Consider the following 72,089-nt stretch of genomic DNA (forward strand, 5'->3'; position numbering starts at 1 on the left):
GTCTGGGTTTGTCTTCTGCCTCAACGGAGGTGCAGTAAGCTGGAAAAGTGCTAAGCAAAGCACCATTGCGGATTCTACAACTGAAGCGGAGTACATTGCTGCACATGAAGCAGCAAAGGAAGCTATATGGCTAAGGAAGTTCATAGGTGAACTTGGTGTAGTCCCCTCCATTAAAGGACCAATAGCCCTGTATTTTGATAATAACGGAGCTATTGCACAGGCAAAGGAGCCTAGACACCACCAGAGAGTCAAGCATGTACTTCATAGATTTCACCTTCTACGAGAGTTCGTTGAAAGAAAAGAAGTCGAGATAAACAAGATTGGAACTGATGACAACATATCAGATCCATTGACTAAACCTCTGCCGCAGGCGAAGCACAACTCGCACACTGCAGCTATGGGAATCAAGCATATTGGAGAATGGCTTTGATATCCCTGTTTAATGTTTTAAAGTTTTAGAGTTTAAATCTTTGTAAAACATTATTGGTTAATCATTCACAATAAATGAAAAGAATTCATTTTTCCATTTAATTTGTGGTTTATTAAATGATGAGTCCCTTCAATTTGACGATATATTCAAGATAGACTGTCAGGACCAGTCCTGTGACTAAGAAATGTCTATCAAGTGAACTTGAATGTCAAAGGTTGAAAATGGTCCCTAGTCGGAGTTTTCTATAAAATTGGACGCATAGAAAACGTTAGACGATTTGAATGCAAGATGACTAGTAGTTCTGTTTCTTGAACTATGTGGACATGGCAATGTCATAATCATTTTCATAGATACTTACTTTGGGAAGACTAGTATCGGACAAGACCTATGAAACTTTACTGTAAGAGATGAAAATCTGTCATAAGTAAATTTCATTAAAATTATTAGACACTAAATCCTCAATACCTGAGTGATTTGAGATTACTTGTTTGAGAACTGGTTACTTTGACGTTGACCAACCGTCGCACCGTAAAAGGAGGCTATAAAGGCAACGCTCAGGTAATCACCTATCAAACGAAGTCTAATCTCAAGATCGCAAGATTGGGATTGTCCTCCAATAAATCGGGATGAGATGCTTAAAAGTTGTACAAGGCCACTCGGAGAGCTAGAAACTGTGAAATGCATGGCCGTGCTCAGATGAATCATAGGCTATGATTATCTGTTTATTTGATTAGTTGAACTCTGAAACCGAGGAACACCTCTGGACATAATAAGGATGACAACTCTTACCTTATGTTCAAGAGCAAGCATCGAGCGACAAAGGAATTAGGAAATGCACACTTGTCCCTAAGGACAAGTGGGAGACTGAAGGAAATAATGCCCTTGGTCCAAGTATGCATTCTATGTTAAGTCTAATAAGTGCGGTTCAGTATTAATTAACAAGTTAATAATTCAGTGAGATCAAGTGAGCTGAATGCCTAGCTAGAGGCCGCTTCAGTTCAAGTGGAATTAATGATATTAATCCACAGCTTACTCTTGACTGAACCCGTAGGGTCACACAAATAGTACGTAAACGGATCAAGTATTTAATGGCATTAAATACTCTATCTATGGATATTCGGAATCGACGGATCTTGGTTTCAGTGGGAGCTGAGATCGTCACAAGCAAGAAATGAATACTCCGGAAACGATGGTATTGCCGGAAACGGAAATATGGATCGTATCAGAAATATAAATATTATCCAAGTCGTAGATGTTGCCGGAAACGGAAACTTGGTACGTATCGGAAAATATTATCGGAAATGGAAATATTGCCGGAATCGGAAATATTGCCGGAAACGGAAATATTGTCAAAATCGGAAATATTATCGGAATCGGAAAATAATTCCGGAAACGGAAATATTAAAAATTTGTTCGAAACGGAAATTAATTCCGGAATCGGAAATATTAAATGTTGTTCGTATCGGAAATGAATTCCGGAATCGGGAATTTAATCGGAAGCGTATCGTACGAATTAGCATCGGACGAGGCCCGCTAGACGAAGGCCCAGCACGAAGCCAGGCCATCGCCCAGCGAGCCGCACGCAGCAACGCACGCCTCGACCAGGCCCAGCGCAAGGCCAGGCCCAGCCAAGGGCGCGCGCGCGCTCAGCACCGCAAATGGGCTGTGCGCTTGTCGTGGGCCGCAAGGCCTGCGCGGGTGCACGGCTTGTACGATGCGTGTGCGGGAAATCCTAATCCTGTTAGGATTCGTGCAAAGATTAAAATCTAATCCTATTAGATTTGCTTTGTTATTTAGAGTCCTAATAAAGTTCTAATTAACAAATCCACATCCTAGTAGGATTACAATTCCTTTTCCATACCTCTATAAATAAGTGCCTAGGGTCATTATTTTAGACATACGATTCAAGTATTCAAAGTGATTTTAGAGAGCAAAAATTCAGTCATACAATTGCCTACATTAGGCGAAAATTCGAAGTACCTTAAGGGCGATTCTAGTTGGTCAATCTTGAGGCGGATCCTGACCTACTGTGGACTATCTACGGAGGGATGACACTTGGAGTCCTAAAGACTTGTTCTTGTTCGGTTCGGGCGCAGCTAGGGAAGGCACGCAACAAAGTGTATGCATCTAAACTATGCTAAATGATTATGTGTAAATAATATGCTTTCCTGGCTTTATGGTTTTTCCGCATGATTTATGAATTGTCATATGTATCATAACCTAACAACTTGTTCTTCCAATTTTCCCTCTGCAGCTAGCTTTTTCTTGTTTACATGTGGTAGATCGTAGTTGTTTGAACCTTTAGCCTTCAATATCTCATTCATCACATATTGTAGAGTAGTCCACACATGGCTTAGTGTTATAGGCTCAAGTTCATAGAATGCTTCATTCACAGCTTCCATCATCTTGTCAACATCTTTGGGCATTTTTTTGTGCATGAGTGATTGTATGCTTCTGAAAAGTCCGAGGTCTAGTATGTTCAAATCGGGACTGTTTGGTGCTTGGTTGATTAAAATGAAAGTAAAACCTTCTTGTTGATAAACTTGCTGCCATTCTGGATCCTCTTGGCTTATGTGTGCTTTTGCATTATCTTGTTGAATGAAAATCGTTTTGTGCCTTCCATCCTTTGGCAATTTTGCCTTGATTGCTGGTACGATTTCATTGATTAACATGTGCCTTGTGACCTTTTGGTTGACTTATTCAACTATTTTTGTCTCCATTGTCCCCTTTAATCTGTTTTTCGAACTTCTTTTTGCTGCTGCTTGGTAAGTGAACGGAAAGACTCCAATTTTCCCATCAAATGTGCACTCACCTTGTTCATTAAACCTTGGCCTTGCAACAACCCCCGTGACTTTTGGAATAAATTTGCTTGAACTTGCTGATCTATACTTGTCTTTTTCCCCCTTTGCTAGGTAGGATCTTTCTGATTTATTGTATAAGTAAAACCGTTTTTCATCCAAGTGCACAAAGCCGTACATTGTGAAATATTTTTATTTTGTTTCTGGTGTATTTCCCATTAGCAAGCCCAAAACCCATTGCAACCTACCCATCATGTTTTCATCATTCAAACCGGGATGTAATGAATTTGTATGAGCCTTAATGATTCCCCTTTTAACCATTCTATGGAATGTACTCTTTCTTATTCCGAGCATTTTTGCTAAATCTCTTAAACATGTTCTTCCCCCCATGTTAATACTTGTGATGCTTTCAAGAGGAACTTCAATTCTTTTCCTACCGGAATTGTGAAATTTTGTACTTACATTGTATTTCTGGTTGGCTTCTCTCTGCGTCTTTGATGTGTTCCATAAGTTGCTTAAACATCTTCTGGACAGTCCGAATTCTTGTATTGCAGCCTTTATCGAGCCTTTCTTGACTTTCCCCTCTTTTCCCAGTCCTCTGTTAAGTATCCAAACAAGGATATGCAGCCTATCAGCACTGCTGAGCCTGGCGCGCTTATGAGGACGCCTTCCTCCCTGCCTTGGTTCCGGATGAGTGGCTGCCTGAGAATGCTGTAAATGCAGCCCTGTTTCTGCATTACTGCTTGATGCCTGTGTATGTTGTTGCTCTGTTTCTGTCCCATGTTGCTCTGTCCCTTGTTGCTCTGTCCCTTATTTCTCTGTTTCTGGTGGTTCCATATTTAAATCAAACGGGTAAGTTGTATGATGTTCCGTATTCAAGTTCATGTTGGTTCCATTAAAGAGTATGTCAAACTCATCATCATCTACTTCATCACCACTTGAGAAATCGTGGTTTTGATCCTCTTCAAGTTCTTCATCCGGAAACCATGGTTGATTAAGATCCAAGTCTGAAGCCATCAAACCCAGGCGATGACTCCTAAAAAAGCTGGTTGCTTTCCCTCCCCCCTTTGTTTAGTGATTTTTTCTCTCTCTGTTATATTGAAATTTTTCTGAACAATTAACAAATGAAGTCTATATTTATATTGTGGGTGTGAGTCACAAGTTTAGAAATGTGAATTTGAGTAATATGTGTGTTTTTCTAATCTGTAATTCTATTGGAAGTTGCTGAGAAATTAAAAACATTTTATTGGTCAGTTAGTTTTTGTACGGATTAGTGACTTGGCATAATAATTACTCATTTGTTATTGGCTTACAATATCAGCACTATAAGAGCATCTCCAATAGTAAGCTAATTTGACAATTAGCTTGTTATGCCACATAAGATTTCAAGCTATTTCATTGTCTAGCTAATTTATACTCTAATGGATAGCAACTAGCTTTTTAATTAAATTAGTTTCACTTGTCTCACTTGTCAATTAATTATTTGACAACTTTGGGAGCTAGTTGTCAAGCAAATTAGCCTAAACAAGCTAATTTGCTTGGCCAAGCTAATTTAATATTTGCACTCCAATGTTCTAGCTATTAGAAACTTTTATAAATTTCAAGCTAGTCCCCAACTATAACCATTGGAGATGCTGTAATCCAAACTCATTAATTGCTGTTTTGTTTGTTTTTAATTAAAATTTAAATAAAATATGTACTTTATCTTGAAAGTACAAACAATGATTTAGGTTATCCTTTATCTTAATAACCGTGATTTTGGTCAAACACACTATATTATGGGACGGAGGGAGTAATACAACTGTATAATAACATTTGGTTTGCCAAGTAAAATCAAAACTGCCTGATGGCAATACATCCATGTATAAAGGGAAAACTCCTAATTACGTTGAAAGATTATTTATCAAGTCCATCCATGCACAAACTGTATATAGTCGAGATATGATTCCTGCAGTCATCAGTCATCACTTGACTTGAACAAAATTCAGATTATCTCACTTCTTACGAGCCACAGCTGCAGCAATTCCTCCAACAAGAAGTCCCACTGCAGTAGCTGTGATGCCTATCCCAATGACACCATCTGCATTTGGTAGCGCAAGACAGCAATAAGTAAATAGCTTCATCCTTCATGCGAGGAATGCGAAAACAACTCTCATATCAGTTGAACAGTGGAATTTCAAATTTCTTACCTCTAGCAATTCGATCTTCCACATGCTTCTTCAGGGTTAATGCTTGCCTCCAGTCAGGTGCAATCTAAGAAAGCAGAAGGTTTAAATGTCAATTTATGCCATTGGCTACAGTATGCTATAGAACAGAGCAACAAGCAAACAGTAGCATTCACGATAAGGGGGGAAAAGAAAGAAAAAAAAAAGCGATAATTTGCACAAAAAATAAATAATTGATGTGGCTAATAGTGGTTTTATTCTATGCCCTCTTCATTATAAACTGAGTAGCCGACATTTTTAAAACGGTTTTCTAATAATATACCTCATAAATTAAGCATGACTGAAATAGTTTATAAATGGCAACATTACTGGTGAATTGGTCATCATTATGCAAACACAAAAAATGTCAGCCAGTTTAGTGGAAGATGGGATGCGTTTGATACTTAAATCAAATGTGAAATGAGCTTATTTGTTGTTGAATCCTATGCTGTCATCCTAGACAACAATCAAAAGACCTCCACCCTCCCAAAAACAATAAAAAAATCAACTTCTGCAAAAACTATAGATGCTCAACATCCAGTTTGCCACACGGAAGAAGTAATAACAACTCTACTCAGGAGTCTCACAACAATGGATAGACAGCATCAGCATATTCAGCAAAAAACTATAGGTAAGCATACCATTTCTGTTCGCTGAGCAAACGTGAGAAAGATCTTGCAATTTTAATAAGCAAGATAAATCATACAATTACAGAAAAGGTAAAGAAACGGAGAATAACATGACATTTCTATCAAGCATTCAAGCCTACAATAGATAATTACAAATGTACCTCCAAGCATTGTTCCACGAGTTGCCTGCTTCTTGCAAAATCACCACTTCTGTAGTACCCCACAGCAAGCAGATACATTTTCTCTCTCCTTTCAAGTGGACCACTGCCAGTATTGTCAAGTGAAGCTGCCAAAACGCCAGGATAAGGCCTTAATTATTTTACAACCGTTCAATATTGGGTGGGAGAATTTAGGAAAGGTCCTTAACGCAAAGTTAGGCAAACTTCTTTCCAGTTTCCAGCATAACTTTAGAGCCTAATTTGTAACACTAATTACAGAATGTCAAAGAATTACTGATATGTTTTTCACACATATAAACATGAATTAGATAAAAGCTAAGGCAACAGCAACAAATATATACTATATATTAAAAAGCGTTTCTAAGGAAGTTTATGTGACACGTGGTGTTCTGCTTATTAGTCATTCACTCCATGTGATCTTCACATACATTAAAAAAATGTCAAATATGGTTTGTATAAGGTTTGAACCCCCAACCTTGTGTTTAAACAATAAAGTCTTTACCACTAAGACATGACACGTTTCATGAATGACAAAGGATCTTTACCAGGTACCACCATTAGTCCTTTCCTTTTTAGGGTGTTGGGGGCAGCTATACTTCTTCGAAGTTTAAGAATAGATGAAAATAACTTCTATTTTAACATTCAAGAAATGATTTATGGAATAGCCTACAGTTTTGAGTAGTTCCAGATGAAAGAACACATACAAAGTATTTCATAATGGTACAAAGGAATCGCCCCTGGTAATAAAGACAACCAATTATTAAAAAAAGCCTAAAAGGGGCTGCAGAGGTATCAATGAAAACATGCAGAATAACAGATTTTCATTTGGGGGGAGAGGTACTCCACATAGAAAAATTAACTAGGTAAACCTATAACATGACATCAAACATGTATACAGTATGGTGTAAGAAAAACAGTTGTTAAGGGGACTGAGTGTACCTTCAACCATAGCTATCCCTCGCTGCACATCCTCGGGACGCCTTGAATGGACAAGGGCCCATGACAGCCTCATAATACATTCACTTCTCTGTTCTTGACTAGCATTAGCAGCCTCTGATACCTCCTTCTCAAGTCCCTGAAAGTAATTGAAAAATAATTGTAAGCAATCATAACTCCTCTCTGTCTCTCTCTCCCTTTTCCCTTCTCTGGTTTATTGTGGGGAAAGAGGGAGCAATTCTAAAAATAAATGAAAATGCATTACAAACAAGAATAGAAAGCAAGATACGCAAAAAGGAAAAACGAGAGTACATGAAAGTATGAACAGACAAAAGGGACACATAAAAGAGAAGGAATAGACAAATAAGTTTCAATGGAAAAAGCCATCCATTATTTCAGTTAAATGGGTTAACAATCCTATTCAGATCAAAAAAGATTGGAACGCTCCTTCGAGATAGACATTAGCATAACTGATCAAATCAGACATCATAGGTCCTAATTTTATCATTATTTTAAATTATTTTAAACCAAACGGATGCCACTTCCCAAAGAGAAATAATACAACCCAGTTCTCTACATATCAAAGTGGAATTGGAGGAAAATCTAATAATAGCCTCATATAGAATTAAACAGCTTAACAACACTAGAAAATATCCTAAAAACACCGAAAAACAAGGCATCAACGCCCCATTTCAAAATTTTCCTCATCAAATCAAAGAAATATATCCTATTTTCTCTGTCTTCGTCATAAGATTCATAACTAAAACAAACAAACACCACTTTTCCCACTCAGAAATTACACAGCAAGAACTGTCATAGATAATGAGGATATTGAAGCTGAATTAGATAGAAATTTTAACAATAATCCATATATAATCTCTCAGATTAAAAAAAAAATTCATCCACAAATATCCTAAAAACTCCAGAGTAACTTATAGAATTTTACAGAAATACGATGAAACCAATGGCGTTTAAAACATCATTCATGGTACAAATACACTGTACCAGGTTAATTTTCTCAAAAATCAATCATCTCATATAAAAATTACAACAAATGGAGCGGAATTCAAAGATATTAACCAAAAGAGTGCTGAATCATAATTTAATAATACAGAATGGTGAGAAAATTGTAAAAAAAATACGTAAATTAAAAAGGAAAATAGAAACAAAAAATAAGCGAAAACAGAAAGAAAATAAGGCTTACAGAAATAGTTTCAGGATCGCACCAAGGAATTTGATCACCGGCGGCGAAGAAATTTCCGATGGATTCAAAGAATTTACCGATCTTCGCATCCATTATTGGTGCCCTAGAAATTTGAAAACCCTTGCGCTTGGATGAAGAGAGAGAAAGAGGTGAAAGTGAAAATCTAAATGAGTGGATTAATACGTCAAAATAACAAAATGACAATTTCTCGATTTTATGTTATTGGTGTTTATTTCTTGTTCATTTTATACTCCGCTTTGGGGTGTTTCGTGCTTGTGTGTCTTCGTCAAAAAGATAACACGGGAAAATAGAGGCGATTAAGATATTGACTTCTTTTGTTAATTTATTATCAAGCAATTGACTTTTGCTATGGAGTACTCTATTTACATATTGGCCCATTGTTTCACCAAAAAATATAATGGCCAATTGTTTAGAATTTTTAATTTATTTTTGTTGTTTGTTCACACAAAATGGGCTCGTCTCCCATTAAACCGTCTCATATTTTTTTTAAAACTAAAATTAAAAAGTCATACGACATCTACAATAGATATATGAATCTACCAAATACATAACAAATCGAATGAAATAAAACTCGTTTTCTGCAAAACTACGATCATCGCGCATTGAACCTCTTGTATACCCTCTAACACATCGTTGTTTGATACAGCCTTCAACGAGGGGGTCCTGTTGTAATTTTGATATTGAATTAAATCAGATTCAATTGATTGTAGACGTAGAACTAACATATATTGCGACACCGCACAAATCTTCATCGCTGAAACAATTTCTCCTGCGAAATTAAATAATATTTTCCCTCGTACACCAGAGATCTAGGATCCTCTAACCTAAGAAAAATTCTCCCTAAAAGGAGAAGGAAAACCCTTTCTTTCGAAGGAGAACAATTCCTCGCACAAGGAGGAAGTATTATTAAAATCCTAAAAAACAAACAAAATTAAAGAAAGAACAACAAAATAAAACAAAATCGGGGCTTTCCACCGATAAAAATCGATGGAAGCCCCTTCGAAATTCACTAATGGAGGCTAGGGTTTGAGAGAGGGAGAGGAGGGAGAGAGAACGGCCGTAAACCGTCTGATATTTAAGTAAATATCAGACTTGAAGTAACGTATTACCTGATTAAGCGGTGGGTAATATACATAATTAAGATATGTCATGTGATCTGACAGATTATGATCTTGTACAATAATTTGTAATATACGTGATTAAAAAGTATATATATTTTTGTTAATTTATTAGTAAAGGACCAACTCAACCAAAAGCTTAACCTGATTGGTTGAAGCCCCAAGATTATAGTTTTAATCTCTATCACGCCCCCTCACATGAAAGCCCTTTGGGCCTGAAGTGTGGATGCAGCATAGGCCTCCTCATACCCAGCGCGAAATATCACTTTGAAATGAGGGGTGGATGAGATTCGAACCCGTGACCTTTGCGTCATGCTGACTCTGATACCATGTCAAAGGACCAATTCAACCAAAAGCTTAAGCTGATTGGTTGAAGCCCCAAGATTAGTTTTATACTCTATCAATTAGCATATCAAGTAATTGACTTTTGTTAAGGAGTACATTATGAAGGAAATGATGCCCTTGGTCCAAGTGCATTCAATGCTAAGTCTAATAAATGCGGTTCGGTATTAATTAATTATGCAAGTTAATAATTCAGTGAGATCAAGTGAATTGTATGCCTAGCTAGAGGCCGCTTCAGTTCAAGTGGAATTAATAATATTAATCCACATCTTACTCTTTACTGAACCCGTAGGGGCACACAAATAGTACGTGAACGGATCAAGTATTTAAGTGAATTAAATACTCGATTTATGGATATTCGGAATCGACGGATCTCGGTTCCAGTGGGAGCTGAAATCGTCAAAAGGCAAATTATGAATACTCCGGAAACGATGATATTGCCGGAAACGGAAATATGCACTAGAGGAAAAATCCTTATAGGTGGCTCATCAAAGGTTGCCCTTATATTACAAGTGCAACCTGTGATGGTTAAAAAAAAAAAATTAAAACAAAAAAACTCCTCCCTTCATTTTGGAAAAGCGCATCCTAAACAAAATATTTCACCCCTCGTCCCAGCTGCTCCCTCTTGTCTCCCTCACTTCACTCGATCTTCTGCTTCTCACTGCTTCTTCCCCACCACCATCCATCCCAAAGCACCGGCATGTTGTAGATGCCATTCCAAGCACCCCGTCTCTCCTACGCGTTTCTCCCCCTGCTTCTCACTGTCAACTCGCCTACTTCCGGAAGCCACCACCCCACAACCGCCGCCTCTCCTCTCCTGGGCAAAGACTCGCGCGCACCACCACTTTCGCCGGCTCGCCTACCGCTAGACAACGCTAGGTTATTTCTGAATTTTTTTAATTATCACCAATTTTGTTAATTTTGTGATTAATTTTGATAATTTTTCTGTTATCCACGAATTTGTGTGCAAATTATTATTCGAATTGAATTATTGCTCGATTTGTTTCTACAAATTATAGAGGATTTTGCTGCGAATTACTTCCATTTATTATGCAATTTAAGACACGAATTATTGTGCGAATGTGTGCTGAATTATTCCTCGAATTTGTTGTGAATGTAATTTAAAAATTCTGCGAATTTAGTTTGCAATTTTGTTGTGAATATTGTTTTTGAATTGGAATTTCTAGGGTTTAAAGAGGGTTTAATTGGGTTTCTTTGGAATTTTGGTTGTCATGTATCCGTCATAGTTTCTACTTTGCTCTACTTGATCGTGTTGAAAATTTCTTTGGTTGATTGTAGTACTCTATTGAGCCTATGGTTTTCATATTGAAAAACATTACGTATGCACCAATGGTTTTTCCCAGAGGCATATGTGCAACAGTGCTGGAGCATTTTGGCTTGCATTCTTTTGTTGTTATGCTATTGGTTTTCCAGGATTTGTCTTGTTCATCCCCCACCCCCTGTGGTATCATTGAGATTCAAGGTTTTAGAGTGATTTCGAAAGGCTTCAATATTGAGGGAGATGACTTCGATCTGATGGATCTTAAAGAATGAGCAAGTGTTTTCTAATTGTGGGATTTGTGATGTTTATGCTCTTTCTGTCAACTAATGCTTGTAGATGAAGTTCGGGGATATTAATAGAAGTCGTGGCATAGTGTACTTGCACTCTACTTGTGTGGCATAGTGATTGACGGATTGGTAACTGATAAGTTTAAGAAAAAATATAAGTTAAAAGAGCAAGCTATATACCTAGTACAAGTGAAATCTGATTATATGAAGAAGATTATATGTAAAGTGAACGGTTGTTTTTTGCTGTGGATATCGTGATGGATGTACTAACTGCTGTAACTTTTGTAAAGAAACAAGACTTATAATAAGGCTTAGTGGTAGTCTGATAATAACTTCTTGGAAGCTGCAGTAGTGAGTCAATGAGCCAGTTATCTACAGTATATTTGTAAGATCTAACAATATCCAAATGTGATGATGTAGCTGTTTAATCTGCTGCAGGAAAGCTTTACCAGAATAAGGGAGTAACCTAGATTCTAGGATTACTTCCCTGCAATAGGCGCTTCAACATTAATCACTCATTTTTTTCCCTTCCCACGGTTTAGCGAGTTATCATACATGATTTGTAATTACATGACCATAATTGCTGAAAGAATATTACTGGTTCTGAGAATCATCATGCATGAGTACTGGTTGCATGACCATATTTTAATGGGGCATAATAGAAGCTAATAGGTGTCTGCTTGCATCACTAATTAATCTCTATTTTCTTCTTCTATTAAGGTTGTGGCTAGGTTCAACGAATTTGTGACAAGACGGCTAATGGAAGGAGCTCTTGACACTTTCAAGAAATATTCTGTCAATGAAGATATTGATGTATGTGGTAACATTGATCACCAAGGATTCCATTAGGACTGCTTTTGTTGTTGTTGTTGTTGTTGTTGTTGTTGTTGTTGTTGTTGTTGTTGTAGTTATCCATTTATTCTTTTCTTAATCTGTCAGGTTGTTTGGGTTCCTGGTGCGTATGAGCTAGGCGTCACTACATAGGCACTTGGCAAATCAGGAAAATATCATGCTATCATTTGTCTTGGAGCAGTGGTAGGTCCTTACAGTGTACTAGAATTTCAATTCATTATAATTCGTATGTCTTTTGTCAAGACCACTCAAGTCAACAGTATATTTCCTGAACTCTCCTTTTACCACATCTTACACTCTTTTTTGCTGAGATGTACTCTATTAAAATCAATTTTTGAATAATAAATCTCAGTTATTGAATACCTTGGCTGTATGTGAAGGAAATAATGCCCTTGGTCCAAGTATGCATTTAATGTTAAGTCTAATAAATGCGGTTCAGTATTAATTAACAAGTTAATAATTCAGTGAGATCAAGTGAGCTGAATGCCTAGCTAGAGGCCGCTTCAGTTCAAGTGGAATTAATGATATTAATACACAGCTTACTCTTGTCTGAACCCGTAGGGTCACACAAATAGTACGTAAATGGATCAAGCATTTAATGGCATTAAATACTCCATCTATGGATATTCGGAATCGACGGATCTTGGTTTCAGTGGGAGCTGAGATCGTCACAAAGCAAGAAATGAATACTCCAGAAACGATGATATTGCCGGAAACAGAAATATGGATCGTATCGGAAATATAAATATTATCCAAGTCGTAGATGTTGCCGGAAACGGAAACATGGTACGTATCGGAAAATATTATTGGAAATGGAAATATTGCCGGAAACGGAAATATTGTCAGAATCGGAAATATTATCGGAATCGGAAAATTATTCCGGAAACGGAAATATTAAATATTTGTTCGAAACGGAAATTAATTCCGGAATTGGAAATATTAAATATTGTTCGTATCGGAAATGAATTCCGGAACCGGGAATTTAATCGAAAGCGCATCGTACGAATTAGCATCGGAATAGGCTTGCTAGACGAAGGCCCAACACGAAGCCAGGCCCGCGCCCAGCAAGCCAAGCGCCCAACACGAAAGGCCACAGCCTCGCCAGGCCCAGCGCAAGGCCAGGCCCAGCAAGGCTGCAGGCGCGCGCGGGCTGTATTCTCGTGGGCTGCGAGGCAGCGCGGGCTGCATGCTCGTGGGCTGCGAGGCAGCGCTCACGCGTGTGGGCCGCAAGGCCTGCGCGGTGCGTGCTTCCCTCGTGGTCGTGCGACACTCGTGTTCGTAACGAATCCTAATCCTATCGGAATTCGTGCATTGATTAAATCCTAATCCTAAAAGATTAAATTTATTATTTAGAGTTTTAATAGGATTCTAATTAATAAATCCATATCCTAGTAGGATTATAATTCCTTTCCATAAACTCTATAAATATAGGCCTAGGGTCACATATTTAACAGACAATTGAATTATTCTAAAGGTAAGATTTTGAAGCAAAAATCAGCCAAACACTTGCAACCTATTAGCCGAAAATCCTAGTAACCTTAAGGGCGATTCTAGTTGGTCAAGTTTAAGGCGGATACGGACGAGCTGTGGACTATCTACGGAGGGACGACACTTGGAGTCCTAAAGACTTGTTCTTGTTCGGTTCGGGCGCAGCTAGGGAGGGCACGCGACAAAGTGTATGCATCTAAATTATGCTAAATGATTATGTGCAAATAATATGTTTCCTGGCTTTATGGTTTTTCCGCATGATTTATGTTTATTCATATGTATCATAACCTAACAGTGGTATCACGAGCCTCTTATTATTTTCATAATCTAAATTGCATAAACATGGTTAAATATTACAAATTTGCAAGGAATTAAAAGGGGTGATTAATTTTCGTAATTGTTAATTAATTGCAAATTGCGTTTATTTAATTATATGTACGCAGTTTTTCGGAAGAATGTTCGTTACTCAACCAAATCGAGTGATTTTTGTGTCAATTCCGCATGTAAAAGGCATTCTAAAATTTTGACAAATTTTTTTTTTTCGCTGAAACCCAGAATTTCCAAATTCGAAGCCTAACTATGACTTTTCGGAGGTTTTAGTTTTTCGAACGCAAAAGTTTGTAAATTTAAGATGTTAAATTGAATATTTGCGATTCTTGTTGATAAATCTTGAATCTTTGATTGACCTACTGTATATGTTTAACAAGTTTGAATGCCTAGCCTTATTAATTATACAACCTAATTTGTAATTATGATTAATTTGTTGAAATTCGAATAATTTAGAATTGATTTGATTTTCATAATTAATTAATAATTTATTTAGGTACCAATGATTAAAAACCACCATAAAAATTGTTAATTTGTGTTAAATTTTAAATTTTTATGACATAGATTTGAATCCATGTTAATCGGAAATTAATTAATTAATAAATTTTCGATTTTTCGCCCTAGAATTATGAAATTAATATGATTTATTAATTTGTCATTAATTTTGGAAATAAAAGTTTTAATTTTTATGCAATTCGCTCATAAAACTTGCACGCACAAAGCAATGGACGCTACGTGTTACCTTTAAGGGGTGTTGTATAGTGCGGTCATGCGACGACGAGCAAGGGAGCTCGTCGCCCATGCGGTACGATGCAACGAGCAAGGGCCATGGCACACGAACACAAGGCAGCACGCTGCCCTGTGTCGAGTGCTGTGCGCATGTGGGCGAGTGGGCAAGGGAGAAGGGTAAGGCGCAAGCCAGTGGCAGACGCGTGTGGGCAGCAAGCGTGCTGCGCCACAGCGCGCGCTGCCACGCCCAGCAAGCAAGCAGATGCAAGGCGACGAGCAAGCAGGCGCGTGGAGCGTGGCCTGCAGTGCTGCGTTGCGTGTGGCCTGCAGGCGCGACGAGCGAGCAAGCGCGCGCAGTGTGGCCTGCAGTGCTGCGTTGCGTGTGGTTGCTTGCGTGTTGCTGTACGAACAATCAAGGGGCGCTAAGCCTCGTGCACTCGATGGGGCTTGGGGCACAAGCCCAAGTGCCTCGTCGTGTCTCGATTGAGTCGTTTCAAATTTAATTTTGAATTTTCAGTTCGGAAATAATTTTAATTAATTTTAAAATTAATAATTTAAATTGTTTTCTCAGATTTTAATTTTGAATATTATAATTATTATAAATTTTATTTATACTAATTATTTTACTAAAATTAAACCTTGAATTAATTTAAATTCGTTTAATTCAACTGAAATAAATTAAATTAATGGATTCGATTATAAATTTTATATGAGCTTTAAATTTTAATTAAATTTGTATGTTTCCGGTTAGACTAGAAATACATTTTTATGTTTAAAAATTAGTAAAGCATATGAATTTATTGGTTTAAGTGGGAGCAATTTTAGTCATAAACTCTTGATTAGGGTCTACAAATCCTTTAAGGTTAAACAACTTGATTAGAATTAATAAGGACTGAATAATTGGTAGATTATTGGTGCCCTTGATTAATTGCTGCAAATATTTATGTGAAGCACTAACCAGCTATGTGGGCCATTCATGATAATGAATGGATGAATGGTATATATTGTATATGTACTGTTTTGCAGGTTATGGAGTGACTAGTATGGCCCAAATAGGATAGAAAATATGGTTTGCGTACCATTAATTTGAATGTAATTGGTCTAATGCACCAAATTTGTTTTTCAATTCAAATATGGTCTGCGTACCATCAAATAGTTGTAATTAGTTTAATTATAGCTTATCCTATTTGAAGAAAATGGCGCCTCCCACGGTGAAATTCAAGACGGAGTTTTCAATCCATTTTCATGACGGACTTTGAAGTTGAAGCTTCAAGATGAAGTCGGGCCATACTAGAAGTTGAACGGGAAAAACTTCCTTGACTGGCAAAGGAACTTGCAAATAGTTCTTATGCAGGAAGAAAAGGAGTATGTCCTGGAAGAGGCGATGCCCGAAGCCGCAGGCGACAGGGTCACTCAGGCAGCCCTCAATCGTTGGATTGATGCCAACAAGGATGTGAAATGTCTAATGCTTGCAACCATGAGTGCAGATCTACAGAAAACGTTCATCAACTCAGATGCTTTCACGATCATCAGTGAGTTAAAGAACATGTTCCAAGATCTGGCTCGGGTCAAAAGATTCGAGACTCATAGGCAAATTCTTGAGACCAAGCTTAAGAAAGGCGAGCCCGTAAGTCCACTTGTTCTCAAAATGATTGGACTCATTGAGAATATGAGTTGGCTAGATCAGCAATTCTCTCAGGAAATGGCTGTAGACACCATCCTCCATTCTCTTCATAGCGGGTATGATCAGTTCAAACTGAACTACAGTATGAATAGTCTGGACAAAACGCTCACTGAGCTTCACGGTATGCTGAAGACCGCTGAAAAGACGCTCAAAAGTGATAAGCAAGATGTTCTTATGGTGCGTGGGGGCAAGTTCAAGAAATCTAAAAAGAAGAGGAATGCTAAGAAAGGTGGCAACAAGGCCAACCAGACTAAGCAACCAGCTGGCGCCAAATCTGAAAAGAGGAAGGTCAGTCAACCCACTTCTGAATCCGAATGCTTCTACTGCAAGAAGAAGGGGCATTGGAAGAGAGATTGCTTGAAGCTAAAGGAAGATCAGAAGAACAGAACAGTCGTTCCTGTTAGGTTATGATTCATATGACAAAACATAAATCATGCGGAAAAACCATAAAGCCAGGAAAGCATATTATTTACACATAATCATTTAGCATAATTCAGATGCATATACTTTGTTGCGTGCCCTCCCTAGCTGCGCCCGAACCGAACAAGAACAAGTCTTTAGGACTCCAAGTGTCGTCCCTCCGTAGATAGTCCACAGCACGTCCAGATCCGCCTTAAGCTTGACCAACTAGAATCGCCCTTAAGGTTGCTTAGGAATTTCGGCTATTTAGGTGCAAGTGTATGGCTGATTTTTCTTCAAAATCTTACCTTTAGAATACTTCAATTGTCTCTATAAATTATGACCCTAGGCTCCTATTTATAGAGGTATGGAAAAGGAATTATAATCCTACTAGGATTTGGATTTATTAATTAGAATCCAACTTGAACTCTAAATAATAAATATAATCTTATTAGGATTAGGATTTAATCAATACACGAATTCCGATAGGATTAGGATTCGTTACGAACATGAGCATCGTAAGGCCACGAGCATCGCACCACCCGCGCAGGCCTTGCGGCCCACACGAGCAGCCGTTGCTCGCAGCCCAACAGCACGCCTAGCGTGCGCGCGCCAAGGCCTTGCTGGGCTTAGCCTTGCGCTGGGCCTGGCGAGGCATGGAAGCTCCATGTTGGGCGCTCGGCTTGCTGGGCGCGGGCCTGGCTTCGTGCTGGGCCTTCGTCTAGCAAGCCTCGTCCGATGCTAATTCGTACGATGCGCTTCCGATTAAATTCCCGGTTTCGGAATTCATATCCGATACGAACAATATTTAATATTTCCGATTCCGGAATTAATTTCCGTTTCGAACAAATATTTAATATTTTCGTTTCCGAAATTATTTTCCGATTCCGATAATATTTCCGATTCTGACAATATTTCCGTTTCCAGCAATATTTCCGATTCCGGCAATATTTCCATTTCCGATAATATTTTCCGATACGTACCATGTTTTTGTTTCCGGCAACATCTACGACTTGGATAATATTTATATTTCCGATACGATCCATATTTCCGTTTCCGGCAATATCATCGTTTCCGGAGTATTCATTTCTTGCTTGTGACGATCTCAGCTCCCATTGAAACCAAGATCCGTCGATTCCGAATATCCATAGATGGAGTATTTAATGCCATTAAATACTTGATCCGTTTACGTACTATTTGTGTGACCCTATGGGTTCAGTCAAGAGCAAGCTGTGGATTAATATCATTAATTCCACTTGAACTGAGGCGGCCTTTAGCTAGGCATTCAGCTCACTTGATCTCACTGAATTATTAACTTGTTAATTAATACTGAACCGCATTTATTAGACTTAATATTATATGCATACTTGGACCAAGGGCATTATTTCCTTCAGTCTCCCACTTGTCCTTAGGGATAAGTGTGCATTACCTAATTCCTTTGTCGCTCGATGCTTGCTCTTGAACATAAGGCAAGAGTTGTCATCCTTATTATGTCCAGAGGTGTTTCTCGGTTTCAGACTTCAACTGATCAAATAAACAGATAATCATAGCCTATGATTCATCCGAGCACGGCCATGCATTTTACAGTTTCTAGCTCTCCGAGTGGCCTTGTACAACTTTTAAGAATCTCATCCCGATTTATGGGAGGACAATCCCAATCTTGCGATCTTGAGATTAGACTTCGTTTGATAGGTGATTACCTGAGCGTTGCCTTTATAGCCTCCTTTTATGGTGCGACGCTTGATCAACGTCAAAGCAAGCAGTTCTAAAAAAAGTAATCTCAAATCACTCAGGTACTGAGGATTTAGTGTCTAATAATTTTAATGAAATTTACGTATGACAGATTTTCATCTCTTACAGTAAATTTTCATAGGTCTGTCCGATACTAGTCTTCCCAAAGTAAGTATCAATGCAAATGATTACGACATTGCCATGTCCACATAGTTCAAGAAACAGAACTACTAGTTATCTTGCATTCTAGTCGTCTAACGTTTTCTATGCGTCCATCTTTATAGAAAACTCCAACCAGGGACCATTTTCAACTTTTGACATTCAAGTTCACTTGATAGACATTTCTTAGTCACAGGACTGGTCCTGACAGTCTATCTTGAATATATCGTCAAATTGAAGGGACTCATCATTTAATACTAAACCAAGATTAAATGGAATATGAAAATACATTTCATATATGATAAATGTTCAACCCCGATGTTTTACAACCATGGGCCTCAAACCCATCTTTAAAACATTTCATGGAATTCAAAGCTATGCTTGATTTCCAATGCTACAACGTGAGTGTTTCTTCTCACTTGTTGCATAGGTTTAGTTATCATACTTTGCCAGTCTTAATATCCTTTTCATCGAATGTTCTTCGAGATATGATGATAATACTTTTGAGTTTGTTTATTATGTGATCTAGTCTTTCTTACTTCGATAGTGGTTCTACGCATTTTGCAATGAAGAACCATCAAGTCAGCAGACATGTGATCCACCCAAGTTCAGTGAAGAACTCTTTAACATAAACAACCCTGTTTTATTACTTCTTAGGCAATAAGTACTTTTACTTCAACTGTATAGGTTGCTAGTGATGCTTTGGTTGGATTTACTTATCCAGGCAGTTCACAGATATGTGGAAGACTTTCCAGCTGTATCTTAGAACATAGAAATTAATATTTAATTTCCCACGCAACAACTCATGGTCTCCAATCCATGTTGCCATTTCAAAACACGATGCTCTTTAGCTCGTCCTTGTCAATGGATAACTCCAAAGGAAGCTTTCTTGATCCTTTGCCAGTGTTTATGCGTGTAGCATCAATATTTAGCATATCTTTATTTCCTTGAATCAAGAACTATTCCTATGTACCTTTTCAAGTACCATAAGTATTCTTGATCTCAATCTAGTTGATCTTCACTTAGATCAATAGAGATTGGTATATGTTCGTCATGCCTAAAGTCATACGATACGTTTTTGGCGATCCTCATATTATATCATACATGATAAATTCTTTTGCAGAATAATTCCCAATTGAATTCTATTCATTTAACTTTAGCTCATTCAATTTCAGTAGATACTGAATCCAGCTAAATTCTTTGATATATAATATAGGTTTAAGAATCTTACTTAGATTCTTTGATGTTTAACTTAGTAAATGCTTATACATAGTTCAAACATTCATTACTTAGATTTATTCATATGGATCGAATATCTCCAATGGAGTCTTTCGTGTTTGATTTAGTAAATGCCATTACTTAATCCAAAACAATATCATAAGATCTTTGTAAATAGATCTTAATACCCAGTATGTACTAAGTTTCGCCATGGTCCATCATTGATGAATAATCTCAAATCTAAGTCATTAGCATTTGAATGTTATTTCACAATAGAGAGATATGTGTGTGATACACATAGGACCAATTAATTTTTACGTACTCCCACTAAACTTCTTATATGTCTATAAGAATCATGTTCATTTTATGAAACTAAAATACTTATTAGCTTCACTAAAATACAATTCCAATTCCCAATTGCTTGCTTAAATCTGTACTTAGATTTTATAATCTAGCTTTCATTTTCAAGCATTTATTTGGATCCACAAATCCTATGACATACCATGTACATAGTTTCTTCCAACATTTGATTGAGGAATACGTTTTGTCATCCAATTGCCATATGCAATCATTGCTTGCTTTATAGACTTGAGCATTACGATTATGCATGAGGTTTCAACACAATCCATGCCATGAATTTGCTTGTAACCTTTAGCAACTAATATAGCTTTGTGTGTGAACACAATTCCATGTTTGATGGTTTTTATCCTTAAAACAAACTTGCAACCAATAGGTGTGAAACTATTCTTGCAAATCAACAAAATTTCAATTTTGTCATCAAAACATTGAGTATGTTTTTATGGCCTTTAACCAATTAAACATTAAGTCTATATATGGCCTCTAACCATTTTAGGGAATCTATGTTTCGTCATATCTTTCTTACGAGTCATAAACTCATTAATCTACATGATAAAAAGTTTGACTGCAAGTTGTAGGTTTCTTCACTATCTAATAGAAGAATCGCATAACTTCAGTGGCCTGAACTCTATGTCTACTTGGGTATAGAACATCAAACAATAGAATATCAATAGCCACTTGAAAGTCTTTTGAATATTCTGTTCTCCTTGAAGCACTTGTAAAGTCTTCTTAGAGATGTCTATTCTTTAAAGCCACTTCTAAAGTCCTTAAAGAATACATGTTCGGATTTCCTAAAGAACTTCGAAAAGCCTTCTGAATGTCCGTTTATGTTTGTTGTTCGCCTCGAAGACTTTCGAGGTCTATTTTCTCCCACTTGTCATTTTGGAAACGAATCTCCAAAAGGACATTATTTCGAGCAAACAAACATTATGTTCTCAAAAATTTGTGGTAGAAACAATACCCTTGTGTCTCATTTGAATAAATCACAATGAAACATATATCTATACTTGGGCCTTAGTTTGTTGAACAACAAACACTAAGCTCCCACTGAGTTTAACAACTCTCTAGATATATATTATGAAAAGATATTCTGAAATTACTTTTCAATAGCTTTGACGAATTTGGTTTAGTTTGGTGGTAGTTGAGCATTTTGTTTTAGAAATTATAGGAAAAGTCTTTATGATTCATCATTGATCGAATCAAGTACTAATTGACTTCAATAATTCCCCTTAGATATGCCATATCTCATGGAGTTAGATCATGAAATTACAACACACAATTATTGATGATCATTCTTGGTATAAGTAATCAACAACATGATCTAACTTAGATCTTTATGATTTCTTGCCAAGTGGATTTTATACTTCTGAATCTTTGAACTAGCCAAACAGTTTCAAATTTATATCACTTTAAGCAAATAAACCTATATTCACTCAAATCCATGTGAAATAATAAAGTCATAAAATCTTTAATTAGCTTTGAACTCTATTGTCTAGGCGTTCTAACAATAGTTTATATCTTTTGTTACTTTCAACAAGTAAGACTAGCTTGTCTTGAATTGATCTAGAAATCAATCAACTTTCAAAATTCCATCGAAATAGAGCTTATGAATGTTAACTTGTTGATATGGTCTAAGCAACAATGCCAAAGATTAGTGGAACTCAAATCAAGGGGTTGATTTGAACCTAGTAAAGTTTTTATTTAAAGAGTTGTTTGTTTTAATCAAGCATATTGACTCAACCCGTAAATGACCATTTCATTCAAATAAACAAACAAACAAGCATTGTTTTCGTTCTTCTGAATGTGAGTCTTTCTGTGTTTGAAGCAGAAATTTAGGTATGCTGATTATGGAACAAAATAGCCATTAAGTTCCAGCCTTTGAAAGGACTTAAAACAAACTTAGATGACCCTACAACTAATGTAGCATTGCCATGCTTCATTTCCCACTTGTAGGTCATTAGTGTATCCTAGCTTCCATTGTTTGAGTTATTACCGAAGTAAGAACCTCAAGCGGTACATGATACCAAGGAAGTTTGATTGCTAGGTTACTTCTCTTTAAACATAAACTTAAAGGTAGAAACAGAATTGTAAATTCCTTTCATTTGTTCCTATGTTTTCCTATTTCTTGTACTCTTTCTTATAGTCTCAAGAATTGAATTCTCTAGTGTTGACTTTTATACTTTGTTAGACATGTCCAATGTCACTCCAACAAGGTTCTTACCATTTTATGTTGAATATTAAGTTTCAACTAGATGATCTTACCAGAAGCTTCTAAAGTTCTCTAAGCATCGATCTATTCGAATGTCTAGGGACTAGACTCATTCGAGAATTAAATGGAAAAAGATTTTAGGTTGTTAACCATTGGTAAAGCTGAGCGTTTAAACTCAATGCTTTATGATCTCAAAACTATATTGTATTTTGAATTCACAAGCACCAATTGGTTTGTCATTCGATTTTGATATTCGAAAACAACCATAAAAGTCGCTAAAAGAAACGTACATTTTAAATTGCTCATTTTCTCTCATTTCTGTGAATCGTTCTTGGATTCACTACCAATCGAGGAAATTTACAGTTACCTTTCTAAAAGGATTTACTGCAGTGCAAGATATTTAATTATAAACAATAATTAAAACATACATTGAAGCATGCAAAGTCTAAACATTTATCATGAATAATAACTTGAAAATTAAAGCAATCATGCAATTCAAACAAGTTATTGGCATTTTATTCGAATTTATTGTTCCGACAGGTGTGAATAAAATGATTCCAAGACCCTAAAATCATTGAAGAATTAAGCACATTATGTATTTTGACTCAATTCTAAAACATTTTAGGTAAGCAAAAGCCTTTTGCTAATAGTCTATAAACTACTCTTGGTTGATAGGTACGTCTAAGAACTTATTAGGTAAACCTATCGATTTTGCCACGACATAAAAGGACTCCTTACTTATATCGTTGAGTTTCACCAAAACTAACATGTACTCACAATTATTTGTGTACCTTACCCCTTTAGGACCAATAAGTAACACCTCGCTGAGCGAAAACTATTACTAGATTGATGTAAAGGATATCCAAGTAAGTGTTTATTTTGGCATGGCACCTTTTAACTCAATTTTTAAGTTTGGAACTTAAGGCTCTTACTATGTTGGTTAGATTTTAAGTGAAATAAAATCCTTAATCATGCAACATAATCAAGCCACAATCTCATGCATAATTAAGACATATTTAAAGCAATAAATAACTTAAAGTATGCATAAGATAAATGTGATCTAGTATGACCCGACTTCATCTTGAAGCTTCAACTTCAAAGTCCGTCATGAAAATGGATTGAAAACTCCGTCTTGAATTTCACCGTGGGCGGCGCCATTTTCTTCAAATAGGATAAGCTATAATTAAACTAATTACAACTATTTGATGGTACACAGACCATATTTAAATTGAAAAACAAATTTGGTGCATTAGACCAATTACATTCAAATTAATGGTACGCAGACCATATTTTCTATCCTATTTGGGCCATACTAGTCACTCCATAACCTGCAAAACAGTACATATACAATATATACCATTCACCCATTCATTATCATAAATGGCCCACATAGCTGGTTAGTAAAACACGTTATGCATCACATAAATATTTGCAGCAATTAATTAAGGGCACCAATAATCTACCAATTATTCAGTCCTTATTAATTCTAATCAAGTTGTTTAACCTTAAAGGATTTATAGACCTAATCAAGAGTTTATGACTAAAAATCCTCCCACTTAAACCAATAAATTCATATGCTTTACTAATTTTAAACATAAAAATGTATTTCTAGTCTAACCGGAAAAATACAAATTTAATTAAAATTTAAAGCTCATACAAATTTATAATCGAATCCATTAATTTAATTTATTTCAGTTGAATAAAACGAATTTAAATTAATTCAAGATTTAATTTTTGTAAAATAATTAGTATAAATAAATTTTATAATAATTATAATATTCAAAATTAAAATCCAAGAAAACAATTTAAATTACGAATTTTAAAATTAATTAAAATTGTTTCCGAACTGAAAATTAAAAAATTAAATTCAAAACGCATCAATCGGGTCAAGATGAGGCACTTGGGCTTGCGCCCAAGCCCCATCGAGCTACGAGGCCCATGCCCCGTGAGAATTGATCGTCGCACATCCCTAGCACATCCACACACTCCCACGCACAAAGCCACGCACACACGCACCCCTTGCGGGCTACGTTGCGCGCATCATTGCTGCGTCGTGGCTGCTGCTTGTCTTGGCGCGCATGGTGCGTTGTGGCGCAGCGTGCTGCTGCCCACACGCATCGTGCAGTGCCTTGTGTGCCTCGCCCTCGCCCACTGTGCTACGTGCATGCCTAGGCATTGAGCCTAGCGTGCCGCACACATCGTTGCTTGTTGCATTCGAACCGCACGGGGGACGAGCTCCCTTGCTCGTCGTCACGTGCCCGCACTATACAACACCCCTTAAGGGTAACACGTAGCTTCCATTGCTTTGTGCGTGCAACATTAATGAGCGTTTTCAAAAAAAAATTAAAATTTTTGATTCAAAATTAATGACAAATTAATAAAACATATTAATTTCATAATTTTAGGGCGAAAAATCGAAAATTTATTAATTAATTAATTTCCGATTAACATGGATTCAAATCTAGGTCATAAAAATTAAAAAATTAACATAAATTAACAATTTTTATGGTGGATTTTAATCATGGATACCTAATCAAATTATTAATTAATTATGAAAATCAAATTAATTCTAAATTGTTCGAATTTCAACAAATTAATCATAATTACAAATTAGGTTGTATAATTAACAAGGCTAGGCATTCAAACTTGTTAAACATATACTATAGGTCAATCAAAAATTCAAGATTTATCAACAAGAATCGCAAATATTTAATTTAACATCTTAAATTTACAAACTTTTGCGTTCGAAAAACTAAAACCTCCGAAAAGTCATAGTTAGGCTTCAAATTTGGGAATTCTGGGTTTCGGCGAAACATACTACTTTTGTCAAAATTTTAGAATGCCTTTTACATGCGAAATTGACACAAAAATCACTCGATTTGGATGAGTAACGAAAAAACTGCCGAAAAACTGCGTACATATAATTAAATAAACGCAATTTGCAATTAATTAAAAATTACGAAAATTAATCACCCCTTTTAATTCTTTGCAAATTTGTAAAATTTAACCATGTTCATGCAATTTAGATTATGAAAATAATAAGAGGCTCTGATACCACTGTTAGGTTATGATTCATATGACAAAACATAAATCATGCGGAAAAACCATAAAGCCAGGAAAGCATATTATTTACACATAATCATTTAGCATAATTCAGATGCATACACTTTGTTGCGTGCCCTCCCTAGCTGCGCCCGAACCGAACAAGAACAAGTCTTTAGGACTCTAAGTGTCGTCCCTCCGTAGATAGTCCACAACACGTCCGGATCCGCCTTAAGCTTGACCAACTAGAATCGCCCTTAAGGTTGCTTAGGAATTTCGGCTATTTAGGTGCAAGTGTATGGCTGATTTTTCTTCAAAATCTTACCTTTAGAATACTTCAATTGTCTCTATAAATTATGACCCTAGGCTCCTATTTATAGAGGTATGGAAAAGGAATTATAATCCTACTAGGATTTGGATTTATTAATTAGAATCCAACTTGAACTCAAAATAATAAATATAATCCTATTAGGATTAGGATTTAATCAATACACGAATTCCGATAGGATTAGGATTCGTTACGAACATGAGCATCGTAAGGCCACGAGCATCGCACCACCTGCGCAGGCCTTGCGGCCCACACGAGCAGCCGTTGCTCGCAGCCCAACAGCACGCCTAGCGTGTGCGCGCCAAGGCCTTGCTGGGCCTGGCCTTGCGCTGGGCCTGGCGAGGCATGGCAACTCCATGTTGGGCGCTCGGCTTGCTGGGCGCGGGCCTGGCTTCGTGCTAGGCCTTCGTCTAGCAAGCCTCGTCCGATGCTAATTCGTACGATGCGCTTCCGATTAAATTCCCGGTTCCGGAATTCATTTCCGAAACGAACAATATTTAATATTTCCGATTCCGGAATTAATTTCCGTTTCGAACAAATATTTAATATTTCCTTTTCCGGAATTATTTTTCGATTCCGATAATATTTCCGATTCTGACAATATTTCCGTTTCCGGCAATATATCCGATTCCGGCAATATTTCCATTTCCGATAATATTTTCCGATACGTACCATGTTTCCGTTTCCGGCAACATCTACGACTTGGATAATATTTATATTTTCGATACGATCCATATTTCCGTTTCCGGCAATATCATCGTTTCCGCAGTATTCATTTCTTGCCTGTGACGATCTCAGCTCCCACTGAAACCAAGATCCGTCGATTCCGAATATCCATAGATGGAGTATTTAATGCCATTAAATACTTGATCCCTTTACATACTATTTGTGTGACCCTACGGGTTCAGTCAAGAGCAAGCTGTGGATTAATATCATTAATTCCACTTGAACTGAAGCGGCCTCTAGCTAGGCATTCAACTCACTTGATCTCACTGAATTATTAACTTGTTAATTAATACTGAACCGCATTTATTAGACTTAATATTATATGCATACTTGGACCAAGGGCATTATTTCCTTCAGTTCCATCTTCAGGTATTTTCGTTATAGACTGTATACTTGCTAATTCAACTTCTTGGGTATTAGATACAGGTTGTGGCTCACACTTATGTTCCAATCCACAGGGACTAAGAAGAAGTAGAAAGTTAAGCAAGGGTGAAGTCGACCTACGAGTGGGAAATGGAGCACAGATTGCTGCATTAGCTGTAGGAACTTATTATTTGTTGTTGCCCTCTGGGCTAGTTTTGGAACTGGAAGAGTGTTTCCATGTTCCAAGTCTTACTAAAAACATCATTTCTGTTTCTTGCTTAGATGCTAAGGGATTTTCCTTTTTAATAAAAGACAATAGTTGCTCATTTTATTTTAAAGAGATGTTTTATGGATGTGCTAGATTAGTCAATGGACTTTATTTATTAGATCACGACAAACAAGTTTATAACACAAATACCAAAAAGGATAAAAAGGATGATTCAGATCTCACCTATCTGTGGCATTGTCGATTAGGCCATATTAACCTGAAACGCATAGAAAGACTTCAAAAGGAAGGAATTCTAGAACCATTTGACTTAGAGGATTATGGTAAGTGCGAATCATGTTTACTTGGCAAAATGACAAAGCAACCTTTCTCCAAAGTCGGAGAAAGAGCAAATGAACTATTGGGTTTAATCCATACAGATGTATGTGGACCAATGAGTACAAATGCTAGGGGTGGTTTCAGCTACTTTATCACTTTCACTGATGACTTCAGTAGATATGGTTATGTCTACCTAATGAAGCATAAGTCTGAATCCTTTGACAAATTCAAGGAATTTCAGAGTGAAGTAGAGAATCAATTAGGCAAGAAGATTAAGGCACTGCGGTCTGATAGAGGCGGTGAATATCTGAGCTATGAATTTGATGACCATTTGAAAGAATGTGGAATTCTATCAGAATTGACTCCTCCTGGAACACCACAATGGAACGGTGTGTCAGAATGGAGGAACAGAACCTTGCTAGACATGGTTAGGTCAATGATGGGTCAGGGCGAACTTCCAATAGAATTTTGGGGACATGCACTAAATACAGCTGTACTCACTATAAATAGAGCTCCGTCTAAAGCTGTTGAAAAGACTCCATATGAGTTATGGTTTGGAAAACCTCCAAATGTGTCTTTTCTTAAGATTTGGGAATGTGAAGTATACGTCAAGCGATTAATTTCAGACAAACTTCATCCAAAATCTGACAAATGTATCCTTGTGGGCTATCCAAAGGAAACAAAGGGGTATTACTCCTACAATACATCTGAGAACAAGGTGTTTGTTGCTCGAGATGGTATATTTTTTGGAAAAGAATCACATTTCCAAAATGACAAGTGGGAGAAAAGTAGACCTCGAAGAAATTCAAGTCGAACAACAAACTCTAGAGAATGCTCAAGATGACATTCAAGATGAAACTCAGAGATCTTTAGAAGTATCTTGTGAGAATCATGGTCAATCTAGAGATGTAACCCCGCGTAGATCGCAGAGATATAGATCTCAACCGGAAAGGTACTTAGGTATTTTGACGAACGAGAGCTATGATGTTCTATTACTTGAAAGTGATGAACCTGCGACTTACAAGCAAGCTATGACGAGCCCTAGCTCCAAGAAATGGCAAGAAGCCATGCAATCTGAATTAGACTCCATGTCTGAAAACCAAGTATGGGATTTGGTCGATTTGCCAGATGGCTACCAAGCCATTGGAAGCAAATGGGTTTTCAAACTGAAAAAGGACAAGGATGGGAAACTTGAAGTTTTCAAAGCTAGATTGGTTGCAAAAGGTTACAGGCAAGTCCACGGCGTGGATTACGATGAAACCTTTTCACCAGTTGCAATGCTAAAGTCTATTCGGATAATGTTAGCAATCGCTGCATATTACGATTACGAAATATGGCAGATGGATGTCAAAACCGCTTTTTTAAACGGCGTTTTAACAGAAACTGTGTTTATGACACAACCTGAGGGTTTTGAGGATCCAAAGAATGCTAAAAAGGTATGCAAGCTAAAGAAATCAATCTACGGATTGAAGCAGGCATCCAGGAGCTGGAATATACGTTTTGATGAAGCAGTCAGTGACTTTGGTTTCATCAAGAACGCAGACGAATCTTGTGTATACAAGAAGGTCATGTTAGGTTATGATACATATGACAATTCATAAATCATGCGGAAAAACCATAAAGCCAGGAAAGCATATTATTTACACATAATCATTTAGCATAATTTAGATGCATACACTTTGTTGCGTGCCTTCCCTAGCTGCGCCCGAACCGAACAAGAACAAGTCTTTAGGACTCCAAGTGTCGTCCCTCCGTAGATAGTCCACAGTACGTCCGGATCCGCCTCAAGATTGACCAACTAGAATCGCCCTTAAGGTACTTAGAATTTTCGGCTAATGTAGGCAATTGTATGACTGAATTTTTGCTCTCAAAAATCACTTTGAATACTTGAATCGTATGTCTAAAATAATGACCCTAGGCCCTTATTTATAGAGGTATGGAAAAGGAATTGTAATCCTACTAGGATGTGGATTTGTTAATTAGAACTTTATTAGGACTCTAAATAACAAAGCAAATCTAATAGGATTAGGATTTTAATCTTTGCACGAATCCTAACAGGATTAGGATTTCCCGCACACGCATCGTACAAGCCGCGCACCCGCGCAGGCCTTGCGGCCCACGACAAGCGCACATCCCATGTGCGGTGCTGCGTGCGCGCGCGCCCTTGGCTGGGCCTGGCCTTGCGCTGGGCCTGGTCGAGGCGTGCGTTGCTGCGTGCGGCTCGCTGGGCGATGTCCTGGCTTCGTGTTGGGCCTTCGTCTAGCGGGCCTCGTCCGATGCTAATTCGTATGATACGCTTCTGATTAAATTCCCGATTCCGGAATTCATTTCCGATACGAACAACATTTAATATTTCCGATTCCGGAATTAATTTCCGTTTCGAACAAATATTTAATATTTCCGTTTCCGGAATTATTTTTCCGATTCCGATAATATTTCCGATTCTGACAATATTTCCGTTTCCGGCAATATTTCCGATTCCGGCAATATTTCCATTTTCGATAATATTTTCCGATACGTACCATGTTTCCGTTTCCGGCAACATCTACGACTTGGATAATATTTATATTTCCGATACGATCCATATTTCCGTTTCCGGCAATATCATCGTTTCCGGAGTATTCATTTCTTGCTTGTGACGATCTCAGCTCCCACTGAAACCAAGATTCGTCGATTCCGAATATCCATAGATGGAGTATTTAATGCCATTAAATACTTGATCCGTTTACGCACTATTTGTGTGACCCTACGGGTTCAGTCAAGAGTAAGCTGTGGATTAATATCATTAATTCCACTTGAACTGAAGCGGGCTCTAGTCAGGCATTCAGCTCACTTGATCTCACTGATTTATTAACTTGTTATATTAATACTGAACCGCACTTATTAGACTTAACATAGAATGCATACTTGGACCAAGGGCATTATTTCCTTCAGTCTCCCACTTGTCCTTAGGGAGAAGTGTGCATTTCCTAATTCCTTTGTCGCTCGATGCTTGCTCTTGAACATAAGGTAAGAGTTGTCATCCTTATTATGTCCAGAGGTGTTCCTCGGTTTCAGAGTTCAACTGATCAAATAAACAGATAATCATAGCCTATGATTCATCCGAGCACGGCCATGCATTTCACAGTTTCTAGCTCTCCGAGTGGCCTTGTACAACTTTTAAGGATCTCATCCCGATTTATGGGAGGACAATCCCAATCTTGCGATCTTGAGATTAGACTTTGTTTGATAGGTGATTACCTGAGCGTTGCCTTTATAGCCTCCTTTTACGGTGCGACGGTTGGTCAACGTCAAAGCAACCAGTTCTCAAACAAGTAATCTCAAATCACTCAGGTATTGAGGATTTAGTGTCTAATAATTTTAATGAAATTTACTTATGACAGATTTTCATCTCTTACAGTAAAGTTTCATAGGTCTTGTCCGATACTAGTCTTCCCAAAGTAAGTATCCATGCAAATGATTATGACATTTCCATGTCCACATAGTTCAAGAAACAGAACTACTAGTCATCTTGCATTCTAATCGTCTAACGTTTTCTATGCGTCCAATTTTATAGAAAACTCCGACTAGGGACCATTTTTAACCTTTGACATTCAAGTTCACTTGATAGACATTTCTTAGTCACAGGACTGGTCCTGACAGTCTATCTTGAATATATCGTCAAATTGAAGGGACTCATCATTTAATAAACCACAAATTAAATGGAAAAATGAATTCTTTTCATTTATTGTGAATGATTAACCAATAATGTTTTAAAAAGATTTAAACTCTAAAACTTTAAAACATTAAACAGGGATATCAAATCCATTCTCCAATATGCTTGATTCCCATAGCTGTAGTGTGCGAGTTGTGCTTCGCCTGCGGCAGAGGTTTAGTCAATGGATCTGATATGTTGTCATCAGTTCCAATCTTGTTTATCTCGACTTCTTTTCTTTCAACGAACTCTCGTAGAAGGTGAAATCTACGAAGTACATGCTTGACTCTCTGGTGGTGTCTAGGCTCCTTTGCCTGTGCAATAGCTCCGTTATTATCACAATACAGGGCTATTGGTCCTTTAATGGAGGGGACTACACCAAGTTCACCTATGAACTTCCTTAGCCATATAGCTTCCTTTGCTGCTTCATGTGCAGCAATGTACTCCGCTTAAGTTGTAGAATCCGCAATGGTGTTTTGCTTAGCACTTTTCCAGCTTACTGCACCTCCGTTGAGGCAGAAGACAAACCCAGACTGTGATCTGAAATCATCTTTGTCGGTTTGGAAACTTGCGTCCGTATAGCCTTTAACAATTAATTCATCATCTCCACCATAGACCAGGAAGTCATCTTTGTGCCTTTTCAGGTACTTCAGAATATTCTTGGCAGCAGTCCAATGCGCCTCTCCTGGGTCTGACTGGTATCTGCTCGTAGCACTGAGTGCGTACGCAACATCCGGGCGTGTACATATCATAGCATACATTATTGAACCAATCAATGATGCATATGGAATCCCATTCATTCGTCTACGCTCATCAAGTGTTTTTGGGCACTAAGTCTTGCTTAGAGTTATTCCATGAGACATGGGTAGGTAGCCTCGCTTGGAGTCTGCCATCTTGAACCTATCAAGCACCTTATTGATATAAGTGCTTTGACTAAGTCCAATCATCTTTTTAGATCTATCTCTGTAAATCTTGATGCCCAATATGTAATGTGTTTCTCCTAGATCTTTCATCGAAAAACATTTCCAAAGCCAAATCTTGACAGAGTTCAACATAGGAATGTCATTTCCGATAAGTAATATGTCGTCGACATATAATACTAGGAAAGCAATTTTGCTCCCACTGACCTTCTTGTATACACAAGATTCGTCTGCGTTCTTGATGAAACCAAAGTCACTGACTGCTTCATCAAAACGTATATTCCAGCTCCTGGATGCCTGCTTCAATCCGTAGATTGACTTCTTTAGCTTGCATACCTTTTTAGCATTCTTTGGATCCTCAAAACCTTCAGGCTGTGTCATAAACACAGTTTCTGTTAAAACGCCGTTTAAGAAAGCAGTTTTGACATCCATCTGCCATATTTCGTAATCGTAATATGCAGCGATTGCTAACATTATCCGAATAGACTTTAGCATTGCAACTGGTGAAAAGGTTTCATCGTAATCCACACCGTGGACTTGCCTGTAACCTTTTGTAACCAATCTAGCTTTGAAAACTTCAAGTTTCCCATCCTTGTCCTTTTTCAGTTTGAAAACCCATTTGCTTCCAATGGCTTGGTAGCCATCTGGCAAATCGACCAAATCCCATACTTGGTTTTCAGACATGGAGTCTAATTCAGATTGCATGGCTTCTTGCCATTGCTTGGAGCTAGGGCTCGTCATAGCTTGTTTGTAAGTCGCAGGTTCATCACTTTCAAGTAATAGAACGTCATAGCTCTCGTTCGTCAAAATACCTAAGTACCTTTCCGGTTGAGATCTATATCTTTGCGATCTACGCGGGGTAACATTTCTAGATTGACCATGATTCTCACCAGATTCTTCTAAAGATCTCTGAGTTTCATCCTGAATGTCATCTTGAGCATTCTCTAGAGTTTGTTGTTTGACTCGAATTTCTTTGAGGTCTACTTTTCTCCCACTTGTCATTTTGGAAATGTGATCTTTCTCCAAAAAGACACCATCTCGAGCAACAAACACCTTGTTCTCAGATGTATTGTAGAAGTAATACCCCTTTGTTTCCTTTGGATAGCCCACAAGGATACATTTGTCAGATTTTGGATGAAGTTTGTCTGAAATTAATCGTTTGACGTATACTTCACATCCCCAAATCTTAAGAAAAGACACATTTGGAGGCTTTCCAAACCATAATTCATATGGAGTCTTTTCGACAGCTTTAGACGGAGCTCTATTTATAGTGAGTGCAGCTGTATTTAGTGCATGTCCCCAAAATTCTAATGGAAGTTTGGCCTGACCCATCATTGACCTGACCATGTCTAGCAAGGTTCTGTTCCTCCGTTCCGACACACCGTTCCATTGTGGTGTTCCAGGAGGAGTCAATTCTGATAGAATTCCACATTCTTTCAGATGGCCATCAAATTCATAGCTCAGATATTCACCGCCTCTGTCAGACCGCAGTGCCTTAATCTTCTTGCCTAATTGATTCTCTACTTCACTCTGAAATTCCTTGAATTTGTCAAAGGATTCAGACTTATGCTTCATTAGGTAGACATAACCATATCTACTGAAGTCATCAGTGAAAGTGATAAAGTAGCTGAAACCACCTCTAGCATTTGTACTCATTGGTCTGAAGGAAATAATGCCCTTGGTCCAAGTATGCATTCTATGTTAAGTCTAATAAATGCGGTTCAGTATTAATTAACAAGTTAATAATTCAGTGAGATCAAGTGAGCTGAATGCCTAGCTAGAGGCCGCTTCAGTTCAAGTGGAATTAATGATATTAATCCACAGCTTACTCTTGACTGAACCCGTAGGGTCACACAAATAGTACGTAAACGGATCAAGTATTTAATGGCATTAAATACTCCATCTATGAATATTCGGAACCGACGGATCTTGGTTTCAGTGGGAGCTAAGATCGTCACAGGCAAGAAATGAATACTCCGGAAACGATGATATTGCCGGAAACGGAAATATGGATCGTATCGGAAATATGAATATTATCCAAGTCGTAGATGTTGCCGGAAACGGAAACATGGTACGTATCGGAAAATATTGTTGGAAATGGAAATATTACCAGAATCGGAAATATTGCCGGAAACGGAAATATTGTCAGAATCGGAAATATTGCCGGAATCGGAAAATAATTCCGGAAACGGAAATATTAAATATTTGTTCGAAACGGAAATTAATTCCGGAATCGGAAATATTGAATATTGTTCGTATCGGAAATAGATTCCGGAAATGGAATTTTAATCGGAAGCGTATCGTACGAATTAGCATCGGACGAGGCCTGCCGGACGAAGGCCCAGCACGAAGCCAGGCCATCGCCCAGCAAGCACGCACGCCACAGCCCAGCGCGCACAAGGCCACGCATGCGTGGGCCGCGCTGCGTGGGCTGCTGCTCGCATGCGTGGGCAGCCCTTGTGGCTGCCGTGTGTGTGTGAGTTTGAGCTCATGCGAGATTCCTGAATCTGCAAGAGTCAGTGTATGATTAAATGTCTATTCCTATTGGATAAATTGATTAAGTAGAATTCATGTAGAATTCTAATTCCAATTAATTCGCATCCTACTAGGATTACGATTCCTTTTCCATAACTCTATAAATAAAGGCCTAGGGGTCATAATTTATACACAAGTTTCAAAGTATTCAAAAGTGAGTTTTTTGAGAGAAAATTCAAACACCCATCTTGCCCCAAAAGTGCCGAATTTTCTGAGTACCTTAAGGGCGATTCTAGTTGGTCAATCTTAAGGCGGATCCGGACGTGCTGTGGACTATCTACGGAGGGACGACACTTGGAGTCCTAAAAGACTTGTTCTTGTTCGGTTCGGGCGCAGCTAGGGAAGGCACGCAACAAAGAGTATGCATCTAAACTATGCTAAATGATTATGTGTAAATAATATGTTTCCTGGGTTAATGGTTGTTTCCGCATGATCTATGTAATGTCATATGTATCATAACCTAATAGTGGTATCACGAGCCCCTTATTATTTTCATAATCTAAATTGCATGAACATGGTTAAATATTACAAATTTGCAAGAATTAAAAGGGGTGATTAATTTTCGTAATTGTTAATTAATTGCAAATTGCGTTTATTTAATTATAAGTACGCAGTTTTTCGGCAGTTTCTTCGTTACTCATCCGAATTGAGTGATTTTTGTGTCAATTCCGCATGTAAAAGGCATTCTAAAATTTTGACAAAAATAGTATTTTTCTGCCGAACCCAGAATTCTCAAATTCGAAGCCTAACTATGACTTTTCGAAGGTTTTAGTTTTTCGAATGCAAAATTTCGTAAATTTAAGATGTTAAATTAAATATTTGCGATTCTTGTTGATAAATCTTGAATTTTTGATTGACCTACTGCATATGTTTAACAAGTTTGAATGCCTAGTCTTGTTAATTATGCAATCTAATTTGTAATTATGATTAATTTGTTGAAAATTAGAATAATTTAGAATTAATTTGATTTTCATAATTAATTGTAATTTAATTAGAAACCTATGATTAAAAACCACCATAAAAATTGTAAATTTACGATAAATTTTAAATTTTTATGACCTAGACTTGAATCCATAACAATCGGAAATCAATTGGATAATAAATTTTCGATTTTTTCGCCCTAAAATTATGAAATTAATAATATTTATTAATTTGTCATTAATTTTAAATATAAATTTTAAATTTTTATGCGATTCGTTCAAATAACTTGCACGCACGAAGCAATGGACGCTTCGTGTTACCCTTAAGGGGTGTTGTATAATGCGGGCATGCGACGACGAGCAAGGGAGCTCGTCGCCCGTGCGGCACGAATGCAATGAGCAAGGGCGTAGTGCACGAGCGCAAGGCAGCAGCCCTGCCTTGTGTCGTGTGCCACGAGCAATGAACGTATGGGCATGGGCGAGGGGCAAGCCAAGGCAGTCGCGTGTGGGCAGCAAGCGAGCTGCGCCACAACGCGCGCTGCCTCGTACAAGTGCGCGCAGCCTCGTGCGCAGCGAGCGCAAGCTCGCGCGCCACGAGCGCTGCGCCCAGCATCACTCGCGCGCACCAGCGAGCGATCTCGCGCGCCAGCGCGCGATCTCGCGCGCCAGCGAGCGATGGCTCGCGCGCACCAGCGAGCGATCTCGCGCGCCAGCGCGCGATCTCGCGCGCCAGCGAGCGATGCAGCGCCCCAGCGAGCGATGGCTCGCGCGCACCAGCGAGCGATCTCGCGCACCAGCGAGCGCGGTAACGCGCGCGCGCTGCGAGCGATAGCTCGCGTGCGGTGGGCGCTGTGCGGAGGCTTGTGTATGGGACAGCAGCAGCTATGCAACGAGCGCATGGGCTGCGCGCACATGGCCAGCAATGGCTGTGTGCGTACAGCCCATGGGCGTGCAACGCGTAGGGTGTTTGCGTTACGATTAGATCGTTTTGAATGTTTAATTTGAAAATTTCAGTTCACGTAATTTTTAATTGATTTTAAAATTAATAATTTGAATTAATTTCTTGGATTTTAATTTTGAATATTATAATTATAATAAATGGCATTTATTCTAATTATTTTACTAAAATTAAAATCATAAATTAATTTAAATGTGACTGAAATTAAAATTAAATTTTTGGATTCAATTATAAATTTATATGAGCTTTAAATTTTAATTAAATTTGTATGTTTCCGGTTAGACTAGAAATACAATTTTATGTTTAAAATTAGTAAAGCATATGAATTTATTGGTTTGAGTGGGAGTGCTTTTAGTCATAAACTCTTGATTAGGTCTACAAATCCTTAAGGTTAAAATAACTCGATTAGAATTAATAAGGACTGAATAATTGGTAGATTATTGGTGCCCTTGATTAATTGCTGCAAATGTTTACGTGATGCATAATGTGTTTAACTAACCAGCTATGTGGGCCATTCATGATAATGAATGGGTGAATGGTATATATTGTATATGTACTGTTTTGCAGGTTATGAAGTGACTAGTATGGCCCAAATAGGATAGAAAATATGGTCTGCGTACCATTAATTTGAATGTAATTGGTCTAAAGTACCAAAGTTGTTTTTCAATTCAAATATGGTCTGCGTACCATCAAATAGTTGTAATTAGTTATAACTTATCCTATTTGAAGAAAATGGTGCCTCCCACGGAGATTTTCAAGACGGACTTTGAAGTCAAAGCTTCAAGATGAAGTCGGGCCATACTAGATCACAAATATCTTATGCATGTTTTAAGTTATTTATTGCTTTAAATATGTCTTAAAATGCATGAGATCAAAAGCTTGATTATGTTGCATGATTAAGGATTTTAGTTCACTTAAAATCTAACCAACATAGTAAGAGCCTTAAGTTCCAAACTTAAAAATTGAGTTAAAAGGTGCCATGCCAAAATATACACTTGCTTGGATATCCTTTACATCAATCTAGTAATAGTTTTCGCTCAGCGAGGTGTTACTTATTGGTCCTAAAGGGGCAAGGTACACAAATAATTGTGAGTACATGTTAGTTTTGGTGAAACTCAACGATATAAGTAAGGAGTCCTTTTATGTCGTGGCAAATTCGATAGGTTTACCTAATAAGTTCTTAGACGTACCTATCAACCAAGAATAGTTTCTAGACTATTAGCAAAAGGCTTTTGCTTACCTAAGATGTTCTAGGATTAAGTCGACAAACTGTGCTTAGTTCTTCAATGATTTTAGGATCTTGGAATCATTTTATTCACACCTGCCGGAACACATAACTTGAATAAAATGCTTAATAAACATTGAATTATGCATGTATGCTAGAATTTAAGTTTATTAAGAGAAACTGTGAATGGTTATTTATTTGTTTATTCTTTTCAATTGTAGTTTTAATATGGCAAACAACAATCAAAACATCATCATGGGTTCTGAGCTTATGGTCAAGCTGAACCTGACAAATTTTCTTGAATGGGAAGCTAAGCTAGTTGAAATAGTCAAACTCAATGGACTTGAGTATGTACTATCACATCCCATGCCAAGCTACTATGCCAGAGACATGACCCCTGAGAGATTTTACGCCTGGGATGCGGATCTCAAAAAGGTTATGAGTCTCATGCTGAACAATATCCCTGATGATTGGGCTAGAAGGTTTGTAGCCTATGAACCTTTTACGCTCATCAAGAATCTGAGGGATATCTGTCGTGGAAGTACGGAGGACAGGGACCTGAACGTCCATGAGTTGATTGAATCAATGTCTGGGCTAAAGGTTGGTTCTCCCAACAGGTGTTATAGGATGGAGGTCCAAGAAACACATGTTCAGCTCCTTCGCACTAAACAGAGGGTAGGCGTCCCACTGAGGTTCCATGTGGATCTTATGTGTTCATATTTTGATCGCCTAAGTCTACTAGGAACACCAATAAGCGAAAGGATGGCAGTCTCTGTCTTGCTCAATTCACTACACAGTGGGTTTGGTCGCTTCAAGCAACAATACCTAAGTGAACCAAGAGAAGAAACAGTTGCAGAATTTATTCACCTTGTCAGAAAGGCTGAAATAGTACTGGACTGTGAAGCCAAAGATTTACTCAAGGCTAGAAAGAGACCATTCAAGAAAGGTGGAAAGTCCAAGGGCAATGCTAAATCAAAGCAGGACAAGTCCACATCAAGCTGTCTTTATTGTGATGGAATAGGCCATTTCAAAAAAGAATGTCCAAAGCTAAAGGAAGATCAGAAGAACGGAACAGTCGTTCCATCTTCAGGTATTTTCGTTATAGACTGTATACTTGCTAATTCAACTTCTTGGGTATTAGATACAGGTTGTGGCTCACACTTATGTTCCAATCCACAGGGACTAAGAAGAAGTAGAAAGTTAAGCAAGGGTGAAGTCGACCTACGAGTGGGAAATGGAGCACGGATTGCTGCATTAGCCGTAGGAACTTACTATTTGTCGTTGCCCTCCGGGCTAGTTTTGGAACTGGAAGAATGTTTCCATGTTCCAAGTCTTACTAAAAACATCATTTCAGTTTCTTGCTTAGAGCTAAGGGATTTTCCTTTATAATAAAAGACAATAGTTGTTCGTTTTATTTTAAAGAGATGTTTTATGGATCTGCTAGATTAGTCAATGGACTTTATTTATTAGATCACGACAAACAAGTATATAACATAAATACCAAAAAGGCCAAAAAGGATGATTCAGATCTCACCTATCTGTGGCATTGTCGATTAGGCCATATAAACTTGAAACGCTTAGAAAGACTTCAAAGGGAAGGAATTCTAGAACCATTTGACTTAGAGGATTATGGTAAATGCGAATCATGTTTACTTGGCAAAATGACAAAGCAACCTTTTCTCTAAAGTTGGAGAAAGAGCAAATGAACTATTGGGTTTAATCCATACAGATGTATGTGGACCAATGAGTACAAATGCTAGAGGTGGTTTCAGCTACTTTATCACTTTCACTGATGACTTCAGTAGGTATGGTTATGTCTACCTAATGAAGCATAAGTCTGAATCCTTTGACAAATTCAAGGAATTTCAGAGTGAAGTAGAGAATCAATTAGGCAAGAAGATCAAGGCACTGCGGTCTGATAGAGGCGGTGAATATCTGAGCTATGAATTTGATGACCATCTGAAAGAATGTGGAATTCTATCAGAATTGACTCCTCCTGGAACACCACAATGGAACGGTGTGTCAGAACGGAGGAACAGAACCTTTCTAGACATGGTCAGGTCAATGATGGGTCAGGCCGAACTTCCATTAGAATTTTGGGGACATGCACTAAATACAGCTGCACTCACTATAAATAGAGCTCCGTCTAAAGCTGTCGAAAAGACTCCATACGAATTATGGTTTGGAAAGCCTCCAAATGTGTCTTTTCTTAAGATTTGGGGATGTGAAGTATACGTCAAACGATTAATTTCAGACAAACTTCATCCAAAATCTGACAAATGTATCCTTGTGGGCTATCCAAAGGAAACAAAGGGGTATTACTTCTACAATACATCTGAGAACAAAGTGTTTGTTGCTCGAGATGGTGTCTTTTTGGAGAAGGATCATATTTCCAAAATGACAAGTGGGAGAAAAGTAGACCTCGAAGAAATTCGAGTCGAACAACAAACTCTAGAGAATGCTCAAGATGACATTCAGGATGAAACTCAGAGACCTTTAGAAGAATCTGGTGAGAATCATGGTCAATCTAGAAATGTTACCCCGCGTAGATCGCAAAGATATAGATCTCAACCGGAAAGGTACTTAGGTATTTTGACGAACGAGAGCTATGACGTTCTATTACTTGAAAGTGATGAACCTGCGACCTACAAGCAAGCTATGACGAGCCCTAGCTCCAAGCAATGGCAAGAAGCCATGCAATCTGAATTAGACTCCATGTCTGAAAACCAAGTATGGGATTTGGCCGATTTGCCAGATGGCTACCAAGCCATTGGAAGCAAATGGGTTTTCAAACTGAAAAAGGACAAGGATGGGAAACTTGAAGTTTTCAAAGCTAGATTGGTTGCAAAAGGTTACAGGCAAGTCCACGGTGTGGATTACGATGAAACCTTTTCACCAGTTGCAATGCTAAAGTCTATTCGAATAATGTTAGCAATCGCTGCATATTACGATTACGAAATATGGCAGATGGATGTCAAAACTGCTTTCTTAAACGGCGTTTTAACAGAAACTGTGTTTATGACACAGCCTGAAGGTTTTGAGGATCCAAAGAATGCTAAAAAGGTATGCAAGCTAAAGAAGTCAATCTACGGATTGAAGCAGGCATCCAGGAGCTGGAATATACGTTTTGATGAAGCAGTCAGTGACTTTGGTTTCATCAAGAACGCGGACGAATCTTGTGTATACAAGAAGGTCAGTGGGAGCAAAATTGCTTTCCTAGTATTATATGTCGACGACATATTGCTTATCGGAAATGACATTCCTATGTTGAACTCTGTCAAGATTTGGCTTGGGAAATGTTTTTCGATGAAGGATCTAGGAGAAGCACAGTACATATTGGGCATCAAGATTTACAGAGATAGATCTAAAAAGATGATTGGACTTAGTCAAAGCACTTATATCAATAAGGTGCTTGATAGGTTCAAGATGGCGGACTCCAAGCGAGGCTACCTACCCATGTCTCATGGAATGACTCTAAGCAAGACTCAGTGCCCAAAAACACTTGATGAGCGTAGACGAATGAATGGGATTCCATATGCATCATTGATTGGTTCAATAATGTATGCTATGATATGTACACGCCCGGATGTTGCGTACGCACTCAGTGCTACGAGCAGATACCAGTCAAACCCAGGAGAGGCGCATTGGACTGCTGCCAAGAATATTCTGAAGTACCTGACAAGGCACAAAGATGACTTCCTGGTCTATGGTGGAGATGATGAATTAATTGTTAAAGGCTATACGGACGCAAGTTTCCAAACCGACAAAGATGATTTCAGATCACAGTCTGGGTTTGTCTTCTGCCTCAACGGAGGAGCAGTAAGCTGGAAAAGTGCTAAGCAAAGCACCATTGCCGATTCTACAACTGAAGCGGAGTACATTGCTGTACATGAAGCAGCAAAGGAAGCTATATGGCTAAGGAAGTTCATAGGAGAACTTGGTGTAGTCCCCTCCATTAAAGGACCAATAGCCCTGTATTGTGATAATAACGGAGCTATTGCACAGGCAAAAGAGCCTAGACACCACCAGAGAGTCAAGCATGTACTTCGTAGATTTCACCTTCTACGAGAGTTCGTTGAAAGAAAAGAAGTCGAAATAAGCAAAATTGGAACTGATGACAACATATCAGATCCATTAACTAAACCTCTGCCGCAAGCGAAGCACAACTCGCACACTGCAGCTATGGGAATCAAGCATATTGGAGAATGGCTTTGATGTCTCTGTTAATGTTTTAAAGTTTTAGAGTTTAAATCTTTGTAAAACATTATTGGTTAATCATTCACAATAAATGAAAGGAATTCATTTTTCCATTTAATTTGTGGTTTATTAAATGATGAGTCCCTTCAACTTGACGATATATTCAAGATAGACTGTCAGGACCAGTCCTGTGACTAAGAAATGTCTATCAAGTGAACTTGAATGTCAAAGGTTGAAAATGGTCCCTAGTCGGAGTTTTCTATAAAATTGGACGCATAGAAAACGTTAGACGATTAGAATGCAAGATGACTAGTAGTTCTGTTTCTTGAACTATGTGGACATGGCAATGTCATAATCATTTGCATAGATACTTACTTTGGGAAGACTAGTATCGGACAAGACCTATGAAACTTTACTGTAAGAGATGAAAGTCTGTCATAAGTAAATTTCATTAAATTATTAGACACTAAATCCTCAATACCTGAGTGATTTGAGATTACTTGTTTGAGAACTGGTTGCTTTGACGTTGACCAACCGTCGCACCGTAAAAGGAGGCTATAAAGGCAACGCTCAGGTAATCACCTATCAAACGAAGTCTAATCTCAAGATCGCAAGATTGGGATTGTCCTCCCATAAATCGGGATGAGATGCTTAAAAGTTGTACAAGGCCACTCGGAGAGCTAGAAACTGTGAAATGCATGGCCGTGCTCGGATGAATCATAGGCTATGATTATCTGTTTATTTGATCAGTTGAACTCTGAAACCGAGGAACACCTCTGGACATAATAAGGATGACAACTCTTACCTTATGTTCAAGAGCAAGCATCGAGCGACAAAGGAATTCGGAAATGCACACTTGTCCCTAAGGACAAGTGGGAGACTGAAGGAAATAATGCCCTTGGTCCAAGTATGCATTCTATGTTAAGTCTAATAAATGCGGTTCAGTATTAATTAACAAGTTAATAATTCAGTGAGATCAAGTGAGCTGAATGCCTAGCTAGAGGCCGCTTCAGTTCAAGTGGAATTAATGATATTAATCCACAGCTTACTCTTGACTGAACCCGTAGGGTCACACAAATAGTACGTAAACGGATCAAGTATTTAATGGCATTAAATACTCCATCTATGAATATTCGGAACCGACGGATCTTGGTTTCAGTGGGAGCTAAGATCGTCACAGGCAAGAAATGAATACTCCGGAAACGATGATATTGCCGGAAACGGAAATATGGATCGTATCGGAAATATGAATATTATCCAAGTCGTAGATGTTGCCGGAAACGGAAACATGGTACGTATCGGAAAATATTGTTGGAAATGGAAATATTACCAGAATCGGAAATATTGCCGGAAACGGAAATATTGTCAGAATCGGAAATATTGCCGGAATCGGAAAATAATTCCGGAAACGGAAATATTAAATATTTGTTCGAAACGGAAATTAATTCCGGAATCGGAAATATTGAATATTGTTCGTATCGGAAATAGATTCCGGAAATGGAATTTTAATCGGAAGCGTATCGTACGAATTAGCATCGGACGAGGCCTGCCGGACGAAGGCCCAGCACGAAGCCAGGCCATCGCCCAGCAAGCACGCACGCCACAGCCCAGCGCGCACAAGGCCACGCATGCGTGGGCCGCGCTGCGTGGGCTGCTGCTCGCATGCGTGGGCAGCCCTTGTGGCTGCCGTGTGTGTGAGTTTGAGCTCATGCGAGATTCCTGAATCTGCAAGAGTCAGTGTATGATTAAATGTCTATTCCTATTGGATAAATTGATTAAGTAGAATTCATGTAGAATTCTAATTCCAATTAATTCGCATCCTACTAGGATTACGATTCCTTTTCCATAACTCTATAAATAAAGGCCTAGGGGTCATAATTTATACACAAGTTTCAAAGTATTCAAAAGTGAGTTTTTTGAGAGAAAATTCAAACACCCATCTTGCCCCAAAAGTGCCGAATTTTCTGAGTACCTTAAGGGCGATTCTAGTTGGTCAATCTTAAGGCGGATCCGGACGTGCTGTGGACTATCTACGGAGGGACGACACTTGGAGTCCTAAAAGACTTGTTCTTGTTCGGTTCGGGCGCAGCTAGGGAAGGCACGCAACAAAGAGTATGCATCTAAACTATGCTAAATGATTATGTGTAAATAATATGTTTCCTGGGTTAATGGTTGTTTCCGCATGATCTATGTAATGTCATATGTATCATAACCTAACATGGTCCACATACATCTGTATGGATTAAACCCAATAGTTCATTTGCTCTTTCTCCAACTTTAGAGAAAGGTTGCTTTGTCATTTTGCCAAGTAAACATGATTCGCATTTACCATAATCCTCTAAGTCAAATGGTTCTAGAATTCCTTCCTTTTGAAGTCTTTCTAAGCGTTTCAAGTTTATATGGCCTAATCGACAATGCCACAGATAGGTGAGATCCGAATCATCCTTTTTGGCCTTTTTGGTATTTATGTTATATACTTGTTTGTCGTGATCTAATAAATAAAGTCCATTGACTAATCTAGCAGATCCATAAAACATCTCTTTAAAATAAAACGAACAACTATTGTCTTTTATTAAAAAGGAAAATCCCTTAGCATCTAAGCAAGAAACTGAAATGATGTTTTTAGTAAGACTTGGAACATGGAAACACTCTTCCAGTTCCAAAACTAGCCCGGAGGGCAACGACAAATAATAAGTTCCTCCAGCTAATGCAGCAATCCGTGCTCCATTTCCCACTCGTAGGTCGACTTCACTCTTGCTTACCTTTCTACTTCTTCTTAGTCACTGTGGATTGGAACATAAGTGTGAGCCACAACCTGTATCTAATACCCAAGAAGTTGAATTAGCAAGTATACAGTCTATAACGAAAATACCTGAAGATGGAACGACTGTTCCGTTCTTCTGATCTTCCTTTAGCTTCAAGCAATCTCTCTTCCAATGCCCCATCTTCTTGCAGTAGAAGCATTCGGATTCAGAAGTGGGTTGACTGACCTTCCTCTTTACAGATTTCGCGCCAGTTTGCTTAGTTGGACTGGCCTTGTTGCCACCTTTCTTAGCATTCCTCTTCTTTCCAGATTTCTTGAACTTTCCCCCACGCACCATAAGCACATCCTGCTTATCACTTTTGAGCGTCTTTTCAGCGGTCTTCAGCATACCGTGAAGCTCAGTGAGCGTTTTGTCCAGACTATTCATACTGTAGTTCAGTTTGAACTGATCATACCCGCTATGAAGAGAATGGAGGATGGTGTCTATAGCCATTTCCTGAGAAAATTGCTGATCCGGCCGACTCATATTCTCAATGAGTCCAATCATTTTGAGAACATGTGGACTTACGGGCTCGCCTTTCTTAAGCTTGGTCTTAAGAATTTGCCTATGAGTCTCGAATCTTTCGACTCGAGCCAGATCTTGGAACATGTTCTTCAACTCACTGATGATTGTGAAAGCATCTGAGTTGATGAACGTTTTCTGCAGATCTGCACTCATGGTGGCGAGCATTAGACATTTCACATCCTTGTTGGCATCAATCCAACGATTGAGGGCTGCCTGAGTGACCCCGTCGCCTGCGGCTTCGGGCATCGCCTCTTCTAGGACTTACTCCTTTCCTTCCTGCATAAGAACTATTTGCAAGTTCCTTTGCCAGTCAAGGAAGTTTTTCCCGCTCAACTTCTCCTTTTCGAGAATTGATCGAATGTTGAATGAATTGTTGTTTGCCATATTTAAAACTACAATTGAAAAGAATAAACAAATAAATAACCATTCACAGTTTCTCTTAATAAACTTAAATTCTAGCATACATGCATAATTCAATGTTCATTAAGCATTTTATTCAAGTTATGTGTTCCGGCAGGTGTGAATAAAATGATTCCAAGATCCTAAAATCATTGAAGAACTAAGCACAGTTTGTCGACTTAATCCTAAAACATCTTAGGTAAGCAAAAGCCTTTTGCTAATAGTCTAGAAACTATTCTTGGTTGATAGGTACGTCTAAGAACTTATTAGGTAAACCTATCGATTTTGCCACGACATAAAAGGACTCCTTACTTATATCGTTGAGTTTCACGAAAACTAACATGTACTCACAATTATTTGTGTACCTTGCCCCTTTAGGACCAATAACTAACACCTCGCTGAGCGAAAACTATTACTAGATTGATGTAAAGGATATCCAAGCAAGTGTATATTTTGGCATGGCACCTTTTAACTCAATTTTAAGTTTGGAACTTAAGGCTCTTACTATGTTGGTTAGATTTTAAGTGAACTAAAATCCTTAATCATGCAACATAATCAAGCTTTTGATCTCATGCATTTTAAGACATATTTAAAAGCAATAAATAACTTAAAACATGCATAAGATAAATGTGATCTAGTATGGCCCGACTTCATCTTGAAGCTTTAACTTCAAAGTCCGTCTTGAAAATCTCCGTGGGAGGCACCATTTTCTTCAAATAGGATAAGCTATAATTAAAACTAATTACAACTATTTGATGGTACACAGACCATATTTGAATTGAAAAACAGCTTTGGTACTTTAGACCAATTACATTCAAATTAATGGTTCGCAGACCATGTTTTCTATCCTATTTGGGCCATACTAGTCACTTCATAACCTGCAAAACAGTACATATGCAATATATACCATTTACCCATTCATTATCATGAATGGCCCACATAGCTGGTTAGTAAAACACATTATGCATCACATAAACATTTGCAGCAATTAATCAAGGGCACCAATAATCTACAAATTATTCAGTCCTTATTAATTCTAATCAAGTTGTTTTAACCTTAAGGATTTGTAGACCTAATCAAGAGTATATGACTAAAAAGAGCTCCCACTTAAACCAATAAATTCATATGCTTTACTAATTTTAAACATAAAAATGTATTTCTAGTCTAACCGGAAACATACAAATTTACTTAAAATTTAAAGCTCATATAAATTTATAATTGAATCCAAAATTTAATTTAATTTCAGTCGTATTTAAATTAATTCATGATTTTAATTTTAGTAAAATAATTAGAATAAATAAAATTTATTATAATTACAATATTCAAAATTAAAATCCAAGAAAATAATTTAAATTATTAATTTTAAAATTAATTAAAATTACGTAAACTGAAAATTTCAAATTAAAATTTCAAAACGATCTAATCGCAACGCAACAATCCCACGCAACGCACGCCCATGGGCCACACGCACACAGCCATCGCTGGCCATGTGCGCGCAGCCCATGCGCTGCGTCGCATCGCTGCTGCTCCCCATCGTAAGGCGCCAATCGAACACGCGAGCCAGTGCTCGATGCGCGCGCCAGCGCTCGATGCACGCGAGCCATCGCTCGCTGCGCTCGCTCGCCAGCGCCCGATCCATGCGAGCCATCGCTCGCTGCGCGCCTGCCTTTCCCGCACGCGAGCTTGCGCACATCGCACGAGGCAGCAGTATGCGAGCTGGCGCTCGCTGCGCGCGAGCCATCGACGCTGTGCGTAACGCTCGTGGCACGCGAGCTTGCGCTCGCTGGGCGCGAGGCTTCGCATGCTTGCGCGAGGCAGTGCGCGCTGTGGCGTAGCACGCTTGCTGCCCACACGCGACTGCTCGTGCCTTGCTCTCGCCCCTGTCCACACGCCCATTGCTCACAGCCCACGACACAAGGCAGGGCTGCTGCCTTGTGCTCGTGCACCATGCCCTTGCTCGCTGCATTCGTACCGCATGGGCGACGAGCTCCCTTGCTCGTCGTCGCATGCCCGCACTATACAACACCCCTTAAGGGTAACACGTAGCGTCCATTGCTTTGTGCGTGCAAGTTATATGAGCGAGTCGCATAAAATTAAAAATTTATATTCAAAATTAATGACAAATTAATAAATAATATTAATTTCACAATTTTAGGGCAAAAAATCGAAAATTTATTATTTAATTGATTTCCGATTAACATGGATTCAAGTCTTGGTCATAAAAATTTAAAATTTAACATAAATTTACAATTTTTATGGTGGTTTTTAATCATAGGTCTCTAATTAAATTATAACTAATTATGAAAATCAAATTAATTCTAAATTATTTCAATTTTCAACAAATTAATCATAATTACAAATTAGATTGCATAATTAACAAGGCTAGGCATTCAAACTTGTTAAACATATACAGTAGGTCAATCAAAAATTCAAGATTTATCAACAAGAATCGCAAATATTTAATTTAACATCTTAAATTTACGAAATTTTGCATTCGAAAAACTAAAACCTCCGAAAAGTCATAGTTAGGCTTCGAATTTGAGAAATCTGGGTTCGGTCTAAAAATACAAATTTTGTCAAAATTTTAGAATGCCTTTTACATGCGGAATTGACACAAAAATCACTCGATTTGGATGAGTAACGAAGAAACTGCCGAAAAACTGCGTACGTATAATTAAATAAACGCAATTTGCAATTAATTAACAATTACGAAAATTAATCACCCCTTTTAATTCTTGCAAATTTGTAATATTTAACCATGTTTATGCAATTTAGATTATGAAAATAATAAGAGGCTCGTGATACCACTGTTAGGTTATGATACATATGACAATTCATAAATCATGCGGAAAAACCATAAACCCAGGAAAGCATATTATTTACACATAATCATTTAACATAGTTTAGATGCATACACTTTGTTGCGTGCCTTCCCTAGCTGCGCCCGAACCGAACAAGAACAAGTCTTTAGGACTCCAAGTGTCGTCCCTCTGTAGATAGTCCACAGTACGTCCGGATCCGCCTCAAGATTGACCAACTAGAATCGCCCCTAAGGTACTTAGAATTTTCGGCTAATGTAGGCAATTGTATGACTGAATTTTTGCTCTCAAAAATCACTTTGAATACTTGAATCGTATGTCTAAAATAATGACCCTAGGCCCTTATTTATAGAGGTATGGAAAAGGAATTGTAATCCTACTAGGATGTGGATTTGTTAATTAGAACTTTATTAGGACTCTAAATAACAAAGCAAATCTAATAGGATTAGGATTTTAATCTTTGCACGAATCCTAACAGGATTAGGATTTCCCGCACACGCATCGTACAAGCCGTGCACCCGCGCAGGCCTTGCGGCCCACGACAAGCGCACAACCCATGTGCGGTGCTGCGCGCGCGCGCCCTTGGCTGGGCCTGGCCTTGCGCTGGGCCTGGTCGAGGCGTGCGTTGCTGCGTGCGGCTCGCTTGGCGATGGCCTAGCTTCGTGCTGGGCCTTCGTCTAGCGGGCCTCGTCCGATGCTAATTCGTACGATACGCTTCCGATTAAATTCCCGATTCCGGAATTCATTTCCGATACGAACAACATTTAATATTTCCCATTCCGGAATTAATTTCAGTTTCGAACAAATATTTAATATTTCCGTTTCCGGAATTATTTTTCCGATTCCGATAATATTTCCGATTCTGACAATATTTCCGTTTCCGGCAATATTTCCGATTCCGGCAATATTTCCATTTCCGATAATATTTTCCGATACGTACCATGTTTCCGTTTCCGGCAACATCTACGACTTGGATAATATTTATATTTCCGATACGATCCATATTTCCGTTTCCGGCAATATCATCGTTTCCGGAGTATTCATTTCTTGCCTGTGACGATCTCAGCTCCCACTGAAACCAAGATCCGTCGATTCCGAATATCCATAGATGGAGTATTTAATGCCATGAAATACTTGATCCGTTTACGCACTATTTGTGTGACCCTACGGGTTCAGTCAAGAGTAAGCTGTGGATTAATATCATTAATTCCACTTGAACTGAAGCGGCCTCTAGTCAGGCATTCAGCTCACTTGATCTCACTGATTTATTAACTGGTTAATTAATACTGAACCGCACTTATTAGACTTAACATAGAATGCATACTTGGACCAAGGGCATTATTTCCTTCAGGTCAGTGAGAGCAAAATTGCTTTTCTAGTACTATATGTCGACGACATATTACTTATCGGAAATGACATTCCTCTCTGTCAAGATTTGGCTTGGGAAATGTTTTTTGATGAAGGATCTAGGAGAAGCACAGTACATATTGGGCATCAAGATTTACAGAGATAGATCTAAAAAGATGATCGGACTTAGTCAAAGCACTTATATCAATAAGGTGCTTGAAAGGTTCAAAATGGCAGACTCCAAGCGAGGCTACCTACCCATGTCTCATGGAATGACTCTAAGCAAGACTCAGTGCCCAAAAGAACTTGATGAGCGTAGAAGAATGAATGGGATTCCATATGCATCATTGATTGGTTCAATTATGTATGCTATGATATGTACACGCCCGGATGTTGTGTACGCACTCAGTGCTACGAGCAGATACCAGTCAGACCCAGAAGAGGCACATTGGACTGCTGCCAAGAATATTCTGAAGTACCTGAAAAGGCAAAAAGATGACTTCCTGGTCTATGGTGGAGATGATGAATTAATTGTTTAAGGCTATACGGACGCAAGTTTCCAAACCGAAAAAGATGATTTCAGATCACATTCTGGGTTTGCCTTCTGCCTCAACGGAGGTGCGATAAGCTGAAAAAGTGCTAAGCAAAGCACCATTGCAGATTCTACAACTGAAGCGGAGTACATTGCTGCACATGAAGCAGCAAAGGAAGCTATATGGCTAAGGAAGTTCATAGGTGAACTTGGTGTAGTCCCCTCCATTAAAGGACCAATAGCCCTGTATTGTGATAATAACGGAGCTATTGCACAGGCAAAGGAGCCTAGACACCACCAAAGAGTCAAGCATGTACTACGTAGATTTCACCTTCTACGAGAGTTCGTTGAAAGAAAAGAAGTCGAGATAAGCAAGATTGGAACTGATGACAACATCTCAGATCCATTAACTAAACCTCTGCCGCAGGCGAAGCACAACTCGCACACTGCAGCTATGGGAATCAAGCATATTAAAGAATGGCTTTGATGTCCTTATTTAATGTTTTAAAGTTTTAGAGTTTAATTCTTTGTAAAACATTATTGGTTAATCATTCACAATAAATGAATAGAATTCATTTTTCCATTTAATTGGTGGTTTATTAAATGATGAGTCCCTTCAATTTGACGAAATATTAGAGATAGACTGTCAGGACCAGTCCTGTGACTAAGAAATTTCTATCAAGTGAACTTGAATGTCAAAGGTTGAAAATGGTCCCTGGTCGGAGTTTTCTATAAAATTGGACGCATAGAAAACGTTAGACGACTGGTATGCAAGATGACTAGTAGTTCTGTTTCTTGAACTATGTGGACATGGTAATGTCATAATAATTTGCATAGATACTTACTTTGGGAAGACTAGTATCGGACAGACCTATGAAACTTTACTGTAAGAGATGAAAATCTGTCATAAGTAAATTTCATTAAAATTATTAGACACTAAATCCTCAATACCTGAGTGATTTGAGATTACTTGTTTGAGAACTGGTTGCTTTGACGTTGACCAACCGTCACACCGTAAAAGGAGGCTATAAAGGCAACGCTCAGGTAATCACCTATCAAACGAAGTCTAATCTCAAGATCACAAGATTGGGATTGTCCTCCCATAAATCGGGATGAGATGCTTAAAAGTTGTACAAGGCCACTCAGAGAGCTAGAAACTATAAAATGCATGGCCGTGCTCGGATGAATCATAGGCTATGATTATCTCTTTATTTGATCAGTTGAACTCTAAAACCGAGAAACACCTATGGACATAATAAGGATGAAAACTCTTACCTTATGTTCAAGAGCAAGCATCGAGCGACAAAGGAATTAGGAAATGCACACTTGTCCCGAAGGACAAGTGGGAGACTGAAGGAAATAATGCCCTTGGTCCAAGTATGCATTTAATGTTAAGTCTAATAAATGCGGTTCAGTATTAATTAACAAGTTAATAATTCAGTGAGATCAATTGAGCTTAATGCCTAGCTAGAGGCCGCTTCAGTTCAAGTGGAATTAATGATATTAATCCACAACTTACTCTTGACTGAACCCGTAGGGTCACACAAATAGTACGTAAACGGATGGAGTATTTAATGGCATTAAATACTCCATCTGTGGATATTCGGAATCGACGGATCTTGGTTTCAGTGGGAGCTGAGATCGTCACAACGCAAGAAATGAATACTCCGGAAACGATGATATTGCCGGAAACGGAAATATGGATCGTATCGGAAATATAAATATTATCCAAGTCGTAGATGTTGCCGGAAACGGAAACATGGTACGTATCGGAAAATATTATTGGAAATGGAAATATTGTCGGAAACGGAAATATTGTCAGAATCGGAAATATTATCGGAATCGGAAAATTATTCCGGAAACGGAAAAATATTAAATATTGGTTCGAAACGGAAATTAATTCCGGAATTGGAAATATTAAATATTGTTCGTATATGAAATGAATTCCGGAACCGGGAATTTAATCGGAAGGGCATCGTACGAATTAGCATCGGACGAGGCTTGCTAGACGAAGGCCCAGCACGAAGCCAGGCCCGCGCCCAGCAAGCCAAGTGCCCAACACGAAAGGCCACAGCCTCGCCAGGCCCAGCGCAAGGCCAGGCCCAGCAAGGCTGCAGGCGCGCGCGGGCTGTATGCTCATGGGCTGCGAGGCAGCGCGGGCTGCATGCTCGTGGGCTGCGAGGCAGCGCTCACGCGTGTGGGCCGCAAGGCCTGCGCGGTGCATGCTTCCCTCGTGGTCGTGCGACACTCGTGTTCGTAACGAATCCTAATCCTATCGGAATTCGTGCATTGATTAAATCCTAATCCTAAAAGATTAAATTTATTATTTAGATTTCTAATAGGATTCTAATTAATAAATCCATATCCTTGTAGGATTATAATTCCTTTCCATAAACTCTATAAATATCGGCCTAGGGTCACATATTTAACAGACAATTGAAGTATTCTAAAGGTAAGATTTTGAAGCAATAATCAGACAAACACTTGCAACCTATTAGCCGAAAATCCTAGTAACCTTAAGGGCGATTCTAGTTGGTCAAGCTTAAGGCGGATCCGGACGTGCTGTGGACTATCTACGGAGGGACGACACTTGGAGTCCTAAAGACTTGTTCTTGTTCGGTTCGGGCGCAGCTAGGGAGGGCACGTTACAAAGTGTATGCATCTAAATTATGCTAAATGATTATGTGTAAATAATATATTTCCTGGCTTTATGGTTTTTCCGCATGATTTATGTTTATTCATATGTATCATAACCTAACAGTATGAGAATAAAATAGTCTGGCCCTGTGGTATGAGGTGAGGTCTTTTTAGTCTTTGTTTTGCTCTGAAAAGTATGCTTTTTATAACATCTTACAGAGTCACAGAGAAGCTTGATTCACGATTAAGATTTGGATGTGGAAACTTCCAATTCGTTCTTATGCATAACCTATATATTTGATTCTTTGATTTTGTCATATAGAGTTTTGTGTACCTTGAAAATTTATTTCCCGACATGTTCTCTTGCTGACAAGTCACAAACAAACAGTCATTAAACTTTTTTAAAACCTACACGTAAGTCTTGAACCTTAATTCAGGCGCATACATTAGTATATCTTTGATTCTGATTTTTCCTCTTATTAAATGCCTGACAGGAAGAACTGTTAATGAGAGTTCACCAAAAGAATTTGGTTTCTCTTATTGGATATTGCGATGAAGGAGAGAGCACTGCACTTATCTACGAATACATGCCTAACGGTAACCCGCAAGACCATTTATCAGGTACTGCTGTGTTAGGTTATGATACATATGAATAAACATAAATCATGCGGAAAAACCATAAAGCCAGGAAACATATTATTTACACATAATCATTTAGCATAATTCAGATGCATACACTTTGTAGCGTGCCCTCCCTAGCTGCGCCCGAACCGAACAAGAACAAGTCTTTAGGACTCCAAGTGTCGTCCCTCCGTAGATAGTCCACAGCACGTCCGGATCCGCCTTAAGCTTGATCAACTAGAATCACCCTTAAGGTTCTAGGATTTTCGGCTAATATGGGTTGCAAGTGTTTGGCTGATTTTTGCTTGAAAATCTTACCTTTTGAATACTTCAATCCTCTATGTAAATATGTGACCCTAGGCACACTTGGAATCCTATTAGGATACTAATTTATTAATTAGAATCTTATTAAAACTCTATTTAAATAAATTCTACCTTTATTAGGATTAGGATTTAATCATATGACGAATTCCGATAGCATTAGGATTCGTCACGAACACGAGCACACACACACGCATGCACGCCCGCACGCAGGCCTTGCGGCCCACGCCGAGCGCACAGTGCTTGGCTGGGCCTGGCCTTGCGGTGGGCCTGGTCGAGCACTTGGCGTGGATGCGTGCTGCTTGCTAGGCGTCGGCCTGGGCTTGTGCTGGGCCTTCGTCTAGCAAGCCTCGTCCGATGCTAATTCGTACGATACGCTTTCCGATTAAATTCCCGATTCCGGAATTCATTTCCGATAAGAACAATATTTAATATTTCCGATTCCGAAATTAATTTCTGTTTCGAACAAATATTTAATATTTCCGTTTCTGGAATTATTTTCCGATTCCGATAATATTTCCGATTCTGACAATATTTCCGTTTCCGGCAATATTTCCGATTCCGGCAATATTTCCATTTCCAATAATATTTTCCGATACGTACCATGTTTCCGTTTCCGGCAACATCTACGACTTGGATAATATTTATATTTCCGATACGATCCATATTTCCGTTTCCGGCAATATCATCGTTTCCGGAGTTTTCATTTTTTGCCTTTGACGATCTTAGCTCCCACTGAAACCAAGATCTGTCGATTCCGAATATCCATAGACGGAGTATTTAATTCCATTAAATACTTGATCCGTTTACGTACTATTTGTGTGACCCTACGGGTTCAGCCAAGAGTAAGCTGTGGATTAATATCATTAATTCCACTTGAACTGAAGCGGCCTCTAGCTAGGCATTCAGCTCACTTGATCTCACTGAATTATTAACTTGTTAATTAATACTGAACCGCATTTGTTAGACTTAATATTAAATGCAAACTTGGACCAAGGGCATTATTTCCTTCAGTCTCCCACTTGTCCTTAGGGACAAGTGTGCATTTCCTAATTCCTTTGTCGCTTGATGCTTGCTCTTGAACATAAGGTAAGAGTTGTCATCCTTATTATGTCCAGAGGTGTTTCTCGGTTTCAGAGTTCAACTGATCAAATAAACAGATAATCATAGCCTATGATTCATTCGAGCACGGCCATGCATTTTACAGTTTCTAGCTCTCCGAGTGGCCTTGTACAACTTTTAAGCATCTCATCCCGATTTATGGGAGGACAATCCCAATCTTGCGATCTTGAGATTAGACTTCGTTTGATAGGTGATTACCTGAGTGTTGCCTTTATAGCCTCCTTTTACGGTGCGACGGTTGGTCAACGTCAAAGTAAGGAGTTCTCAAACAAGTAATCTCAAATCACTTAGGTATTGAGGATTTAGTGTCTAATAATTTTAATGAAATTTACTTATAACAGATTTTCATCTCTTACAGTAAAGTTTCATAGGTCTGTCCGATACTAGTCTTCCCAAAGTAAGTATCTATGCAAATGATTATGACATTGCCATGTCCACATAGTTCAAGAAACAGAACTACTAGTCATCTTGCATTCTAGTCGTCTAACGTTTTCTATGCGTCCATCTTTATAGAAAACTCCGACCAGGGACCATTTTCAACTTTTGACTTTCAAGTTCACTTGATAGACATTTCTTAGTCACAGGACTGGTCCTGACAGTCTATCTTGAATATTTCGTCAAATTGAAGGGACTCATCATTTAATACTAAACCAAGATTAAATGGAATATGAAAATACATTTCATATATGATAAATGTTCAACCCCATTGTTTTAGAACCATGGGCCTCAAACCCATCTTTAAAACAGTTCATGGAATTCAAAGCTATACTTGATTTCGAGTGCTACAACGTGAGTGTTGCTTCTCACTTGTTGCATAGGTTTAGTTATCATGCTTTGCCAATCTTAATATCCTTTTCATCGAATGTTCTTCGAGATATGATGATAAGATCTTTTGAGTATGTTTATTTTGTGATCTAGTCTTTCTTGCTACATTAGTGGTTCTACGCATTTTGCAATGAAGAACCATTAAATCAACAGATATGTGATCTTCCCAAGTTAAATGAAGAACTCATTAATATAAACAACTCTGTTTTATTGCTTCTTAGGCAATAAGTACTTTTACTTCAACTGTTTAGGTTGCTAGTGATGCTTTGTTTGGATTTACTTATCCAAGCAGTTCACAGATATGTGGAAGACTTTGCAGCTGTATCTTTGGAACATAGAAATTAATATTTTAATTTCCCACGCAACAACTCATGGTTTCCAACCCATGTTGCCATTTTCAAAACACGATGCTCTATAGCTCGTCCTTGCCAATAGTTAACTCTAAAGGGATCTTGCTTGATCCTTTACCAGTGTTTATGCGTGTAGCATCAATATTTAGCATATCTTTATTTCCTTGAATCAAGAACTATTCCTATGTACCTTTTCAAGTACCATAAGTATGCTTGATCTCAATCTAGTTGATCTTCACTTAGATCAATAGAGATTGGTATATGTTCGTCATGCCTAAAGTCATACGATACGTTTTTAGCGATCCTCATATTATATCATACATAATAAATTCTTTTGCAGAATAATTTCCAATTGAATTCTATTCATGTAACTTTAGCTCATTCTAGTTTCAGTAGATACTAAATCCAGCTAATTTTTTTTGACATATAATATAGGTTAAGAATCTTACTTAGATCCTTTGATGTTTAACTTAGTAAATTCTTATACATAGTTCAAAACATCCTTTACTTAGATTTATTCATATGGGTCGAATATCTCCAATGGAGTCTTTCGTGTTTGATTAAATGCCATTACTTAATCCAAAACAATATCATAAGATCTTTGTAAATAGATCTTAATACCCAATACCCAGTATGTACTAAGTTTCGCCTTGGTCCATCATTGATGAATAATTTCAAACCTAAGTCATTAGCATTTGAATGTTATTTCACAATAAAGAGATATGTGTGTGATACACATAGGACCAATTAAGTTTTTATGTACTCCCACTAAACTTCTTATATATCTATAAGAATCATGTACATTTTATGAAACTAAAATACTTATTAGCTTCACTAAAATACAATTCCAATTCCCAATTGCTTGCTTAAATCTGTACTTTTATAAGCTAGCTTTCCTTTTTCAAGCATTTATTTGGATCCACAAATCCTATGACAAACCATGTACATAGTTTCTTCCAAAATTTGATTGAGGAAGATGTTTTGTCATCCAATTGCCATATGTACCAATATGCAATCATTGCTTGAATTATAGACTTGAGCCTTAAGATTATGCATGAGTCTTCAACACAATCCATGCCATGAATTTGCTTGCAACCTTTAGCAACTAATCTAGCTTTGTGTGTGAACATACTTCCATGTTTGATGGTTTTTATCCTTAAAACAAACTTGCAACCAACAGGTGTGAAACTATTCTTGCAAATCAACAAAAATTCAATTTTGTCATCTAAACATTGAGTATGTTTTATGGCCTTTAACCATTTAAAACATTGAGTCTATATATGGCCTCTAACCATTTTAGGGAATCTAGGTTTCTTCATAGCTTTCTTACAAGTCACAAACTCATTTATCTTCATAATAGTTTGACTGCAAGTTGTAGGTTTCTTCGCTATCTAATAGAAGAATCTCATAGCTTCAGTGACTTGAACTCTATGCCTACTTGGGTATAGAACATCAAACAAATAGAATATCAATAGCCAGTTGAAAGTCCTTTGATTATTCCGTTCTCCTTGAAGCACTTGTAAAGTCTTCTAAGAATGTCCATTCTTTAAAGCCACTTCTAAAGTCCTTAAAGAATAAGTTCGGATTTTCTGAAGCACTTCGAAAAGCCTCCAGAATGTCCGTTTATGTTTGTTGTTCGCCTCGAAGACCTTCGAGGTCTATTTTCTCCCACTTGTCATTTTGGAAACGAATCTCCAAAAGGACATTATTTCGAGCAAACAAACATTATGTTCTCAAAAATTCCTGGTAGAAACAATACCCTTGTGTCTCATTTGAATAAATCACAATGAAACATATATCTATACTTGGTCCTTAGTTTGTTGAATAACAAACGCTAAGCTCCCACTGAGTTTAGCAACTCTTTAGATATATATTATGAAAAGATATTCTGAAATTACTTTTCAATAGCTTTGACGAATTTGGTTTAGTTTGGTGGTAGTTGAGCATTTTGTTTAGAAATTATAGGAAAATTCTTTATGATTCATCATTTGATCGAATCAAGTATTAATTGACTTTGATCATTCCAACTTAGATATGCCATATCTTATGGACCTAGATCGTGAAATTACAACGCACAATCATTGATGATCATTTTTGGTCTCAAGTAATCATCAACATGATCTAACCTAGATCTTTATGATTTCTTGTCAAGTGGATTTTATACTTCTGAATCTTTGAACTAGCCAAACAGATTCAAACTTATATCACATTGAGTAAATAAACCTATATTCACTCAAATCTGTGTGAAATAAAGTCATAAAACCTTTCTTTAGCTTTGAACTCTATCGTCTAGGCGTTCTAACAAAAGTTCATATCTTTTGTTACTTTCAATAAGTAAGACTAGCTTGTCTTGAATTTATCTAGAAATCAATCAACTTTCAAAAGTCCATCAAAATAGAGCTTATGAATGTTAACTTGTTGATATGGTCTAAGCAACAATGCCAAAGATTAGTGGAACTCAAATCAAGGGTTTGATTTGAACCTAGTAAAGTTTTTATCGTTAAAGAGTTGTTTGTTTTAATCAAGCATATTGACTCAACCCGTAATTGACCATTTCATTCAAATAAACAAACAAACATTGTTTTTGTTTTTCTTGAATGTGAGTCTTTTTGTGTTTGAAAACATAAATTTAGGTATGCTGATTATAGAACAAAATAGCCATTAAGTTCCAGCCTTTGAAAGGACTTAAAACAAACTAGATGACCCTACAACTAATGTAGCATTGCCATGCTTCATTTCCCACTTGTAGGCCATTAGTGTAGCCTAGCTTCCATTGTTTGAGTTATTACCGAAGTAAGAACCTCAAGCGGTATATGATACCAAGGAAGTTTGGATTACTAGGTCACTTCTCTTTAAACATAAACTTATAGGTAGAAACGGAATCGTAAATTCCTTTCATTTGTTCCTTGTTTTCCTATTTCTTGTACCCTTTCTTATAGTCTTAAGAATTGAATTCTTTAGTGTTGACTTTTATACTTTGTTAGACATGTCCAATGTCACTCCAACAAGGTTCTTACCATTTAATTTATGTTGAATATTTTGTTTCAACTAGATGATCTTACCAGAAGCTTCTAAAGTTCTCTAAGCATCGATCTATTCGAATGTCTAGGGACTAGACTCATTCGAGAATCAAATGGACAAAGATATTAGGTTGTTAACCATTGGTAAGGCTGACCGTTTAAACTCAATGCTTTATGATCTCAAAACTACATTGTATTTTGAATTCACAAGCACCAATCGGTTTTCCATTCGACTTTGATACTCGAAAACAACCATAAAAGTCGCTAAAAGAAACGTACATTTTAAATTTCTCACATCTCTCATTTCCGTGAATCGTTCTTAGATTCACTACCAATCGAGGAAATTTACTGTTACCTTTCTAAAAGGATTTATTGCAGTGCAACATATTTAATTATAAACAATAATTAAAACATACATTGAAGCATGCAAAGTCTAAACATTTATCTGTAGGGGAATACAGTTAAACATAATAACATGTGCGGAACAATCCCCAAAGCCAGGAAACATGTATAAAGCACAGATTAAGCAAACTTACATTCGAAGCGTGTTTTCCACAATAATATGTCAACGAACACGAACAAAGAACTCCACTTGTCGTTCCTCTACTTGGTTCAACGACACGTTCAGATCCGTCTTGATTATCGTAGCTTAGACAATTGATCAAGATACTTTGCCTTTTGGGATGAACACACTATGGAGGCACAGAGAGAATTAGGGCTCTCTGTTTTCTCCTAAGGTTGTGTGTAATCTGAATTGTGATTGTGTTAAGTTGGAAAATTAGGTTGTAAGGTTATTTACATAACCTTACTAACCGACCAAGCCAAGAGGCAAGGCCGACTAGCAAGCTTGCACGCCAAGTCACACGGACACGCACAGCGAAGGGCCGTGGGCCGCGCTGCTGCTTGTGTCGTGGTCTCGGCCGCTTGCACGCGCACAACCCTCGCCTCTTGGGCCTCGCTGCTGCCGCGCTTTGCTTGCTCGCCTATGCGCGCGCCCATGGGCCTCGAGTGCTTCGTGCACTCGGCTCGTGGGCCGGTCCTTGTATTCACGATTAAATATATTTTCGATATATTTATTTATCGTTTCGTATACGATGAATCACCGTCGTACGATACGATTTATTCGTCTCGCCTAGCTTACGAATATTCGCGATACGATATACGATTCCGATGCAAGGTCGTATCGTATAATACGTTTCCAACTTAAATCCCGAAAAGCTATTAAATGAATTTCCGATTCATTTAATCCGGTGATCTGTTACGTGTCATTGGTGTGACCTTGTAGGTTCAGTCAAGAGTAAGTTGTGAGTTCAAGATCCATTAGAACTCACTGATCGGAAGCATTGCTCCAGCTAGCTGTTCCGATCACTTGATCTCACTGAATTAATTGTTCGCAATTAATCTGAACCTTGGTATTAGACTTAATGCACCTTGGGTGAAGGACATATTTCCTTCAATCTCCCACTTGTCATTCAGACAAGTGTGCATCCACATTTCTTTGTCACTTAGTGTTACTTACTGAACATAAGGTAAGATCCAAGCCATCCTTATTAGGTCCAGAAGTGTTTCTCGGATTATAGAGCTCAACTGTTAAACTTTTGCAGAAGGTTAAGCCTAACCATTCTGAGCACGGCCATGCATTTTACAGTATCTAACTCTCCGAGAGGCCTTGTTACACAACAACACCATATCCTATCAAAGATAGGAGGAAAATCCATTCTTGCAATCTATGAACACTCACTTTGATTCATAGTACGCCCAATAACTGCTTTTACAGCCTCATTTTACGGTGCGACGTTTAGCTAGTATCAAAGAGAACTAATTCTCAAACGAGCAGACATAATCGCTCATGTTCTAAGAAACGGTTTCTAATCACCATTAATGAGAACTACCTATGACATGACTTTAATCTCTTAAAGTGTTCTCATGGTCAATCCGATACAAGATCCAATAAGTATCTATGCAAAATATTCTGACATCCAGTCACACTAGTTCAAGAAACAGAACTAAGCAATCTACTTGCAATCTAATCTTCATTAGTCATTGGTCGTCCACCTTTCAATGACCTGGATTAGGGATCCTTTGTGACTTCAATATTCTGAAGGAAATAATGCCCTTGGTCCAAGTATGCATTCAATGTTAAGTCTAATAAATGCGGTTCAGTATTAATTAACAAGTTAATAATTCAGTGAGATCAAGTGAGCTGAATGCCTAGCTAGAGGCCGCTTCAGTTCAAGTGGAATTAATGATATTAATCCACAACTTACTCTTGACTGAACCCGTAGGGTCACACAAATAGTACGTAAACGGATCAAGTATTTAATGGCATTAAATACTCCATCTATGGATATTCGGAATCGACGGATCTTGGTTTCAGTGGGAGCTGAGATCGTCACAGGCAAGAAATGAATACTCCGGAAACGATGATATTGCCGGAAACGGAAATATGGATCGTATCGGAAATATAAATATTATCCAAGTCGTAGATGTTGCTGGAAACGGAAACATGGTACGTATCGGAAAATATTATCGGAAATGGAAATATTGCCGGAATCGGAAATATTGCCGGAAACGGAAATATTGTCAGAATCGGAAATATTATCGGAATCGGAAAATAATTCCGGAAACGGAAATATTAAATATTTGTTCGAAACGGAAATTGATTCCGGAATCGGAAATATTAAATATTGTTCGTATCGGAAATGAATTCCGGAACCGGGAATTTAATCGGAAGCGTATCGTACGAATAAGCATCGGACGAGGCCTGCCGGACGAGGGCCCAGCACGAAGCCAGGCCATCGCCCAGCAAGCCACACGCATCCAACAACACGCCAATGCCTCGACCAGGCCCAGCGCAAGGCCAGTCCCAGCCAAGGCTGGCGCGCGCGCACAAATGGGCTGCGGGCAGTGGGCCTGTGCGCCGTGCGCACAGCGTGGGCCGCAAGGCTTGCGCATGGGCGTGCGATGCTCGTGCGGTGCGTGTGTACGTGCTATACGAATCCTAAAGCTATCGGAATTCGTGCATAGATTAAATCCTAATCCTAAAAGATTAAATTAATTATTTAGAGTTCTAATAGGATTCTAATTAATTAATTAGTATTCTAACAGGATTCGAAATCCTTTCCAAGGTTCTATAAATATATGCCTAGGGTCATAAATTTATACACAAGTTTTCAAGTATTCAAAACTAGGATTTTTAAGCAGAAAAATCAGCCATAACTCTTGCCCATTTAGCCAAAATTAAGTAGTACCTTAAGGGAGATTCTAGTTGGTCAATCTTAAGGCGGATCCGGACGTGCTGTGGACTATCTACGGAGGGACGACACTTGGAGTCCTAAAGACTTGTTCTTGTTCGGTTCGGGCGCAGCTAGGGAGGGCACGCAACAAAGAGTATGCATCTAAACTATATTTACACTAATATAAACCTGGTCCATGCTAACTTAGCGTGGACCAGGGCAACGGAGTAATTTTCGTGGGTAACATATGTAACTGTCACGTGACAGTTATTTTGTAATTTTAAATAGTAACTATATGCGTATTACAATAACTATGTGTTTTAAAGAGTTACTATGTGTTTTGAAGAGTTTTAATGCGATTTGTGTCTAGCCCACTTTATATACGTTTTAAACTTTTTTATTTTTCAAAATTTCAGATCTACATTCTGTTCATTCTCTTTCATTTTCTCTCTCTTCATTTTCTCTCTATGCTTTTCAAAATTTAGCCCAAATTTCTAGGTTTTGTTCGATTGTTTTCGTAATTATCTTATAATTCTTATGATTGGATCTATTTGATGAGAAAAAATTGGAGGAAGTAGTAGATCAAGAAGGAGGTTCGTCGTTGCCGAAATCGAATCGAAGAATTTGCGCTCGCCTACAAATCTTCGCAAGAATTTTTAGAGATCACATCTCGGTTTGTTGTTTTTTAAAGAATTTTAAGTCTATTTTTATTTAAAATTGAAAATATTTGTTGTTTTGAAGAAATTAATGTTTGTGTTTTACCGAAGTATCGTTTTCACTTTGCGAATTCGATCAGTGACTTCACGATTTTAAATAGTAACTATATGAGTAATACAGTAACTATATGGTTTAAAGAGGTACTATGTAATTTTAATGGTTACTATATGTGTACAATACTTACTATATTATTTTAATGGTTATTATATGTGTACAACAGTTAATATATGTGTACAATAGTTATTATTTTGTTGAGTGATTCGAAATGTTTGTTGTTTTGTTGAAATTAGGGTTAGTGTTTCACATAGTTAGTATATAAATGATATAATCACCTTTAATTTATGTTGCGAATTAGTGTTTTTAATAGTCACTGGAATGTTTGTTGTGTTTATGTTAGTAGTAGTTTTTAGAGTAACTATACTTTTTTTAAAAGTTACTATAACTTTAAAACAGTAACTATGTGTTTAAAATAGTCACTATATTTTTTAGAAAGTTATTATAAGTTTAAAACAGTAACTATGTGTTTAAGATAGTTATTATGTTATGAACAGTTTATAGTGACTTTTTGATAAATAATAGTTACTATACGATTACATTATGTACTATATTATTTAGAGTATGTATTTGTCCGCTTCTTAGATAGTGACTATATGATTATAATGGTTACTATATGTGTTCAATAGTTACTATATTTTAATAATAGTCACTATATGTTTTATATAGTTACTATATGGTTTATATAGTTACTATATATTTGATATTTGTATAAGAAAATAATACGAAGTATCAATCACATGTTATTCCAGGTCCTAAAGTTGCACTATCTAGTGACGAATCTCCAAAAATACTTTACAATATCATTTGTATAAGAAGAAATAATGCCTTAAATTTAGAAAAAAGAGACAAAGGCTGTGAACTTTAAGAATTGATGCAGCAAAGCACAAGAGGTAGAAATAGTGTTTGTTATTTGGGTGAAATTAGGGTTAGTGTTTCATATAGTTAGTATATAAATGATATAGTTACCTTTAATTTATGTTGCGAAATAATGTTTTTAATAGTCATTGGAATATTCATTGTGTTTATGTTAGTAGTAGTTTTTAGAGTAACTATATTTTTTTAAAAGTTACTATAACTTTAAAACAGTAACTATGTGTTTAAAATAGTTACTATATTTTTTAGAAAGTTATAATAAATTTAAAACAATAACTATGTGTTTAAGATAGTTACTATGTTAAGAACAGTTTATAGTGACTTTTTGATAAATAATAGTTACTATACGATTACATTATGTAATATGTTATTTCGAGTATATTTTTGTCTGCTTCTTAGATAGTGACTATATGATTATAATGGTTACTATATTTGTACAATAGTTACTATATTATAATAATAGTCACTATATGTTAAGCTAGTTGTTGTGTGATTATAGTGGTTACTATATGTGTACAATAGTTACTATATTATTATATTAGTTACTACATGTTTGAAATAGGTACTATGTTTATTTTATCATGATGCGTTACCATATGTTTATTTTCTTCAATAGTTACTATATTATTTATATAGTTACTATATTATTTATATAGTTACTATATGTTTGAAATAGATATTATATTTATTTTATCATGACTTGTTACCATATGTTTATTTTCTTTAATAGTTATTGTACGTTTTATATAGTTACTATATTTTTGAAATAGGTACTATGTTAGTTTATTATGTTATGTGCATGTTTTTATGTTATTATATATTTTTAATATAGTTACTGTATTATTGATAGATTTACTATATTATTATCACATCAACTATTTCTGCAACTCTGTGACTAAATGACCATCAATAATATTTATAGGTATTATATCTTGTATTATAGTAACTATATGTTTGGTATAGTTTATTATGTATATTATAATGTTCTTTTCATGTTCTTTGTTGTCTTATATGTTATTAGTAATAAGAGTTACTATGTTATGATCACAGCAACTATATGATCATAAAAATAACTATATCTACAACCTTGCTCGTATATGACTATCATTAATATTAAGAGTTACTATATCATGTATAATATTAACTATATTTTTTTAATAGTTATTATCTTATCATTATGTTCTTTTTATGATCTTTCTTTGTACTCCATGTTATTATTAATAAAAGTGACCATATTATTTTGACAGTAACTATATGACTATAACAATAACAATAACTATATATGCAATTCTGCAAGTATTTTACCATCGTTAATTGTAAGAGTTATTATATGATGCATAATAGAAACTACACGTTTTACATAGTTACTATGTTGTTTTTTCATATTTAAATGTTAAATTATTAACTTAGTTTAAATATTATTGATTCAGAAATACAAAGATGATGCACCCAGAATTGGAATCGTGCAAAGAATAAATTCTGCAAGGAAAACAAAAGCAGGAGGAGAAGAAGAAAATCCTGACAACAATGGAAACCAAGAACGTGGTAGAGGAAGGACATGATGTGTTGGTGGAAAAAAGAGACGTGGTCCACGTGGACGTGTCGATTAGTATTATTTAGTTCAAAAAACATTTGAGTTTAACATAGTTTATTTAATAGATGCAAAGAATTAGAATGTCGTAGCTAAAACAACTAACCAAGTAGTTAATGTTTTCTTTATTATTGTTCAAGAGTTATAATTACTGTTACTTTTGATATAGTTACTCTTTTATATTTCAGTAATTATGTGATATATAATAGAAAAAATTACTATATGACCTCTAAACCATCTATATCATATTGTTTTTTTTATACTATAGTAATTGTTTTACAGCTAAAGTTATTTTTCTATATAATATAGTTAATCTTTGGATAGAATAATTGTTCTCATCGAAATTACTATATTATTATTATTATTATTTGTTTCATAGTTACTATTCTGAAAATATAGTTACTTTACAGAACCTATAGTTTCTATAATTTACTCTTTTTGTCTGCAAGAATGAATATATAGTAGTAATTGTTTTACAGTTAAAATTACTTTTCTATATGATATAGTTACTCTTTGGATAGAATAGTTATTCTTATCATTATTATGTTCATAGTTATTATTCTGGAGATATAGTTATTTTACAGAACCTACAGTTTTCATAATTTACTCACTGTTAAAATTACCTAATTACCCTGGTCCATGGTAATCTTATGGTGGACCGGGTCCATGCAAGTGGAATTGTCTAAACTATGCTAAATGATTATGTGTAAATAATATGTTTTCCTGGCTTTATGGTTTTTCCGCATGATTTATGAATTGTCATATGTATCATAACCTAACAGTGGTATCACGAGCCTCTTATTATTTTCATAATCTAAATTGCATGAACATGGTTAAATATTACAAATTTGCAAGAATTAAAAGGGGTGATTAATTTTCGTAATTGTTAATTAATTGCAAATTGCGTTTATTTAATTATACGTACGCAGTTTTTCGGCAGTTTCTTCGTTACTCATCCAAATTGAGTGATTTTTGTGTCAATTCCGCATGTAAAAGGCATTCTAAAATTTTGACAAAAATAGTAATTTTCGGCCGAACCCAGAATTCTCAAATTCGAAGCCTAACTATGACTTTTCGGAGGTTTTAGTTTTTCGAATGCAAAATTTCGTAAATTTAAGATGTTAAATTAAATATTTGCGATTCTTGTTGATAAATCTTGAATTTTTGATTGACCTACTGTATATGTTTAACAAGTTTGAATGCCTAGCCTTGTTAATTATGCAATCTAATTTGTAATTATGATTAATTTGTTGAAAATTGGAATAATTTAGAATTAATTTGATTTTCATAATTAGTTATAATTTAATTAGATACCTATGATTAAAAACCACCATAAAAATTGTAAATTTATGTTAAATTATTAATTTTTATGACCTAGACTTGAATCCATGTAAATCGGAAATCAATTGAATAATAAATTTTCGATTTTTCGCCCTAAAATTATGAAATTAATATTATTTATTAATTTGTCATTAATTTTGAATATAAATTTTAAATTTTTATGCGATTCGCTCACATAACTTGCACGCACAAAGCAATGGACGCTACGTGTTACCCTTAAGGGGTGTTGTATAGTGCGGGCATGTGACGACGAGCAAGGGAGCTCGTCGCCCATGCGGTACGAATGCAATGAGCAAGGCCATGGTGCACGAGCACAAGGCAGCAGCCCTGCCTTGTGTCGTGGGCTATGTGCGATGGGCGAATGGGCGAGGGCGAGAGCAAGGCACGAGCAGTCGCGTGTGGGCAGCAAGCGAGCTGCGCCACAGCGCGCACTGCCTCGCGCAAGCGTGCAGAGCCTCGCGCGCAGCGAGCGCAAGCTCGCGTGCCACGAGTGCTGCGCCAAGCATCGATCGCTCGCGCGCAGTGAGCGCTATTGTGCGTGCGACGAGCGCTGCACCCAGCGATGGCGTGCGAGTGCTTGTTGCGACGTGCGACGAGCGCTGCGCCCAGCGATGGCAAGCAGCTCGCTATTGCGACGTGCGACGAGCGCTGCGCCCAGCGATGGGCTGCGGCAGCATGCTCGTGCGTCGAGCGCTGGCGCGCGCAGCGAGCACCAGCTCGCGTGATGCCTTGCGAAGGTGAGCAGCAGCGATGCGACGCAGCGCATGGGCTGCGCGCACATGGCCAGCGATGGCTGTGTGCGTGTGGCCCATGGGCGTGCGTTGCGTGGGATTGTTGCGTTGCGATTAGATCGTATTGAAATTTTAATTTGAAATTTTCAGTTTACGTAATTTTAATTAATTTTAAAATTAATAATTTAAATTATTTTCTTGGATTTTAATTTTGAATATTGTAATTATAATAAATTTTATTTATTCTAATTATTTTACTAAAATTAAAATCATGAATTAATTTAAATACGACTGAAATTAAATTAAACTTTATGGATTCAATTATAAATTTATATGAGCTTTAAATTTTAATTAAATTTGTATGTTTCCGGTTAGACTAGAAATACATTTTTATGTTTAAAATTAGTAAAGCATATGAATTTATTGGTTTAAGTGGGTGCCCCTTTTAGTCATAAACTCTTGATTAGGTCTACAAATCCTTAAGGTTAAAACAACTTGATTAGAATTAATAAGGACTGAATAATTTGTAGATTATTGGTGCCCTTGATTAATTGCTGCAAATGTTTATGTGATGCATAATGTGTTTTACTAACCAGCTATGTGGGCCATTCATGATAATGAATGGGTGAATGGTATATATTGTATATGTACTGTTTTGCAGGTTATGAAGTGACTAGTATGGCCCAAATAGGATAGAAAATATGGTCTGCGTACCATTAATTTGAATGTAATTGGCCTAAAGTACCAAAGTTGTTTTTCAATTCAAATATGGTCTCCGTACCATCAAATAGTTGTAATTAGTTTTAATTACAGCTTATCCTATTTGAAGAAAATGGTGCCTCCCACGGAGATTTTCAAGACGGACTTTGAAGTTAAAGCTTCAAGATGAAGTCGGGCCATACTAGATCACATTTATCTTATGCATGCTTTAAGTTATTTATTGCTTTAAATATGTCTTAATTATGCATGAGATTGTGGCTTGATTATGTTGCATGATTAAGGATTTTAGTTCACTTAAAATCTAACCAACATAGTAAGAGCCTTAAGTTCCAAACTTAAAAATTGAGTTAAAAGGTGTCATGCCAAAATATACACTTGCTTGGATATCCTTTACATCAATCTAGTAATAGTTTTCGCTCAGCGAGGTGTTACTTATTGGTCCTAAAGGGGCAAGGTACACAAATAATTGTGAGTACATGTTAGTTTTGGTGAAACTCAACGATATAAGTAAGGAGTCCTTTTATGTCGTGGCAAAATCGATAGGTTTACCTAATAAGTTCTTAGACGTGCCTATCAACCAAGAATAGTTTCTAGACTATTAGCAAAAGGTTTTTGCTTACCTAAGATGTTTTAGGATTAAGTCGACAAACTGTGCTTAATTCTTCAATGATTTTAGGATCTTGGAATCATTTTATTCACACCTGCCGGAACAATAAATTCGAATAAAATGTAATAACTTGTTTGAATTGCGTGATTGCTTTAATTTTCAAGTTATTATTCATGATAAATGTTTAGACTTTGCATGCTTCAATGTATGTTTTAATTATTGTTTATAATTAAATATCTTGCACTGCAATAAAACCTTTTAGAAAGGTAACAGTAAATTTCCTCGATTGGTAGTGAATCCAAGAACGATTCACGGAAATGAGAGAAAGTGAGCAATTTAAGATGTACATTTCTTATATCGACTTTTATGGTTGTTTTCGAATATCAAAATCGAATGGCAAACCAATTGGTACTTGTGAATTCAAAATACAATGTAGTTGAGATCATAAATTATTGAGTTTAAACGTCAGCCTTACCAATGGTTAACAACCTAATATCTTTGTCCATTTATTTCTCGAATGAGTCTAGTCCCTAGACATTCGAATAGATCGATACTTAGAGAACTTTAGAAGCTTCTGGTAAGATCATCTAGTTGAAACAGAATATTCAACATAAATTAAATGGAAAGAACCTTGTTGGAGTGACATTGGACATGTCTAACAAAATATAAAAGTCAACACTAGAGAATTCAATTCTTAAGGCTATAAGAAAGGGTACAAGAAATAGGAAAACAAAGGAACAGATGAAAGGAATTTACAATTCCGTGTCTACCTGTAAGTTTATGTTTAAAGAAAAGTGACCTAGCAATCAAACTTCCTTGGTATCATATACCGCTTGAGGTTCTTACTTCGGTAATAACTCAAACAATGGAAGCTAGGCTACACTAATGGCCTACAAGTGGGAAATGAAGCATGGCAATGCTACATTAGTTGTAGGGTCATCTAGTTTGTTTTAAGTCCTTTCAAAGGCTGGAACTTAATGGCTATTTTGTTCCATAATCAGCATACCTAAATTTCTGTTTTTCAAACACAGAAAGACTCACATTCAAGAAAAACAAAAACAATGTTTGTTTGTTTATTTGAGTGAAATGGTCAATTACGGGTTGAGTCAATATGCTTGATTAAAACAAACAACTCTTTAACAATAAAAACTTTACTAGGTTCAAATCAACCCCTTGATTTGAGTTCCACTAATCTTTGGCATTGTTGCTTAGACCATATCAACAAGTTAACATTCAAAAGCTCTATTTTGATGGACTTTTGAAAGTTCATTGATTTCTAGATCAATTTAAGACGACTAGTCTTACTTGTTGAAAGTAACAAAAGATATGAACTATTGTTAGAACGCCTAGACAATAGAGTTCAAAGCTAAAGAAAGATTTTATGACTTTATTATTTCACATGGATTTGAGTGAATATAGGTTTATTTACTCAAATGTGATATAAGTTGAATCTGTTTGGCTAGTTCAAAGATTCAGAAATATAAAATCCACTTGGCAAGAAATCATAAAGATCTAGGTTAGATCATGTTGATGATTACTTGAGACCAAATATGATCATCAATGATTGTGTGTTATAATTTCACAATCTAGGTCCATAAGATATGGCATATCTTAGTTGGAATAATCGAAGTCAATTAGTACTTGATTCGATCAATGATGGATCATAAAGACTTTTCCTATAATTTCTAAAACAAAATGCTCAACTACCACCAAACTAAACCAAATTCGTCAAAGCTATTGAAAAGTAATTTCAAAATATCTTTTCATAATATATCTAAAGAGTTCCTAAACTCAGTGGGAGCTTAGTGTTTGTTATTCAACAAACTAAGGCCCAAGTATAGATATATGTTTCATTGTGATTTATTCAAATGAGACACAAGGGTATTGTTTCTACCACGAATATTTGAGAACATAATGTTTGTTTGCTCGAAATAATATCCTTTTGGAGATTCGTTTCCAAAATGACAAGTGGGAGAAAATAGACCTCGAAAGTCTTCGAGGCGAACAACAAACATAAACGGACATTCCGGAGGCTTTTCGAAGTTCTTTAGAAAATCCGAACACGTATTCTTTAAGGACTTTAGAAGTGGCTTTAAAGAATAGACATCTCTTAGAAGACTTTACAAGTGCTTCAAGGAGAACAGAATATTCAAAGGACTTTTAAGTGGCTATTGATATTCTATTGTTTGATGTTCTATACCCAAGTAGGCATAGAGTTCAAGTCAATGAAACTATGAGATTCTTCTATTAATAGTGAAGAAACCTACAACTTGCAGTCAAACTATTAATGATCAAACTATTAATGATCAAACTATTAATGAGTTTGTGACCTGTAAGAAAGCTATGACGAAACCCAGATTCCCTAAAATGGTTAGAGGCCATATATAGACTCAAATGTTTTAGATGGTTAAAGGCCATAAAATATAACCAATGTTTTGATGACAAAATTGAAATTTTGTTGATTTGCAAGAATAGTTTCACACCTATTGGTTGCAAGTTTGTTTTAAGGATAAAAACCATCAAACATGGAATTGTGTTCACACACAAAGCTAGATTAGTTGCTAAAGGTTACAAGCAAATTCATGACATGGATTATGTTGAAACCTCATGCATAATCGTCATGCTCAAGTCTATAATTCAAGCAATGATTGCATATTGGTACATATGACAATTGGATGACAAAACGTATTCCTCAATCAAATGTTGGAAGAAAACTATGTACATGGCATGTCATAGGATTTGTGGATCCAAATAAATGCTTGAAAAGGAATGCTAACTTATGAAATCTAAGTACAGATTTAAGCAAGCAATTGGGAATTGGAACTGTATTTTAGTGAAGCTAATAAGCATTTTAGTTTC

The 72,089-nt window shown here is 37.3% G+C and overlaps 1 protein-coding gene and 1 long non-coding RNA gene across 4 annotated transcripts; one reads left to right on the forward strand and one right to left on the reverse strand.

The window, feature by feature from the left end:
• Positions 1-4,984: 4,984 nt before the first annotated feature.
• On the reverse strand, positions 4,985-8,611 carry LOC110800403 (mitochondrial fission 1 protein A). Its single transcript, XM_022005705.2, has 5 exons — positions 8,381-8,611; positions 7,180-7,315; positions 6,223-6,347; positions 5,418-5,481; positions 4,985-5,308 (listed from the first exon to the last, which is right to left on the reverse strand). The coding sequence occupies exons 1-5, from the start codon at positions 8,471-8,473 to the stop codon at positions 5,223-5,225; spliced, it is 504 nt and encodes a 167-aa protein (XP_021861397.1). The 5' UTR covers positions 8,474-8,611; the 3' UTR covers positions 4,985-5,222.
• Positions 8,612-10,378: 1,767 nt separating this feature from the next.
• On the forward strand, positions 10,379-27,352 carry LOC110800401 (uncharacterized). Of its 3 annotated transcripts, none has more exons than XR_008926563.1 (4): positions 10,379-10,740; positions 12,151-12,243; positions 12,370-12,465; positions 27,100-27,352. It is a non-coding gene; the product is annotated as an uncharacterized lncRNA (long non-coding RNA). The 3 variants fall into 3 exon arrangements; XR_008926562.1 differs by having other exon boundaries at positions 27,138-27,348; XR_002536620.2 differs by lacking the exon at positions 27,100-27,352 and having other exon boundaries at positions 10,408-10,740; positions 12,370-12,642.
• The last annotated feature ends 44,737 nt before the right edge of the window (positions 27,353-72,089 follow it).

Source organism: Spinacia oleracea, chromosome 1, assembly GCF_020520425.1.
Source record: "Spinacia oleracea cultivar Varoflay chromosome 1, BTI_SOV_V1, whole genome shotgun sequence".
Taxonomy (NCBI): domain Eukaryota; kingdom Viridiplantae; phylum Streptophyta; class Magnoliopsida; order Caryophyllales; family Amaranthaceae; genus Spinacia; species Spinacia oleracea.

Excerpts from the sequence above, each read along its gene's own strand:
- LOC110800403 (XM_022005705.2), bottom strand. The coding sequence starts at position 8,473 with ATGGATGCGAAGATCGGTAAATTCTTTGAATCCATCGGAAATTTCTTC. Across the intron at positions 7,316-8,380 it reads GCGATCCTGAAACTATTTCT|GGACTTGAGAAGGAGGTATC; the intron begins GTAAGCCTTATT and ends AATTACTTTCAG. Across the intron at positions 5,309-5,417 it reads GGAAGATCGAATTGCTAGAG|ATGGTGTCATTGGGATAGGC; the intron begins GTAAGAAATTTG and ends TACCAAATGCAG.